Source organism: Alligator mississippiensis, chromosome 3 (assembly GCF_030867095.1).
Source record: "Alligator mississippiensis isolate rAllMis1 chromosome 3, rAllMis1, whole genome shotgun sequence".
NCBI lineage: Eukaryota > Metazoa > Chordata > Crocodylia > Alligatoridae > Alligator > Alligator mississippiensis.
Genome location: NC_081826.1, coordinates 128,685,746 through 128,757,834, shown reverse-complemented (window position 1 = coordinate 128,757,834; position 72,089 = coordinate 128,685,746). Strand labels below are relative to the sequence as shown.

Sequence of the window (72,089 nt, the reverse complement as noted above, 5' to 3'; positions counted from 1 at the left end):
TTGGTGCTCAGTGGCAAAGCTAGGGTGGGGCGAACAGGCAACTGCCCTCAGTGCAGCTGGGGAGGGCATGAAAAAATGTCATGGAATTGCAACTGGAAGTCACCACTGGCCCTGTGCCCCAGGTGCTCAGCTATGTCCTTATACTACTGTGGATGCCAGGTTACTCAGAAGCTCACTGGTGTTTTCATAGTGGAGACCTCGGTCCAACTTTAGATTTGGGCCATAATGGAAAAAAAATTTGTCTCCTTTTAACAGTTCCTAATTTGTAAGCAAATTATTGTACCATTTGGTATAAGCAACTACCTATCCCCCAGAGAGCCTCTAAATGACCACACTTTTACTCAGGGTATTAGCTTAGTCAAAATGTATCCCTGAAGTAGTAGAGACTGACTAGCTTGGTCTGAAGAGCTCATTGGCATGACAGAGGAAAATATTTACACTGCACTGGAACAACTTTAAGCAAAAGTAGAGCCATTTAGAGATTTCATAATATAAGAATTGACTCTAATCCATGAAGAGTTCCCTCCATTCCAAATGGGGAAAAAAGCCCCTTGTCTTGCATTTGAGTACAAGGCAGGGAGCAAGTGGCTACTGCAGTGGCTGCAGCATTGTCTCCAGTGCTGGTCCCAACCCCAACTTGGGCATCGTGGTCAGAGCTGAAGCTGCAGCTGCTGCCCAGCCCCCTGCCACCTCTGACCCTGATTCCCATGCTACTGTCACTTTTTACCCTCAGTCACAGTTCCAGCTCTGGCCCCAGCCCCATGGCACGGAGCACTGAGCCCATAGTGGCTCCAGCCCCCTCCCAGCCGGGCAGTGGCAGTAGCTCCAGGTCCAGCCTAATCTCTGTAGCTCTGTAATCTCTGCTGTAGCTACTGCTGCCTGGCCAAAGCAGGGCTAGAGGCAGAGCTGGAGCCACACCTGAGGGTAGGTGGCAGCAGGGGGGCAAGTGGCCTGGAGCAGGCAGGTTCCCTGGGTTGCAGGCATCACAGAAGGGGCAGATACAGGGAGCAGAGGAAAAGGTATGGTGGGGCTCAGACACTCTGGGATGGGGGGGTAGATGGTAGTTGGGACGAGCGGCAGCGGGCAGTCATGGGAGGAGGCACGTGACAAGGGGACTAGTGTGGGGAACAGGCATCAGGAGGCAAGGGGCAGGGGCAGGCTATTTGACTGCCCCCCAACCTGCTCCCCTGCTGCAGCCTTTCCCACTACAGCTAAGGGGGGAGGGGGAATTTAAGATGAGCCCCAATAATTAGATTCTGTAGATGGAAAATTATAGCAAATTTATGTTTTCCATGTCTAGAATCTAATTATTAATTGTGGGGGGTTGTCTTAAATTCAAAGTTATCTTGGATTTGGCTAAATAAAGTAAATAAATTTTAAATATTTAAAAAATATATAATCCACCAATGCCAACTGCTAGTCTGACAGCCTTCTTGATGAAGAGACTGCTGCTAAACAGAGACAGTTTGGAACATATCGGAATTGAGATGATAATTCTCCATGCTGCTTTATACCTAATCAGAAGATCTCGGTGCATTTGCTCAAACATAAAAAATATGGCTGCAACCTTGTAACACTCATTTTTAGAGATGAGGGAAACAAAGTACAAAGAGAAAGTGGCTTGTCTGACTTTACAAAGCAAATGTATGAAACAACTGAGACTAGAGACTAGCAACCAAACTCAGTTTGTTTTAAGCATAAGCTCCCAGTCTTCAAATGGTTTTAGGCACCTGATTTCCATGACAGATAAAGGGGGTTAAGCAGGAGTTAGGCACCTACATCCCTTTGAATATCTGAGCTTAGACTGGTAATATTTTGTTTCTACTTTACCATGGTCCATACAAAACTCTAGATTGCAGATACAGGACAGAGTAAAAGGAGCAGCATGACAGGAGGCAAGCCTTGAGAAACTTGCTGTTGGCACATGTTAAGAAAGTTCTGTGTTAGCCGTATTTTGGAATATGGCTGCTTAAAATTATGTGCTTAAATCCATAACAGTCCCCTAACAAAAGGAGCCTAATTTTCGTGGAAGCCAGGAACCTATCACTACCCCCAAGTCAGCAGGACTTGTGGATGTTCAAGCAACCATGGAAACTGGGCTGCTACTACTTACAGGTATGTGAGCTACCCTTAAACACTCAGGTTTAAATATTTCGATAGAATCTTCTAAACCTACTCTTTAGCTGGATGGTTTTTCCGGTGAGGTATATTTGTCTGGGATTCAGGACTTCTGTAAATTACTCAACAGACTAAATACACCTTTTAGTTTTAAAGATGAGTATTGAAAATATTATGGCAGCTTCTGGTTGGGACATATCAAATGAAATATGCTTGGTAGCGTTAGTCCCTTATGACCTTTAGCTCATATAATAAAGCTGCCATTCAAAGATCTGTACTTATGAAAACCCAACATTTAAATACTTGTTTTAAAATTGATTTGGTTCAATGGTATCATTCATGTACAAGTTTGATAGTGTCCTAAAGGAAAGCACAGGCAATGTTTCTCTTTTAAATGTTGTCAAACTGGAAAGAGTGATTGTTCCTAAGTTTTGCATATGTCAGCACAGTAGAAGCTTAGTCATGCAAATCCCTATTACTTAGCAGTTCTGCAGTAGAGAAAAACAGTTTGTTACCATATTTTATCTGTGTTTGTAGTGAAAGCGTGCCTTTCATTGTTCTTTTAAGGAGCAGATGTCAGGATAATGTAAAAAAACAAATGAGTAGTGAAAAATATTTTTCTAATTTAGAAAGTGTGTGGGGGGAGGGGGACCCTAACAAGTGCAGTGTTTAGGTTTTCATTTTTTGAGCAAATATACCAGGGATGAATAGTGTTTAACACATTTAATCAGAAGATGTATAGAAGGCTGCTTTGGAGGAAAATCAGCTATCAGAAGTGTCAACAGAAGAGAAGGGTGGACAGGGTTTGGGATAAGATGGAAGAAAATACAGATGGCAATCATGCTGTTTAAGGTGTCATTCTGCCAAGCAACACTGACAACTTAATTCTCTGTCCTCTTGTCCCATATAGCTTGTCTGGTCACTAAGACAGCTAATAATACCCACTGAAAGAAGTGTACAGAGATTATTGTTGGTCATGATAAAGGGGCAAATATGGCACCCACTGTCTAAAGCAAAAATGGCTGGGTCAGGGTCAAATGATTGAATTGGCTGAACAACCCAGGGATTCATTTTCAGTTGCAATTCCCACTTCTGACATCCCTACATCCCAAATTACTTTTTCTGCTTGTCCACACAAAGAATTGTAGAAAAGGAGATTTAATTGCCCTGTTTTGTTTGCTGTTGCTGTTATTTTGTTTCTCTGCTGCACTAAGTGCATCACTTTGCTTTTGAGTACTGATTAGGTGGCATAAATCATTTGATGCCTGTTAGTTTTATATCATCAATGGCTTGAATGGGTCCTCAAAGTACAGACTGGCTACTTTGTGTGAGTACACCCAGAATTGTTGCACAGCCTGCCTACTTCCTGTGTAACAAACCATCTTCTCAAAGGAGGAATTAATTATAGTGGAGATGGAAGTGCTTCCTATAGTTAAGTTTGCCTAACATTTCTCATTATAAGACTTGGTTTTCAGTTGCTTATAAATTTGCTAAGTGTATATAATTTGAAGTGAAAGTTTGCATGCCTCAGACTTCCTTTTTTGTTTGTTAAGTTGCAGCAGAAATAGTTTAGTCATTTCTAGGACAAAATTAGAGAGAAATATCTTGTTTTGCCTGATTTCAAGAAAATGTTTTACAAGCATTTTGTTAAGGAGTGCTAATGCCTCTGTCCTGTGGAAAAAGTACTTGAAATTTGGAGGAGCGAGGGGTATCCTCCTGTTGTAGGGGATGTACTTATTGCCATTCTTGTGAGATACCACCCACTTTGGCCAGTTTCTGAGCCTTTGAAAAATCTCAGTGGACCCACTCAATAGACACTGCTTAGAATCCAGCAGCTGAGCTTCCAAAAATTCTGTCTCTGGGCATGTTGTACCCCAGAAAGTCAGGCCCGAGCAGGATTTTCCTTGCAACTGCTTTTTCTGGATGCTGCATACCACTGCAGCCCTAGGTACAGAAACAGAAAGCCTAGAGACAATCCTATGGTGAACAGGGAGTTGGATTAGATATTTCCCAAGATCCCTTCCAGGCCTATTTCTCTATGATTCTGTGGCTGATTTAGGATGATTGTAGGGAGGAAAAGGGCATTCTTATGGCTAAGGCAGATGAATGTTTCCCTGAAGTTTGGATACTCTTCCTGCCTCTGCCAAAAAGTTCCTGTATTGGGCAACTCACTTAAACCGTACTTTCACATGTGTTGGCTAGTTCCATATAGTCCTGCATATCTGATCTGAGGCCCTGGGGGTTGTTGTGTAAGAGTGCTAAGCACTCGTACCTGCACCTGAAACCAATAGGAACTGTGCTTTGAACATATAAAGTGTCATCTGCTGCCTAAAGCAACACTAAAAAACCAGGTCTTAGGTGTCTTAAGTTGAACATGCAAAATGAGTGAATGAATCTGTGCCTCCCATTCTCCATCTGTAAAATGGGGATAACATTGCTTCTTCACCTGATGGGGGTTTAGTTAAGATACATTAATTAATGCTTGTGTAGCACTTAGATAATATAGCGATGGTGCATTAGCAAAGCCAATAAGGACATGAATAATTCTATCTTCAGAGCAGGGTTTGAAAAGTCTCTTAAATATATAGGGCCTGGGGCTGCAAAGTGAACAATGAGAATAAAACAAAACATTGAATAACTACGCATCCAATCAGCAACACTCAGCCTGTCATCTGAATGAGACATGGTCCTGTGGAGAAAAGTAGTATGTGATCATGTAATTAAAGTCTGCATAATACATATGCACGAAGGAGATTGAATTAAGGTTGCATAGGCAACCTTAGGCAGTTGTAACTTTTGAGTGCTTGACTTTGCAATCCTCATGTTCTTTTAATGTAGTGTTTTGCATGTAATATACATATTCAATGTATTGTCTTGCAACAGTGACAAAATCAAATGCTTAAAAATATAATTTTATACCGAATGAAGAAAGGGAGTATATCCTTTCCTTTAAATTCTTGGACAACTTCATGTTTTGTCTGCAAAATATTTTTTTATCCTTGGAGAGGAGAAAAAGGTGTTAGACATAGCAATTCCACTATGATAGAAACGTCATCACATAAATAGCCTGCTGTGAGTGACATTTTAGGCAGCTCAATCAGTATCCTGTCAGGGGAAGTAAACTACCTAGAAAGACAGTAATAAATTAAATGCATTGCTTAATGGGGGGACTTGTGTAGTTTATTTTTTTAATATATGTGCTATTTTAGAAAGGATAAGAAATATGCCTTCCATCACTCTAAAATAAACACCATTCACATTATTATTATTAGCTGATGAAAATGTTTGTCTAATAGATTTTTCTCATCTTTTTTTATGACTTGCCAAAGAATGGTGGATTTACATTATATAGTTTGCAAATTTCTTAGCACTTTTCATCCATGCCTCTCCAAAAAGATTTACAAATACTTATTGCTGCCATTGTGACTGGGAAATGGAAGCACAAAGAGACTAAGGGCTAGCCCAAAGCATCACAGCACGTCATTGTCAAAGGTGGAGTTAAAGTGAAGGTCTCCAGTTTCTTAGTCTGCTGCTGTATCCTGTCACTGGTTTTAAGTTACAAATATTTACAAACTGTATTAAATATGTGTATCAAAGAGGGTGTGGCAGATTGGCCTGATAAATTATGGCAACTGCAGCCTTTGGTTTGATTTATTTCTTTTTTATGATGAAGTGGTATGTGGAAAGTGGTTTAAAAACTAAACCAAGCTAGAAGTTAGAATTTAAGTATGGCTTACTTTGGGGTCTGGCTTTGGCAAGAGTTGCACAAGCAGAAGCCTGTCGCGTCCCCATGAGCCCAGGACCCCCAGCAGACACGTGGTGGACCCCTGACCTTGACCCCCAGTGCAGCCGGGAGTTAAATGGGGCCTGCGGTGGGTGGGAATTAGACAGCTGTGGGAGGCAGCTGAGAGGAGCCGAGGAAAGTCATGCCCCACCCCGGCTTCTACTTGGCCCAGCCCCCCAGGGAGCCATGCGACCGATGCTGCCCACTATGTGAGTTAGGGGAAGGGGGGGCACTTACCCACCACCTTTTCCAGTGGGTCAGGGATCCCCCAGGCCCTCTAGAGCTCTGGGCCCATTGCAGCGCTGGCAGTGGGCCCACTGCACATGCACGGGATTTAAAAGGGCCTGCCAATGGCAGAAGCTGCACTTTGGGGTCCGGCTCTAGTGAGAGACTCATGGGCCAGCTGCTTCCCAGGGGTCCATATCTGGGATGTAGCTGAGAGGATCCCAAAACTTATCTGGTCCTCTGACCACTATCCCATGCTCCTTATCCATGTGGGCATAAATGACATGGCTTGGAGCAATCCCAGTCAGGTTATGAATGACTACAGGGCTCTGGGAGCCGGGCTCAAAGGGTTGGGGGCACAGGTGGTTTTCTCTTCCATCTTTCTGGTTACGGGTCACAGGCTAAGGAGGGAGAGACAAATTGAAGTAGAGAGCAGAAGACTGTGGTGCTGGTGCCATCGTGAAGGCTTCAGCTTTTACGACCAGAGTCCACACTTCGGAGAGAAAGGCAGCGGTTTGTTGGGAAGGGACAAAGTCCACTTCGGTCCATTGGGGAAGAAGCTCTTCTCAGCCAGAATGGCTGACCTGCTTGACCGGGCTTTAAACTAAGTTTGCTGGGAGATGGGTTGATAACCACCTGTGCAAGCCCACCAAGTGTCAACCATAAAGTCAGCAGGTCAGGTTGCTCAGAGGAATGAGCTCCTGCCCCAGGCCAGGGACGCAGCTTTTCTAGGAGTGCAGGGAAGCCTAGGGCCTCTAATGATAGACTCACTTGCCTGTACATAAATGCCAGGAGCCTGGGGAACAAATAGGTGGAACTGGCCTTTCTGCTAAACAGAAATGACTATGATCTCATAGGAATAACCAGGACCTGGTGGGATTCCACCTATGACTGGACCACAGGTATAGATGGCTATGCCTTGTACAGGGGAGAAAGAAAGGACGGGGCTATAGTGCACTATGGTACCATCCTTAAGTGTGCTGTGCTGCTCCAGGCAGGTCACCTCCTGAACTGCAAGCCTCTACACAGTATCTGAGACCTGCTCATTAGTGCAGCTCAGTAATGGGGCTAATTAGACTGCCTGAAGCAACTGCTGCACCTGAAGCTGAACTCTGTTTAGAGGAGACTGGTGCCTCCTGAGTCGGGGGGGCACTTGTCCCCCCACAGCAGCCAGTCAGCGACCAGGGGGTGGGGGCTGTCCCTCCGTGGCCAATCACACTGACTGGTGTGGGGGGGGAGGGGGGCGTGTAAATCTGATTGTGCTGACCTGAAAGTGTTGTGCCACAGGGGAACCTTCCCTCCCGGGTCGCTGCAATTGACCACAGGAGGACTGTGGGGATCGCTTCTCCTGGTGCCCCCACTCCCCGACTGGTGCTGTTGGGGGGGTAGGGGGTGGGCACCAACTCTATCGCCTGCCCCCCCTGCCCATCACCTAAGCAGGGAATGCTGGCTGTCAGGGAGTGCACCAGTGCTCTTAAAGGGTGCATGTGCACCCCCTATGCATCGCCACTGAGTTCAGGTTTACAAAGATTAAAAAGCAGCCCACCCGGAGCAGTGCCAGTGGCACCACCACTGGGGTTGGTATATCAGTCCTCCAAACTATAAGGGATTGACTTACAAGAGCAGGGTCGTGGTTTGTTTACTGAAACTGCTTGAGCTAAATAATTAATGGAGCGTGCCTTGAGTGCAATGGTGGGAGAACCTATGTTACTTGTATTTTCCTTACTCTCTGAAGTGGGAATAACTGCATGAGAAAGAGCAAATTGTTTTGAAGTAGCAATGGAAATAGATGTAAGTCTCATGGAATTCACTGCTGCTGAACCCTGCTCTTTGAACTTATGAAAAATAAACTGCTTGCTACGTAAAAACAGATTTCTGTTACTCTGCATGAGGGACAAGATGATGCATGCCAAGTATTTGGCGTTATGTTTCTTGAAATGCATGTTGAGATTTATTCAGTGCTACTCAGATATGCCCAGTGGACTGGTGTGAACATTGACTCACAGTTAGTGACTGAGGTAAAAACTCTTGCAAACAATCACAGTGGGAAAAGGATTCCACTTGGTACATCGTGTGAACAGTTATTCACTAGTGGTTGCTAGTGTTGTGCTGCTTTACTCCTAAAACAGCATCACAATATCTGGTTTGTTGTAATTCAACACTGATCAAATCACCAAATTAGCTATAGAAGCTCCATGTGTTGCAGGCTACCAGGCCAATAACCTGAGTTTAGTAACTGTCTTGTTTATACATCCACAATTAAATGGGAACCAAATTTGGAACCAGTGTTGTAAAATGATTTAAATAAAAAACAGTTCCACAAAAACTGTTTCCCCTCCACCACACATACACATTGTTGAGCCAGGAAATGTGGACAGGTTTCAGTTCTGGGAGAAATCTTGACTGTAGAGAAGTGGAAGACAAATGGGATCGGTTGAAGTTCTGCTTCTCTTGTCCGTTTCTTTTTTAATATTATAAAGTTCACTCATACACTGTTTGATAATCCAGCAAAGTCAGTAGTAAGCCGTCCTTGAAATTCTTCAAATATTGAGAACATTTTGTAATACCAGAAAGAAACAGAGAAGAGCCTTTGTAAATATGGTATATTACCAAGCATGTAGCACAAAAGTGTAATTTTATAGTAATTTTTTTGCAGACATAAAGGAGGAGAGTTATTTTAATAGTCTCTCTCTTCCCTCCCGCTCATGAGGTTATAGCTATAATACAAGACCCTGAACACCATCTATTTCTTTTTTTGCATTTCTTTGAATAAGAGATTATACAGCAAGATGAATATTTCTTTTGCAAAAAAGAATATCAGAAAAAGGCGCAAAAAACGGAGGAGATGAAATAAAGACAAATGTAAAAGAGACCTGGAAAAGAGAGTTTTACTGGAAAGCTTAAGTGTGTAAAACTACTTGATAAAGGTCACTGGCTTTTAGGTTCCAGCAGTTATGAAAGTTAATGGACGTGGACTGGGGTCTCTCTCACACTGAGGATATCTATACACATGCCCCGGGGTGGAGGGGGATGCTTTAATTAAAGTGCCCACAGAGTTTTAGTTAAAATGCCCCCACTACCATTTTGAAACACAGGGATGCTGAACACACGTGACACAGAGGCTGCTGGAGTGTGCTAATTAGCACACTCCAGCAGACTAGCAGCAGACTCAATTACTGACGTGCTACTTAGCACGTGTCAGAGAAGAGGTCCATCCTGTGTATAGGTTGCCCTGAGTTCCCCAGCTTGGAAACAGGAAACTCCCATTAGCTAAAGGAAGTCTAATCTAGTAGCTACATCTTGTAAAAGTAGGTTTTCCTGAGTGCGCCACTTAGTTGTGCTACATGTGTAAGATTCTTCAGCTGTGGTAGTGATATGGTACTGATAATGCGGAAAGTCTTTTTTGCCATTGTGAACTGCCCAGTTCTAAATTATATTCAACCCAATTGTAAAGGAAAAGAACAGAAGAAGTTTTTATATTGTATGGGGGAACGATATAGATCCAGTACTTAAGATTGCAGAATGATTTCCATTATAATCCCCTACTTCTAGTTTTCTAGAGATACTTTAATTAAGGTTACAGTCTAATTCTTTCCCATTCTGCATATACATTACTGTAGTCTTGAATTATAAACACACACAATATTTATAATTAAACCCACAAGAACAAATACTTTCCACTTGGGTGTCTGATGTTATTTCATGGAAAAATGCTCTTTTTTGGGTTAAGTAAGTCAGTGGCAGTCTTGTATCTGCAAGCCAGATGAATAGTGTGAGGCTGGTCCACTGGCTGGATCCAGCTCCACACTGCCAGGATCGGGCCTCAGGGTCTCACACCTCCTTTGTCCAGCCAGGCTCCAGGGACCCCACACTGCCCCCACCTGGCTGGGATCTGCCTCTGGGGGCCCCCTGCCACCCCCAACAAGGTCCTGTGTACTCGGATTTGCACTTTGTGCTGCCACATGCACCTGATCTAGGACAGAGGGCCACAACACATGGGGCTCTGCACAGATCCATGGGGAGCTCTGCAGGCCAGATGACACAACACGAAGGGCCAGATCTGTTTAGCACCCCTGTTCTAAGTTGTCTAGTTAGAAATAAATTGTAGTGCTAGGTGGTGTTAATGGCTGGCACAAATGGGTCTTTGATCTATAAATGGTCACAATTCAAGTTGAAACCAATGGATGTTCTAAACACATTTTTTTAGGCAAAATGGAAGAAACTATTAACTGTTTCTTTGTAACGATGGCTTGGAATAACAGGAAATTAATGCCTGAAGCATGCCAAAGATTGAGCAGAATTAAAATGTGGACTGAGAAGCTTTCCTGGGACTAGTTGCATATGCAAGGGGGTAAAGGACTTTGATAAGTTTTGTGTGTGTCTGTGGGTTTGAGGCATAGGTATGATCTTGACAGAAACAGGGACAGAGTTCCTTGAGGAAGAAAACTCATTGGACAGGCAAATTGGAAAGCTGTGAATGAGGAAACTGACTGCTGTTTGGCTCTTACTGGGTGCATCTACATGTGTCCCTATGGTGCCTTTGTTACTGTGCCATCATTTAATACTTCCTTTTGAAAGTACTAAATGATGGTGTAGTAACAGCCCGTACTACACCGTATGAACCACATACGGTTATTTTTAGCTGCTACATTGCCATAGCAGTGCACTATAACAAGGGAGCATGTTGCTACAGTGACATAGCTGTGGCGTCACAGTTTTTGACTGCCAATGCTATGTCACTGTAGTGCATTGCTACGGCGATGTAGCGTCACTTGTAGACTGGTTTAAACCTGTAACAGAACAGATGTTCAGTGCACATAAACCTGAAATGGCTGAAACTGCTTTGAGATAAACCTAGTTGAATGCAGTATCAGACTTAACTGATTTGGGTCAAACCAGTTTTTGTAATGTCTGTCCCAGATCCCTTCCTGGTTTAAATTAAATCAGAGTCCCCCGGCATGCTTTCCGGACTGGGCAGGTCTCTGCTCCAGAGAGCTGGGCTGGCCCTTCCCCTCTGCTCTGTGGCTGCAGCTCCAGCAGAGACTGCACGTACAAGGCATCTGCCTAGCTTCCTCCTGAGTGATAGCATATGGGGGACCCATAGCAACCCATAAGCTTGGACCTGTAATAAATTGTTATTAAATAAATAGAGGGTGGGGGAAAGGGAATTGTCTTTAATGCCTAATACATAAACTCTAAGAAAATTATTAAAATACAGACCCAAGGAAAAAAGAGAATTTAGTTTTCTTTAATATCAGGACCAAATCTGATTGTTAATAAGTGGCTTCAGTTCCTACTGATACCAATGCAAGTAGTGTAGGCTTGTGGGCTCTTATAGTGTCATCCTAAATCAAAGATACTTTACAGTAACGAAATCAGGGAAAGGGTACTGTAGCAAAAAAGTATTATAAGATGTACATAAGCAAGCCGGCAGGAAAAATGCAGGGTACTGCAATGTCTTATTTGCAAAGCAGTATGTGATCATCATAGAATAAAATATTGCATCATGCATACCTATATGGGAAATTTTGCAATGAACATTCTTCTCTTCATTTTTATTTAATCTGGAACATATTAAGGGCTATATTCTGCACTTACAGATAGCATAATTGAAATCTTGGAGCATAGTGCTAGTCAATAGGAGTAAGAATGATATAATCTGGTTGTCAGTATTTGCAAAGTTCTTTGGAATTCTCAGATGAAACATGTTCAGGAAATATGAAATATTTATTGTTAGAGGAATGGAAGTCAAGAAAATAATATCCTACTTCTCGGTTCAGAAAAGCACTTGTTTAAATCTGTCACAGTTGAGTTAAATGCTTTAACAAGTTAAGCCTCGATTTAGTTAAGCAAGGGCTTAAGTGTTTTGCTGAATCATGGAAATGAGAATAATCACATACGATATGCTTTTAAGAAGCCTCAATTTCTATTTCTATTAGATAGATGTAACTGAGAATGCAGGAAACTTGGCAATGGATCTAGTTTCCTATCCTGATAAGTTACTGAGGACTCATCTGTGGTGGTGCCTGTTAATTTAGAAGATAGTTAACACTTAATCATGCTTGTCTAGTACAAACCAATGAGGACATTGCTTTCTACAACATCTAATTGGGTGTCATCAGTAACGCAGCACCAAGATCCTCTAATCAGCAACTGTGTTGCATAATAAGCTCCAGTGGATGCCCATTTGGGAATGGATTTAGATGAGAGAGAGTTGAATGTATCTGTGAGAAGAGCTGTATGTCAGTTGTATAGGAGACATCCAGATTTATGTACTTTTTGGCAGTGCTAGTGAACTATTAATCATTTCTTATGAATAGTACCCTTGTAAATCAGTGGTAGGAGACACATTTCATGGATAATCCTGGTGAAAATATCAGCTTTCCTATCTTGTCACATGCTGATAGAATATTTAGAATGAGAAGGGATGCAATTATACACAAAAAAAGAAAACAGAAAATTCCTTTAAATTATGAATGGGAGGCAGAGGATACGTATCTAAAAACATGAATTTTACCTCCATATTTTGAAAGTAGGAAATCAATGTGTAATAATAGAATTAAGGACCTACTTTTTATTTCTTTTCTTTTTTTAAAAGATCTTTTCACATTGGGGGAACCAGTAGTGTGTTCAAGTCAACATCCGGATTTGCAACCCTTTTATGGCAGTCTGATAAATTCATGGTTTTCCTTTACTTGTATTGTATTGTCATTTGCAGTATATAACCCTTATGTGCAAATATCTTATTACTCACTGGGTTACATATGGTAAAGTATACTGTATCTACTGTCATAATTAAATGTCATCAGGATAATGCATGAGTGTTTTGAGCTTTACTGCTAATTGCTGTGTTTAGGATGAATTATGCAGAAAAGTAATTAGAAAGCAAAAAGCAGATGTGTCTTCTGTGGCCCCTTTCAAATTGCAGAGGGGTGCTAGCTATTTTCTCAGGCCTCCATGGCTTTAGGGCTGATGGTAAACCAATATGTGGAAGGTAGTATCCATAACAGTATCATGGACAAGGGAGAGAGCCCCATTCAATTTTCTTTTAAATAAGCTCTTTTCTATTACCAGTTGATAGCACTGACTTCATTGACTAGACCAGAATTAATATAGGATAGGTTCAAGGGAGTTTTTTAGAGAGATGTATATTCTCCAAAACATCTGGTTTTAACTTAAAACCTTTTTAAAAAATCCCCTCTCCCTTGTGGTAACACCTTCTGTATTCCATTTTCTTCTCCTGTGTGTAGTTTCCTTATTTCCAATAACCACAGAGTTAGCAGCATGTGTACAATTAAGTTGGATGTAATTGTTTTTCAAGGTAGCATTGGCTATATTTGCACTAGAGGCTTAAAAATTGGTAATTGGACCATTCTGATCACACCACTTAGGTATCACAGCATGTCCACACTAGCCATGCTGTTTTGGAGACAGTTTTGATCTGCATTCACACTTACCATGTGTTTCAATGCTACAATAGCATTGTCTTCCGAGTAGTTATCTCGCAGCACGCTGAAGCAATGGCTTGTGGGAAATATCCTACAGCAAGTTCTGGGGAATTATGAGGAAATAATTAAAACTCATATAAATTCCCAATAATTAGAACCACTTTCAAGTCCTCTTTGCAAAATGGGGTCCAAGGGTCTTCCTTCATAAGAAGGTGCTTTTGAATAATATTTGTGTGTGAGGCAACTGAAGGTGTTCTGATTACTGAAAGCCAGTGACTGAGCCCAGTATCTCCCAGTGTTACTGCTGCCATAGTCATATTCTTCACCTGCAGGGCAGAGTCAGATCAAACAGACCTGAGATGGATATTTGCTGACCCCATACACCAGTGTTTCTCAATCAGTGTGTTGCACTGTGCCAACATGTTTCACAAGATAAAGCCAGAGATTTCAAATAGGAATCAGTAGTTAAGCACATTGTGATCTGTTGTGATCTGAGTTCTTTGCAACAGAAAAATTGCTCTATTACTTTTCCAGTCAAAAATGAGTGAAAACCAAAACCTGTTTTTTGTAGGGGTGCCTTCAGGGAGTGCCTTGAGTCTAAGAAGGTTGAGGAGCACTGCCATAGTAGCTTTACCTTGCAGCTTTAGTATCTTGCACTGAAGACTGGATCTGAGTTACCTAATCTTTCCTTTTAAATGGTGTTGATTAAATTATGCTGAGGCATTTTCTCGCATAGAGCAAGAATACAGCCTGCTGTTGTATTTTATTTTAATACTTGCCATTTTCACTGCTGTGAAGTTTAGGGAGACCGTGTAACAGCTGCAGGAATGAATCTGTCCTCAGATAACTTTTATCTACCAGAAAGAGTGATTACAGCATGCTTCATTTCTCAGACAATTTTAATTCAATGCTGCCTTGTACTGGAGAATCAGAGTAGAGACAGTAATTTTTCCCCCTATCATTTGAATTTCACTGCTTCCTGAATATGCAGGCCTACTATATTTTACTGTGGGTTTTAATTCAAGACAGATTTTTTTTTATAGAGGGAGAGATGCATGCTTCTGCCAGATAAATGTTTCAGTATCTTCCTTCTTCAGTTTTAGTTCTTATCCTACAATGACTAAAATACCTAGCTATTTCTCCCTTTTGTATTAGAAATAGGCAAATAAAGGAGACTTTGGTTGACAGTTTTAACAAGTGTTACCAGAACATCCTAGATGATCAATCACATTGTCCTTTTACAGTCTCCTGATTTGTAGCACAGCCTTAAGGATTTAGAAACCTCTCTTACTGCCTTCTCGGCAACAAGGCCTTAGGAATTCGTGGGTTTGTCTAGTTATGGAGAAGTGATCAAGTGTTAGCCTAGATGCTAAGTCACACTTTCTGCTTTAATTTCAACTACTTTTTCTACTCAAGAGAACCTAAGTAGAGGAGGACTCTCTCTATCTTGTTTAGAGAAGTGGGGGGAAAATGGGATCATGAGAAAATGATGATTATCTAGAAAAATGGCTCTTTGTTACTTTTTCTTTGTACATACACAGAGCCTGCCTTATAAACTTCTTAGTTTTACAAAGTCTTGTTGGTCCAGTACATCTTTCATAGATGGGTAGAGTCAGCATTACTTATCTACTGGCCTCTGTCAACTAAAGGAAAAGATACACCTCCCTCCACGCATTACTTTTCAGATCTAGGGTTACCATATGTCTGGGTTTTCCCGGACATGTCCTCTTTTTAGATCCTCCAATCTCGGTCTGGACGATTTTTTAAAATATGATCAAATGTCCAAGATTTTGCTCTGCTCCAGGCTTGCCCCAGCAAGGAGCTGCTTGGGGCTGGGGCAGGGTGAGCAGAGGCAGGGCATACACATGTGGCCAGTATGTAGCCAAGCAGGGGCTGGGAGCAGCCCAACAACTGGATGCAGGTAAGTCTGGGGAGCGGGTGGAGGGCGGGAGTTGTATGTGTGTGAGGTGGGGACAGCGGGTCCAGGGCTGCAGCAGAACAGGGGAGGCACACACCCTGGATGCATGATTCTCCATCGGGGGGGCAGGGGAGGAGGAAAGGGGCTGGGAGGAAGCAGCAGTGAGCTGCATGGCTGGCCCAGTGGCATGGGGGCCAGTGTCTGTGCTTGCAGGGGCAGGGCTGGTGGAATAGGGAGCTGTGGGTCAGGAATGAGGGGCATTGGCAGGGCTGGGGGAGCTGTGGCTTGGGAGTGAGGTGCAACAGAATGAGCAGGGGCAGAGTGCTGCCATATCACTGCCCCCCAGATTCATATATCCCCCATCCCCCTTCGTGACAGTTGTCTTCTTCTTTGGAACTGGAAATATGGTAACTCTAGATTAATTTGGTAATCACGCCTCAAGTTGTGGCCCAGCTGCAAGTTCAACCAATTAATGGCATGATAAAACAAGCAAAATGTGTAATAACTTTGTAGCTTGTTCTAATTGCACCATTAATTGAAGTGTGGTCTAGTGCTTCCCTGGGTCTGGGAGCCCCATCAACTGAGCAGCTCCCAGCCACAACGATGCACCACCTACTGCCAGCCCTGCAGCTGACAGGGCTTGCAGTGGTGGTGTCAGTTGTGGGGCTTGCAGCGGGCAGAAAACTGCCCTATGAGTCTCATCAGCTGTGGGGATTGCAGCTGGGGCAGCAGGGAGAATGCTACCACTGCTGTGAACCTCATGAGGTGCACAGTTCACTGAGCTGGCAACATTTTCCCTCCTGGTTTGAGATAAACCTGGTTGAATATAGTATCAGATTTAAATGATTTGGCTCAAACTGGTTTATACAATGTCCCAGACCCTTTGCTGGTTTAAGATAAACCAGACCCCCTCAGCATCCTGGTATGCTCGCTGGGTTGGGTGGGTCTCTCTGCTCCACAGTTGAGCTGCCCCTCCCCTCTGCTGTCTAGCTGGAGCAGGGACCGGCACAGCCCCGTTAAGGCAAAGTCGGCAGGGAGGGAGTTAATTCTTCCCTTTTTCCCCTCTTATTTCACCACAGCCAGGTCAGCCTGTCTGCCAGGGAGCTGAGGGGAGGGGGCTGCAGTGGTGGCTCCTGGAGCTGGCAGATCCCAGCTGCAGGGAAGGGACAGAGAGAGGAATTAACCCTTCTCCCTGCCCCCTTCACTTTAAGAGACTATGCTGGGTTGGTTATCCTGCAGAATGGGGAGGGGGGCTCTGTTCCATGTTGGGGGGGACTCTTCCTTGTTTTCTTCCTGCTCCAAGGGTCAGGAGGGGGACTCTGTTTGGTGCTGGATGGGTACCCTTCCTTCTCCTCCCCTTCCCCCTCTGCCACCCCGGGGCTGGCGGGGGCAGGCTCCATGCAATGCTGCCCGGCCCCAGAATGGGGGCAAGGGGAGGCTCTGTTCCATGTTGGCGGGGAACTTCATGATAGCCCCTACGGGGGGAGTTTGAGAGAGCTGAATCTCTTCAGCCTTCACAAGAGACGGCTGAGGAGAGATCTTGTGGCCACCTATAAATTTATTAGGGGAGGTCAATGGGGAATAGGGGAAGCGCTGTTTACTAAGGTGCCCCAGGGAGTGACTAGGAATAATGGGTGTAAACTAGTTGAGAGTGGATTTAGGTTAGATATTAGGAAGACATTTTTTACCAGGATCTGGTGGCCAGGATCTGGAATGGGCTGCCAAGAGAGGTGGTGCTATCACCTAGCTTGGAGGTCTTCAAGAAGAGGCTAGATAGTCACCTGGCTGGGGTCATCTGACCTCGGTCCTCTTTCCTGCCAGGGCAGGGGGTCAGACACAATGATCCATTGTGGTCCCTTCGGACTCTACAATCTATAAATCTATGAAACTCTAGACTAACCTGAAAAGATTAAATTAATTTAGGCTTAGGCTTATTGAATGTCTGTCCCTAGCCTTAGGGAAAAATATTTTAACCTGTAAATTGCAAATATATGTGTAACCTCCCGTGACATTCACTAGCACGCTTTGCCCTTTCTTGCCATTCAGGCACAGCTGTCTCCTTTTGAGTCAACAGCTTGTCTTCCAGTCAGATACCTCGAAGGGTCCCCAGGGATTCTCTTGTGACACGTCTTGTTACTGGTTCTTGTTGGGAGGATGTTTTTAAACCCTGCCTCCTGGTTCCCTCCTTCGACACTCTTGCCTGGACTCCCATTTTGGGGCTCTGCTTCCCCTACACCCCGCTGTGTGCCAACCAGAAATGTTGCTCCTTGGCTGTGGCTGAAACAAAGTCCGCTCACCATGGTAAGGGCTTTAGCTCTTATATAGTCACAGTCTAGTTCAGATAGTGTACTGTCCTGGTTCGACCCTCACATCTGCCTAGTTTGGCTTCCTATTTGCCCCTGGGTGCCTTACACTCAGGCGCTCTCCCTTTTCTAGCAATATCTACTCTCAGCATTCTGCTGTTTTCTCCTCTCTCTCTTCCCAGGCTCACCGCTGTCCCAGTCTACACTGGCTGCATCTGGGATCCACAGTCTCGTCCCGGGTAAGGGTTCAGGCTCCGTCGAGCCAGCTTTGTCAGGGCATTCCATCTCCTGGGGTTGCCACCACTCACCTGTCAGGGCAATCATATGTTTCCAACCGCTCTGGGCCTTCTGGAGGGCTCACTCACGGTCCTCCTTGAATGCTGGCCAGCGGGGTTTTTATTTCCCACTCGGAGGGCCAGCCAGAGAACCAGCGTCAGCACGCAGCCATAAAGTGTGCCCATGCTGGTGTGGCTGTATGTGCTGGCTTCTCTTGCGGTCTGCTGTGGCCGCTTTGGCTTTTCTTCCTCCAGTCTTGGCACGGCCTGTCCTCCTGTGATGGCCTCTCTCCTGCCACACCTTTGATTCTTGGTGGTGTCCTGCTGGCTCCACATCTCTCTCTGCTTCTGCTCGCAAGGTGAGTCCTGGTTAGCAGTGGCATCCCTGCCACAGTGTGAAATGAAAGTTATTAAATTTGGAACCCTCATTAGGTTCAAGGACACTCATTTTTATAGCATCACTTTTCAGAGTAGAACCACAGGATGTATAATTTCCCTCAACAGTACTTTTTAAAATGTAGTCCATATTTAATTTTGAAATTAGTTTCTTCATGGCTCATGTATACAATTACTGACTGCAGATAGTTATTCCACAGCTAATTATTGAACCAGAATGAGTTGATAATCTACACAATATATTTTCAAACAAGATTCAAATGGTTCTCATGAATTAATATTTGGACTGTGCATTTGCATCAAAGTTCTTTTTTTCTTTGTTTCTTTTTTTTTTTAAACCTTGTAAAGTTTTAATTTTTATAAAATTGTAAAGTCACGGAAATGAGCTTTTAGCTGAAAGGTCTGGGCTTTCAGTTATTTTCAGTTAAGCCTCCAGGATTAAATCGACTCCTAAACAGAAACTCAGAATAAGGTCCCTACAGCACATAAGGTTAATTTAAAACAAAATAAGGAATGAATGCCACAAGTGGTGTACTGCCCTTATCCAAACGCTCTGCTCAGAGGTGAATTTCATCACTAGATATGTAATAAATATGTTATGGGACAGTTTAATTTAATACCGTTTTCATTCAAATCCCGTATTTTTTCAGTTGTTGTGATTTTACGATCTTGCAGTGAATACATAGATTCCCAAAGTAGAACAAATTTAAAATTGCAACATGAAAATTAAACTAAGAAATATCTCAGCTTGGGGGGAAAAATTAAATGAACAGGAAAGCAATACCTGTGAGTGTTTTCTCTCTTCAGATCCACAGATTTATTCAAATAGCAAGAATTGCAAGAATTAAGTCTAAATTTGCTGATGGGGCTTGTTATCAACTGTGCTTCATTGTAACACTGAATAAGGAAAACGATGAATACATTTCTAATGTTTTAATTGCTCGTTTATGTAGTTCAGATTATGTTCTTCATAACATGACCGAATCTTCCATAATGCTCCATGGGACGTGCAACTTCCTCCCATACCACACATTTTCTTTAATTTTAATATTACTTATATGAACATTAAACAGATTGAGTTTGTTTGGAATCTGGATCTTAAAGAAAGGCTCTTGACTTACAAAATTTAAAAAAAAATTGTCTCAAGCCAAATCAGTTCTAAATTCTAACAACTGACCAGAGCTCAATCATTCAAGTCTGTGTGGCACTACCACCAGCAAGTATCCTACATCCCAGACTCTTCAGCTTGGGGTTTCAGGTACTCCCAGATTCATGGCTGGTATCCTACATGCAAGCCCCAAGCCTAGAGGCCTTGAAGTTCAGATGCCCCCTCATCTTGCTTGCCCTCCTAGCCAAAAGGCGGAAGGAGCAAGCTAGAGGGAAAGCCTGAGAGCAATCCCCCTGACTTAGATGCCCAGAGGGAACGAAGTTTCCATATGACTTATGTGTCATTTGGGCTCAATTGAATTTAATGGGTTTCAGCTGCACTTTCACAATGGCTTTGAACAAGGAAGTAAGGGGGAGGTCTTAATTACATGAGTCCAGCTTGCTTCTATTTTCTCTTGCAGGAAAGAGGGGCAGGTCATTAAAATACATCTTTTTGACTACCTGAAAAGGGTAGGGAGACTGATCTGATGAGGAATAAAATGCAAATGGCTTGAGGTCATGATTTAACAGCTAAACCAGTTAATCTAAATTTACCTATGTAGAAAGAGTAGGGTGTGGTGTTTGGTTTTGTCTGTCTGTCTTTCTTTCTTCCCCAGTTATAAATGTATGAAACTTTCTTATCAATTCTCTTGGGAAAGGAATTGAGGTCTGGCCTTACGGCAATAAATTAGACTGAAACTAAAAAACAAATACAAATGGATACTTCAATGGTATTTCTCATGCTGACTGACGAACATTATTAGCTTTTGAGTTCTAAGAATGGAGTTTGTTCTGTCTCTGTGGAAAACCTTGCAATGGAAATGTATGCGTTCTAGTAAGTAGTTTTTAACACTGCATTTTCATTCCTATTCCATGTATCCTTTTAACCTCATTCACTGCTTTCCTTGCAGATAGTTGTTACCAAGTTCTCTAACACCATCTCTGACTGCGCATTTAGAAGGAGATCTCCTTGGAGGTCTGTTGCCCAAAAGAGAAACAAGAGTTGTTCTGACTGGTTAGCTGGGTGGAGAAACACTTCAAGGACAAAGGAACATTTAAAAAACAAATTCAAGAACATAATATAACTATTATCTCATCCATGATAAGCTAGGAAGACTGTATTACCAGAAGGTAACCTTTGATATACTCTGTAACTTAAGCCTTGCATTATCTGGACAAACGCTGAGTGAGACACTCTCACCTGGCAGATGAATCCCTGTGGCTACTTTCACACTGGAAAAAATGACAAAATAGCCAATCATTATGTCTATCACAAAGCAGCAAATTCCTACCACAGAAGATGAGTCACAAGAGCATCTTCATAAACACTTTACGGCCTATAATGTAAAGCTAGAAGTAGCAATAATTTCTCCAAAGCGCCAAACAGCTTTTTAGGCCAGATTCAGATTGGGGCTAAAGTTTTTGCAGAAGGGAGCATGGTTTGCCCCTATGAATATTTAAGTATAGCAGGTTTATGACACCACTATGAGAATATGTTAGTACAGCTTCCAGCATAGCAACCCAGTGTTCACTAGGGTAAAATTCAGACCAAAATCTTTGTGGGGAACATTTCTGGTTCTTTTCCCAAGTCTTGACTGTGAATGTGAAGGCAAAACCCTTGTTAACTACATCACCATTTTGTTGGATTTTTCTACCATGACATTGACTAATTCAGATTAAATATATTTTGTTAACTTTCTATAAAATAAGCCTAATCAACCTTTATATGTAATTATTGGGACAACATTATTCTACCGCATAGGGGACTTTCATTTGGCTAGATTCCACACACCATCTTACATGGGAAATTCCTTGTGCAAATGTTTGCATGGAAGAATGTTATGGATATGAGACAATGTCTTGATCTTGATCTTATAGGAAAATCATATTCTGGGAGTATGATGTATGGGCCCACTCCTGTCTTTTTCAAGCCAGGAAATTCATTCTACCCACCTATGGAACCAGTGAGTGCTCTCTGTTGGTCAAATGCTGAGGGTGAAGGATATGAGATACTAAATCCACTTTCGCATTTCTCTAGGTTCCCTCCTATACCTTGTTACAGCCCGTTCCCCCAGTCTCCACTGGGCAGCATGTTGTGACCACTGATATGTGTAATCATACAGTCTTTTCTCAGCCTCTTTCTAATTATTACCCTGTTTGCTGATCTGAGGCTAATGACAAAGCCTTGCATGATGCACAGGGAGCACCAAGACACCCTTGAGCAGCCAGCCTTCTCCATCCTGGCCATACATCAGACACACAAACAGCTCTACTGTACAGGGTTCAAGTGCTGCAGAGGGCACTGCACACCTAGCTGGTTTCACTGAGAAATAAAATGCCCTGACAACCACCCTTTTTTTCTGACCAGCATCTCAGGAACTAGTATGAATGTTTTATCCAGTCCTTGTCCTAAGTGGACCTATCTTCTTTCCGGAAATACAGCAGGACAACTGGGATTAGAAGCTGTGTGAAAGGCAATAGTAGGCTCCATCAAGCTGCTTTCTATCACAGGTAGGGGGGAGACCTTGCAAGTTCAGTCACAATAGATTTGGCAAGTATCCCTGTGAATTCCTTTGTAGCATGTTGAAGAAGTCTGTTTGACAGCAGGGTATCAGAAGGAAGGGGTCTGAAGTATTAAAATGGCCCTACCATGATAGTTTTTGTTTAACATCAAAGCTATTTACAGTGACTCTTAACAGTTTAATCATGTTGTTGCTCTCCTTTGGGTTTGGCCACTGATTAGCACAAGCCAGTTTTCAGACAGGATAAAAACAAATGATCTTCTATTCCTTTTAAGGTGAGACAAATGAGACTTACTTGTGCCTCTTTGGAATAAGACCTTGTGGAGGCACTATAATAAGTCATTTGTTCTCTTTAAATATAGTTTAGCTTCACACAGGTGCACACACACACACTCATATGGTTTCCACTTGAAATTCCTCATCAAATCCAAATAGCTTCCAGCCTTGACTGCTGAACTGTGAAAGGGCTTCCCCCTCCCTCCCTCCCTCCCAGCCTTTCTACTTACAGAAACAGAAGTGTGCAGCATGGCTACAGCATTCAGGCCTTCCAAATGAAGCATGCTCACAAAGGCTACATACTGTTATTTTTTTTTGCAAGCATGCCGTGCCAAACATTGCCTCTTCATCTGCTCCTGCTAAAGCTGAAGAGAAGGAGAACTATGTTAGAAACCTTTGGGTTCTTTCCTTGTATGCTGTAGCCTCCTCAATTTAAGCTTGGAGTTCACAAGCCTAAAAGGAAGAGTTACTTAACACTGGAAACTGTCAGGCAGGTTGGTGTAGCCCAGAAGGGAAACAGAAGTGAATTGTCCTGTTAAACTGTACACATCCTCACTACTCAGCATGTATAAATTTAACATGCTACTACTAGCATAGTAGCTTAGTGTATTTCTTTTTTTATAGTGACCAATGGTGTAACTAGGGCAGGGCAACCACTGAGCCAACTTAGGGGGAGGCTGAAAAAAGCTACAGCTGCAGCTGTTGTGCACTGGAAGCTCTCTTGCTTGTAGCAGCTGCCCCAAGTGCCTAGCAGGGCTGGCCCACAATTTTTTGGGGCCCCCTGCAAGAAATAGTTTTGAGGCCCCTTACCCCAAAGAAGCCAGCGGTGGCAGGGGAGGGACAAGCGGCTGGACGCAGAGGGCACATTAGCTGCGGGTCCCCCTGTGGCTGCAGGTTTTGCAGAATAGGACAGGCCAGCCCTGGTGCCTCGCTGTGTTGTTACTCTTGTCTGATAGTGACCACAATGCAGTATATTGGCTATCATTTTCATATTCAACCAGCAATAATAATTGCTGGGTATTTTGTCTCTTTTTCTTTTTCAAGGCATCTTCTCTGGAAGCCTATGTGTGTATCTGGATGCATACATGTATGTGTGAACCAGGGCTTCTATTTTTATATAATCATAGCACCTGGAAGCCCTAATTCTAGATAAGGACCTCACTTAGCAAGCCATTCTACAGAGACAGATAAATATTTTGGGAAACAGAATTTAACAAGGCTTTTTTCCCTTCAGTTGGTTAGAAGACATTTACCTCATTCAGCCATTTTAACATGAGCATTGTTTTACATTGCTTCAGACTGTGAAAATAGAACAAATACAGAAGTGCAAAATCTTTTAGCTGAGATTACAAACTAAATTTAGATGTGATGTCATGAGTTAGGATTGCAAATAGAAGCGGGGCCACAAGGTCCAGAAGGGCTAGTGGTGCAGCAGTAGGATTACATGGCTAGTAAAGAGTCTGTCGATCCCAGATCAGCCTCATCAGCCATTTTTGGACCTGCAGATTAAGACAATCTTGGAAGACAATCATCCTCAACTGCGAGGGATTGCTGAAGAAGACGTGGTTAGTCAGTTTAGTCATATATTGAATTGATTAACATACACTCTCCCATACCTCAGTGTAGCCAGATGCTGCATGTGAAGGGCTAAAGATTAGTTCTCAAGGGCAGGGATTGCCTTTGTGGTGTCTGTTTTTACAGTACTTAGTTCAACGGCACTCTAATCCCTGATTGAAGTCCCTAAACGCTATACAAATAATACATAAAGAACAGTAGTAATAATATCCCTCAGTCCAGTTCTCTTCTGTGGGCAGAGTCTGCCTGTGTGAACCATGCAGCGGCTTTTTGCAACAGTATCTGCTAAGTAATATTTCCTATGTCAATGAGTCAGGTACATGGATTCATGCCTGCCAAAACATTGGATTTTTTTAATCTGAGAAGAAAGGGATTATTTTTATTGACTGTGTCCTTTAATTTTTTAAAGTTTGTCCTTCACCTGTTAAAGCAGAGCTATTTGAACATGCAATCTGTTAAACTTGATATGTTAACCTTGTCCCCCTCTTACAATGTGATGTGGAACAATATCTTAGTTTTCTGGATCTGGTTGGATCTTCTGTTCTTGTGAATGTGGGAGCAGAAGGCCATATATAACATGGAGCCCAGATATTAGATGCAAGCATCTGAGTATCACTCAGAATATCTGATTTAAGATGACAGTACTTTTTCTAGATTGATAGCATTTAAAAGGAAAAGATTTTTCAAATCTATTTCTCCTTGTAAAGGTAAGGGATTTGAATGAGGGGTGGTATGTGATCATGAGGGAGGAAAATAAATAATAAAATTTAAAAGCCCAGACTTGAAAATTTTGCTTCCTGGCTTGTTGAATCCTAGTATATATGTATGGTTAACTTTTTTATTGGTCAACAAAAGTTGCTGAGTTTTTGAGTAGCAGTGTGAGCTATTGAACAGTGCAGAAGCCTCCGAATCGATTTAGAAAAGATTTGGAGATTTGGTCATAGAGTAAACAGGCAGCGGTTGTCACCATGCTGGACACAGCTGCCTCCAGCTGGTAAGTCAGTTGGGGTTGGGGGAGAGGGGAGGGAAGGAACATGGGGTAGGGAGGGATTGGGGCTGGGACAAGCTGCCCAGCCAAAGATGGGGGGAGGAGGGGGTGCGGGATGCGGGCACAGCATTGCTGGGAGCAGGGGCTATGCCCTGCTGCCGCTTGCCCAGCCAGGGCAGGGGTGGGGATGGGATGCAGGTGCAAATTGTTTCAAGTGGAAGGGGGCAAGCAGTAGCAGGGAATAGCCCCCAGTCCCAGCACTGCTGTGCCTGCATCCCCTTCCCCCCCCCCTGCCCCAGCTGAGCAAGAAGCGGCAGCACCCGCTCCCTCACGCTGGCTGGGCAAGCAGTGGCAGGGCAGAGCCCCTGCTCCCAGCGTTGATGCAGGTGCGGCAGTGCTGGGAGCAGGGGCTATGCTCTGCTGCCACTTGCCCCTTTCCACCCGGAGTGAGCCACACCTGCATCCTGCCCTTCACCCCCACCCTGGCTGGGCAAGTGACAGCAGGGCATAGCCCCCACTCCTAGTGCTGCTGCGCCCACATCCCACACCCCCCATCCCGCCTGGGCATCTTTTATCCCAGCCCCAATCCCTCCCCCACCCACCCCGTTTCCCTTTCCCTTCCCCCACCCCCAACAGACTTACCAGCTGGAGGCAGCTGTGTTCAGTGTGGTGAGGACTGCTGCCTGTTTAGTCTATGGCCGAATCTCCGAAGTGGCACCAGATCTTCAGATCTGATTCAGCCAAATTGAATCGGGACAGTGATTCGAATCTCTGAATTGAATCACTGTCCCTCTGAATCAGCTGAATCTGAATCCAAAGCAAATACTTGCCACTTTGCATAGGCCTAGTAGTTAGCACCGTCTCCCTTACTTTTGCCATTAGGAATTATGTGTAGGAATCAAACTGTGTAGAAACTCCAACTTGAGTATGACTTTAGTCCAGTCTACGTGCTTTAAACCTGCTTCTTATGTAACAAGTCTATTGTTGCTGGCTGTTGGAAAGAAGTTTAACTAAAACTAAGCTTAAACACTGTCCCTTAGCTTGATTCAGACTCTACTGTGGCCATGTTCTTTGCTTCTTTACCCATTACTTCTTTGTTTTAATCCAACTAGTGCCAAAAGCACTAACTCCCACACAACAGATAATTCTCTTGCTTTTAGGTAATGTGAACTGAGGTCCGGAAGACACGGTTGGAGTTTGTCTAATTAACTTCCTGTCACTATAGCCAAGGCAGCGAATTAAAGTACAGTAACTCATTTTGGAGTCACTCTGGCACTGAATATAGATTGGAAAAATTCTTTGCTTGAGCAAGATGTGTGGTAATATTGTTATGCTATATTAAAATGCTCTTTAAAAATAAATTGTTTTTGTGAGAGACTGATATCAGCTGCCACAGGCAGACATGACACAGGCAAATCACCTCCTCTAGCACCTCTCTTAAATTGTTCCATGATCTTGAGATGGACACGAAACAAACAAAAACATATCCCACTTCATTTCACTCGTGGTCAGAGGAGGATTTGAACTCATCAAGTCCGGGGATCCGACTTGATGATCTATTCAGGTCCCTTCCGACCCTAGAAACTATGCAACCTAGAAACTATGAAACTCAGGGCTTCAGAAAAGAAAGTCAAGGGAGTAGATCCAGGAGTCATAACTTGCATTTCCTTCAAGGGTAACTACACCTACTTATGAAAGATCTGATTTCATGGGTTCACATCTCTGGATATAGGCAGACTAAGGTTCTTTGGGTGAATCTGATATCTTTTATTAGACCAACTTAAATAGTTGGAAAACAATTATTAAGCAAGCTTTCAGGTTCAAAAACCCTTTGTCAGGCTAAGGAAGTTTCAGCAGTTGGTGTGTGCTCTTCCTGGATGGAATGAAAAGTAAAGAAGCCAGCAGCTGGGTTGGTCTGCATACAAGACAGGTAGTCAGTGAAAATGTAGATTGAGGAATCAATGGGTGAGAGACAGGAGGGGCGGGGTGGTGGGGGGGGGGAGAGAGAGAAGGGGGATGAAAGTGGAGAGATACCTGAGGAGTCAGATGTCAGGCAGGTTATAATGTGTCATAAATCCAATGTCTATATTTAGTCCATGATTTTTAGTATCCAGGAGGTTGATGAAGTGGAGTTCATAGGCGCATCTCTGGGAAGTGTTTTGTAAGTTTCCTTTGAGGATCAGGACTGAGAGATTGGAGAGAGTGGTTTTCTTGTGAGAACTGTGCCCCTAGGGTAGTCGGGTATTTCTGTCTTTGATAGATTTCCGGTGTGCATTCATTCTGGTGCGCAGTTGTTGTTTGGTCTCTCCTGCATATTTTCCATCAGGGCATTTGATGCATTGGATGAGATATATTACATTTCTGGAGGTGCAGCTCTAAGATCCAGGAATGCTGATGGCTCTGTTGTGGGGTGTAGTAATAGTGGGGGTGGTGGAGAGTGCTGGCAAGTTTTGCATTACTTGTCATGGCACGGTCTGGATCCTTTTGGTGTGTTCTGGGCTTGAGGAATTTTGCTTCTGGTGATGAGGTTAGCGAGGTTCGGTGCTTGTTTGAAGGCTAGGATGGGTGGCTCTGGGAAGATCTTTTTAAGAATCGGGTCTCTTTCTAGTATGGGTTGCAATTGTTTGAGGATTTTCCGTATAGGTTCAAGGGAAGGGTGATATGTTATAACCAGTGGTGTACAATTTGTGGGGGGTTTTCTTCTGTACTGCAGCAGTTCTTCACATGGTATGGGGGTGGCTCTTTCAAACGTGTGATCTATCTCTCTGGAGGAGTGTCCTTGTTGGGTGAAAGCCTTTTTAATATTGGTGAGGTGGCAATCCCAGGTGTTCTCTTCAGTGCAAATTTGGTGGTATCTGATGAGTTTCTCCTTCTTGCCCTGGCTGGTCTTACATTGGCAGTCCGGGCAGATAGCATCCCTGGGATCATCTGCCATCTCAAAGTGATCCCACACCACACTACCCCCTCACTTTTGGGGTGTGGGTACAGATTGTGCCTGATCCTCCACCTCAACAGGCAGAGGCAAAACAGGAGGAGCTGACTCAGCTGGAGACCTGGCTCTAGGGGAACTTGGAGGGGATTGGAGCATAAACTCAGATTCCTCCTCGGTCCCCAGAATTTCTTTTGCTAGGGTGCTCAGGTCCCCAGCTTCCAGATCCAGATCCTCCTCTGGCACTAAAAGGGTCAGGATGGGAACCGAAATGGGGGTGGAGGGGACTGTCATGCTGGTGCTGCTTGTCATGCTGGTGGTGCTGGGGGTTATTATTATGGCTGGTGTTATTGGAGGGGTGCAAATGCAGGCACTGGTCCCACCTCCTTGCTGCCACTAGCACCAAAAGCCTCATGCCTGCTTGTGCTAGAAAAGAGGCTGTCTAAGTTTGGGGGGGGGGGGGGGAGGGACTTACAGCTCTTCCTCTGCTCCCTCTTCCACTCCAGCCAGGAGACCTGGCACCTGCCTTTCCAACACGCTTCATATTTCATGTGCTGGAAAAAAAAAGTTTGTCTATGTGAATGTGTGTGTATGTATAATAAATGTATGTGTTTTGAGTGCTTTCCTGCAGTGAACTGTGATGAGACACGGCCAGGCAAAGTACTGCTTCCTTTTTGTTTTGGGGGCGGGGGGAATAAGAACAAATAACAGGATTTTGGGGGAAGGGCAGGCAAGGGTAAATAGGAAAGGATTGACAATGGCTACAACTCAGTAGCAAGACACTACCAAGCTGGAAGCTTACAGATGCTGTTCTCTGCTCTGCTCTGGTAGAAAGCAGTTCACAAACAGCCTTTTATGGTGCTTCTCTGTCCCTCCCCCAGAGCACAGGAATTGGAAGGGACCTCAGGGACACGTTGTTGTCACTGGCCAGCTACAGATATCAATATCAGAGCAGTCCTTCCCTCTGCCCCGCCCCTTAGTTTCTCTTTCCCTGCAAGCCTGCCTCTAAAACAGCTCTGAAACATCCAAATCATTTAGAAACATTTCTGAAATGTTTTGGATGACCTGTTTCATTTTGGAGCTGTTTCGGAGCCTCGTGTTTCATTTTGGATTCAGTGTTTTGGCCGCTGAAATGAAACAGCCGCCAAAATTTCTCACAGCCCTACAATGCAGCACTAAGAGCTGTTAGCCAAATTTGCCCTGAGCAGAGCTAGAAATGGTGGCCATGAGTAATAGCCAGTCTACAATATATGTAGCTAACACTAGCGGAGCTAAACTATCGTTGACAAATAATGTGAAACTTTTATCCTTGAGGTGATAGGGCTTTACAAGTTGGGAGGGTAGAAGAGTATGATTGTTGCAGGAAAAGCAACCTACAGTAGCACACAACAGAGGCGTATCTAGTCAGTTCTGTGCTCAGTAGTGGCAACATAGGGGTGGTAGCTGCAGTCAGGCTGCCAGCAGCAGCTGGACCATCACTGCCCAGCTGCTATGGCTGCTATGTATGTGCCTCCCTCCTCTCCTCACCTTCCCTTCCTTCCTTTCCTGACCTTAGTTACCCTACTGGATTGCAATGAGACTTGCTTGATCTTAAATTTTTATACACTCTCTTGTAGCATTGTCTCTGCTACAGCCCCACCAGAGGCCCCTGTGGCTTATAAGCAGGGATCCTGGTTTTCTGTTTCCCATGGAAAAACAGAGAAAACCATGGATTTCCCCTTTTATCAGAGAAAACGCGGATTTCTCCTTTTAGCAGAGAAACCCATGGATTCCCTGCTTTTACAAACAGCTCTGTAGCCTGGTTGAGCTTCAGCCTGCAAGAGCTGTTTGAAAACAGGGAGGGAAACCCCCAGCCCTGCTTGAAGGGGGAAGGGAGGGGCCTGAGGCTCTCAGTCAGCGATGGCTCTGCTTGGCTCAGCTTCACTCTTCACTCCTGGAGCCTGAGGTAAGTGGAGTTTGCAGGGGGCTGGGGGCCCCTCTGGCAGGGCTGGGGGATTGCGGGCCATGTCTCAGGGCACCGGCAAGGCTGGGGGGACCAGGAGATGGCCCTGGCCCCACCCAAGCAGTCAGAGCAGTTGGGGAGCTGGCTCCATGCTACTTGTGCTGCAGCTGCCTGCTGTTGGGGCAGGGAGCTGCAGACTTGGGTCCCTAGCCCCATGGCCCTGGCAGCTGGAGGCCCCCTCCAGCAGGGCTGGCGGCCACGGGCTGTGGGTGGAGGCAAGAGGCACAAGTAGGGCAGGGGGCTGTTGTGGGGGGCAATGAGGGCCACCAGCAGGGTTGGGATTGCTTTGGGGGTGAGTGAGGGTCACCAGCAGGGCTGGGGGGGGGTCGCTGGGGGGGGCGAGTGAGTGGCACCAATAGGGCTGGAGGGAAGGGCTGCAGGGGACTTTTAATTTTGATAATGGACTTTGGGGTTTTTATCAGAGAATTTGTGATTTTTTTGTCAGAGAATTTGTGACTTCTTTATCAGAGAAAGACCAGGATCCCTGCTTATAAGACACCTTCATTCACATCGACATGTCATTAAAACTTTATCTCAGACCCCTTCTAGGAATCGAGACTTCTCTCTCCTGGCTTTCTCTCTTCTTACAGGTAAGAGAGAGAGGAAGTTGGATGCAGTAGGTCTGGAAGGCAGGAATAGGAAATGCAGGATTGCTACTGTGGCTTCCTGTAGTGTGACTTGTATTTCTGGGTAAGTTTTAATCCAGCTGCAGAAAGGGCTACATTGAAGGAAAGCAGGGGTGGAATTGACTTCAGATCCTAGAATTTATAAGGCTTCCTGGGTCTAGTAGGGCTGCCACTAGGGTCAAGTATATGTGTTTATAGTGTGGGATTGAGGACAGTCATAAGGTCAACTCCACCTATCAGTGTAGACATGACCCATGTTATCTCGAGTCAGTTGAAGAGTCACAAGTATTATTTATATTATAACAAACCCTAGAAGGCTTCAGTCAGGGGCTGGGGCTCCATTGTGCTACCTGCAGTTCAGATATTAGGTTAGTCTCTGACCCAAAGAGATGGCATATATTGTAAGAGACAGACAAATATGTGGGTGAGAAAGCTGGTGTGAGAGAGCCTCTTAGAGCACTTGTATATGTGCTCTGGTGAGGTTGGAGGTGGTGCTTTAGCTAGAGCAGTTCTAAGAACAGCTCTAATTAAAGTGCTGCAGCGTCTCATGCATCAGTGTCTCCCCACTTCAAAATGGCAGCATGGGCTTTTGAACTAAAGCTTGTTAAATGAGCTTTAGTTCAAATACCCCTGCCACCATTTTGAAGTGTAGGGACACTGATATACAAGATGCAGGAGGCTGCTGGAGCACAGTAATTGCCAGGATCCGGCAGACTAGATTAATCAAGTCTGCTCTGATACAGTGTAATTACAGGGCATCGGAGCAGCCTCTGTGCTCATGTACAGGCACTCTTATTAGCCTTTGGACAAACTTCAGCCTTCAATGAGACAATGACATTTTGTACAGTAAGTAATAGTCATTACATACAATTTATCAAACTGACTGTATGTAATAGTCTACTCTATAAAAGTTTCTAGCAAAATGTTTGAGTTAAGATCTCCATAATCTGTTGGAGGGCAGCAATGTAAATTCCATGTGAGCGATTTGGCAAATGCAGTAGAAATTATAGAGCAGGGGTGAGCAAAATGGCAGATTGGGCTGGTGGCCAGATTCCATTTCCCAGCAGCCCTTGCCTGTGTCACTGGAGACCCCAGCACAGGGCTAGGGTTTGCATGGAGACCAGCCCTGGCAGTGCTAGCAGGGCGTGTGGCTGGGTGGGGAGCTGTTCCAGGGCTGGGGCTGGGATCTTGCGGTGGGGACAGTGTGATCCAGAGCTGGGGCAGAGCCTTGATCCACTGCCTGCATGCCCCTACCTGGTGTGTTTGGGCAGCGAATCGCAGATCTGCGCTGGATCCTGCCTATGCTGTCACTGCTGCAAGATCCCATCCCTGGCCCCATAGCAGTTCCCCACCCAGCCGTGAGCCTTGCCAGCCCTGCTGGGACTGGTCTCCATGGAGACCCTGGCCCTGTGCTGTCATGGCCCTACCGCTGCTGGGGTTTCCATGGAAACAGGCTGCAGTGATGTGGGCAGGGGCTGTTGGGACATGGAGTCTGCTGTGGGCCTGATCTGGCCCATGGGCCAGACTTTGCCGTCCCTTCTTAGAGCATGTTTAGAATGATTCACTTCTACCTTAAAGGGAAAAATAATCAGTACTACCCACATATTTTAAAAGCTCTTATTTGAAGAAAAAAAATTAAACCAGTTAAAGCCACCTTAGGCCACCTTTAAGTGTATAAAACAGTGGAGATCATCATGTGCTAATCCAAGCTTAGCAAAACACACAGTGTTACAATTTTAATTATACAGTCCAGTTATTACCAGCTTTACTGCTGTCTGTTCTTCATCCTGCTTTAAAGCTGCATCCCTTTCTTTCATCTTATTGTACACCACATGAAACAGGTGAGGTTTCCCTTTATGTAACTCGGGGATGTGGTCACATGACTTGCTGAACTTGGTATCTTCATCTAATCAGTTCAGGGAATCAAAATAATCAGAGATCTTTCATGAACTCCGTGCCAGAATCTAATTCTGGTAAGCAGTCGAAACTTACTAAGTTCAAAAAAAGAAAAAAAATTAATTAATTTTTCCTAAGAGTGCCTGCTTTGAAAAGGTGCCTGGGGATATACTTGAAGCCGAGGAGAATATCTCACAGAAATCACCAACACAACCTCACAGCCAGGGAGTTTCACAAAAAAGAAAATTCCATTGCTTATACTATCAGGCCAACAATGTAGACCCTATTTTAAATTTGTTCCTATATAGATAATAACAGTATCTACTTTTTAACTGGTAGCGCTTAAGTCCTCATCTTGAGGTTTACCTGAAATTCAGTGTGTTTTATAGGAACAAGTGATTTAGGGTCACCTTGCTTAGGGCCAAATTTTGACTGAATTATGATAGTAATACTCCCATAAGCCTGCATGCAGGTTGCTCTCCAACCCTGTGCTTTGAGACAAGTCGGGGCATCAATCTCAAATAGATAGACTTTTTCCTCTGGCTCAGAAACCTTTTAACAGAGCATCGCTTTCTAGCCTGCTTTGAAGAGCAGCATATGGATAAGTCTCAAAGGAAACCAAGAGCTGGGGCTGGTCATTGAAAAAAATTGACTTGGCTGTGATAGAAATCTGTGAAGTAATTTAAACAGGGTGAATCAGGTGTTATATTTACCCTTTCTCATAATAAATAAAAAAAAAAGAGACATCTAATAGAGTTTAAAGGCAATGAATTGAAAAATTATAAAAGAAAATACACAATGAAAAATTGACCTGTGGAGCTTACTACCACAAGGTACAAATAACTCCAAGAGATCAATAAGATGGAAAAATGGATAGAACAGGGGTCTCTGAGTTCCAGCCCAGGGACTAAATTCGGCCTGTGGACAGTACCATCTGGTCCACAGGGCTAGAAATTTGGCAGCAGGGTGAGAAACTGCTACGCCCTTGTGGAAACATTTCCAGCCCCGTGGGCCAGATGTGGAACTGTGGGGCCGCCCACAGGCTGGAAATTTTGTGGTTGAAAGAGGCGGCTGCTGCAGCTCTAGGCACCTCAGTAACTAGTGCTGCTACCACTCACTCTACTATTAAATTTCTGGCCCTCATGGGCAGCCCCATTGACCTGATGTCACAGCTCCATGCTCTAGTTTCAGCCTGCAGAGAGCCTCATGCTACTCATTTTGCAACTCCTCTGCCTCTTCCCACCCCTGGATAAGATGCATTTATTTGGAATACAAGCATAATAACATGGTCGGGTGCCTGGGGGAGCTGCCACACATAGGGCCAGTGGCAACTTGCATTTGCTGTTGTGCTGCTGGCATAATTGCGTGGCTACAACAGCAACCATTTTTCTTCTGCTCCCCCTACCCGTCAATCCCCAGGGTGGCTGCCCCATCACCCCACCCTAGTTACGCTACTACTTTGGAACATACATTCTTATATAGACAGGATAAAAATCTATGTTAACCAATGGATTTAAGATGTAATTTCCCCAGTGAACTGGTGGTTGTTATTAAACGTTTATGTTTATATTATACATACATACACATATTACTATTGTGGCCAGATATTTCTGTCTGGACTGGAGCCCCTCTGGCAATGTACTGTAGCACATCAGGCAAAGATAAGGGCAGCGGGTGTTAATTTTGCTTATTTGTTTATCTATGTTACTCTCAAAGGTGAATATGTCAAATGATTTTTAAAGAGATGTTTTGGTAGAAATTTGAGTCTAATGTATCAGGTAACCAGTGCTGAGGTAGAATGAATAGTCAAGAGAAAATATATACTTCCAGTGTTTTAAAAGAGACCTTTTTTATTACTAATTAGAGTCAGATCAATGACCATCGATCATAGTGGGATGTCAGTTTCCTTTGTCCTTCCAAATCCAGCTGCATTAATTACTCCACTCTTCAAGTTGCATAGCAATTCAAGTGTTTGCTCAATACCGCAATGTATCTTATGTACATGGGGACTCGGGGAGAAACAGCAGTTCTGCAACTGTCTTAACCCAGACCTAGAGAGAGACAGAAGGCAGGTCAGTGTGTCAACTTAGAGACTAATTCTGTGAATGGACTATTTGTACATTCATCTCATCTGATGAAGTAGGCTATAGCTTGTGTAAGCTTATGCCTTTCTGAATAAGTTAGTCTTTTAGGTACAAAAACTGCCTGAGGTGACTGCGGGATTGGGCCATTGAATTTTAAAATAGAATATTATTTTTTTCATTTTAGGGAAGTCCCTTTCAAAAACAGTCCTCTTTCCCCCACATATTCTTCCTGGTGCAGATGTTTACCAGAGGGCCATGTCTAATCTTTTATCTGTCAAGCATCATGTTAATAAGCAACACTCCTAGAGCGTGGTCTGCCCGGCTGGGCTCCAGCCGCCGCTGCTCTGTGCTGGGGCCAGTGTCCTCCTGGCCGGAGGGGGCTTATTCAGCCACTGGCCCCAGCAGCTGGAGCCCAGCCAGGCAGACTGTGCTCCAGTGCCAGCAACTGAATAAGTCCTGAGCACAGAACAGCAGCGAGGGCCAGGCCTGGTCCCAGCTGGAGCAGCGACCAGTGAGTCACCGTGACAGACAGCAGCCTGTCACAGCTTCTCAGAGTGTGAGCCCCTTCCCAATGAGGGGTTGCGCTGTGGAGCGCTGCGGTGGGGCTTGCAGGGATCTGGTCCGCTTGGGACCCCAGTGCTGCCACGCACAGCCAGCTACAGCTCTGCCAGCCCTGCAGTGCAGCCCCTCACTGGGTAGGGGCTTGTGCTCCCCCACAGTATGACAGGGGCTGCTCCTCCCCATCAGGGCCCTGCCACCAGCCTCCCACTGCAGCGGCAGGGAGGAGGCACCGCTGGGTAGGAATGGTGTTATTCCTCCTCCCTCCAGCCTCCAATGGAGGGGACAGTCAGGGGCTGATTCTGGGCAGGGAGCGAGGAGGGAGTGTGGGCAGATCTGGCTCCAGTCCCTGCTGGTGGCACATGAACGGGGGAATTAAACCCTTGTCTGGCTAGACCTCCACCCCTGTCTGCCCTTGCTGGGGCTGGAGAGCTGAGGGGACATTTACCTAAATTTTCTCCTTATTGTACAGTATTCTCTTTAGTGCAAGTAAACTAAGTTCTAGAGATTAAGTGACATTTCCAGCCTGCAGAGAGAGGTAGTTAGCCATGCTAGTCTGGAGTTGGGAAAGAGACAGGGTAGGTTTGTACCTTATATAGACGAACTAAATCAGAGATGCATAGTATAACCTTTAGTAAGATTACTGCATTGGATTACTTCACTTGATTTTCATTTTGCACATGATGAGTCAGTGACAGAGCCTGTATTTTGGACCCATTACTTTTCACTATTGCCTTCTTTTGTGTCTTTACCATGAAGCCATTCCATTCCTTGCGGTCTCCCAGTTTTACCTACAACCTGAACATGGTGGTGTTCTCCAAAGTTAGCAGATGTACAAGGCAAAAACTTTGGCATGGGCCTTACTCTATTTTTTTAGTTCTATATGAAATTTGGCATTTTTAGTTTTAAGGGGCTTTTACAAACTGTTATTTGTTCATATATCTCAAGTTTCATTTTAATTTTCCAGTATAAATGAATCCTGAACTGAATATGAACAGAATTTCATCTGATTTTGTTTCAATCTTGTGTAGCACAGCAGCACAGGATTCTCACATTGTGATATGAAACAGTGAAGAAATCTAGACTCCTTCAAGAATATTGCCACCTTGAGGTAACCTTCCAGAGACCTGGCTGATTCTTAAATTCAGGATGAAACCAGAGGAATGCTGTGTGGAGGTTTCAGGTGTCCCACCAGAAATGTTGAACCATTTTTAGGTATAAGAGAGAGGCCCTGATACTGCACTGAACTCTGAGACCTAAGTCTTTACATGATTAGGCCCCAAATTAAAACCTGTATCTGAACCAGTGTTTTTCTATTTATTTTATTAGGGTGGCATCTGTTTAGAGCAGATATAATTCATTGTCTAGTCCTGCGCTGGCTAAAATGTTATTCTTTGTTGACTCCCATCAGACTAATAAAGAGTTAAGAGCAAAGTTAGAATATAATGCAGGTTGACTTCCTCTGTCTAAAATATCACCAGATAAAATTATCCTGTTTAAGTTGCAAATGGTGGTGAAGTTAGTGTTGCTTATTCCAAGAATAAGCAGTTGTTAGTGGTCCTTACCATTTACACTTGTTTTGCCTTCCAGATAAAAGAAGGTGGATATTAAGTACAGCAGTCAAGCAGAGAGAAGTCAAACTACCATCAATTGCACATCCAGTGATACAACTGGAATGTATACTAATGCATACCGTGGATGATTTATTTTGGTTATCAGAGGTCTGGCAACTTTTCTTTTACCATTTTGGGCATAATAATATCTATTTTTTCCAGCTGATTGATAAGACTGTATAAAAAATATGAGATTAGGTCATATATATGCGCAGCTTCAGTAGGGTATTAGCCTTGTTCTAGAAACTTACCCAAATTCATTCATAATTATATTGTTGGTTTAATAAAAGATATCACCAAATATACCTTGCTTCATCAGTTTCAGCAGTTAAGGGCGTGTGTAGACGAAATGAGGGGCATGTGTGCACAGCACTTTAAAGTGGGTTAAATGCTTTTGCGCTGCTTTAATGGTGTCAGTGTTTGCACATGTTGGCGGAGCATTGCACATTAATTCCAGCTGCAGTAGCACATTCAGCAGTGTAATGCGCTTTAAATTACTTTGGGGCACAGCAAACTAAAACACCTCTGAGGAGTTTTAGTTTGCTGCTGTACAGCCACAGAGTGAAGCACCAGGGTCTATGCGGCTCAGGGGCTGTGCAGGCAGCCTGGCAGCAGCCTGAGAAGGCAGGCTCTACCAAAGGAAAAAAAAAAAAAGCAGTGAGCCTGATCTTTTTCTCTTTTTTTTTTTTTCCCCCTGGAGCCTGCCTGCCTGTATGAGCTGCACGGTGACCCGGTCTATCATTCCATAGCTGCAGTGCCCCCTGGGACCACCTGATCTGGGTGCCTGTGGGTGGGTGCTGCTTTGCAGGGAGGCGGGTGCACTGCTGTCATGGAGGGAAGCACCAGCCATGCTCCCCTTGCAGCCTAGGGACTGCTCCACCCATCGTCAGCTTGCCCTTCCCTCTCCGCTGCCGGAGAGGCAGGTAAGACATGGGTGTACATGACACGGGGGGTTTACTTTGCCTTAAATTGAAGCGGTGTTTTGAAAAACCCACTGCTTCAATTTAGGGCCCCTGTTTCATCTACACATGCCCTAAAACCTTTAATAAGAGCACTGAAAAGGTTTTTCTAAAATAATTGTTAGCTGCCTCAGTTTTTATTATTTTAAATTAATTTTGGTGACAAAAATGTAGTGGATTTTCTTCCTCTCTCCTTTCTCACTTTGGATAACCTTCCTGTCGTTCAGACCCATAATCTTTGACCTGTGTCTTTCTAGACTTGCACATTCCCATCCCTGTCTGGATCTTACTGCTTCTTTCTGATTGGCTTCTCTAAGAGCTAGACATCCCTTTCTATTCACATAGCTAAATCACCACCAGTCCATTGTCTTATATCTTAACGACAACAACATCCTGCCTTATAGCCTTTGACAAATGCCATATTACCCCTGCCTCTCCTTATATCCATTCAGCCATCTGCTGCAAAGGGCATTTTCCTAACTCATTATTTCAACTGTATCAGTTCCCTTTTTTGTCCTTCCACTGGTTCCACTTACCCTACCACAACCGATACAAACTGTTTGACTTCACCTGAAGGCTCTTTGTGGCGTAGCTTTCGTCTGTGTTTCCCATGCCCTTGAGAAGTTGACTCTTCCAGGTAGCACTTCTTTCTTTTCTCCCATGCATTGTAGCCCCCACATATCCCTTTGTCCTCTCTCAGATTCCTCTTGAATATTTCTCCGATACGTCACTTCAAAAATACTTAAACAGGGGGTATGGAGTATCTGTAGTTGTCTCGATGTCACCTTGTTTTTCCTTTTTTCTTCATCATATCCCCTGATGGTCTTGCATTTCATCTTCAGATAGCAAGTTGTTTGGACAGGGACCATCTTTTTGTTATGTATTTCTTCAGGGCCTGGAACAGTGGGGTCCCAATTCCTCACCAGAGGCAGAGTACTAATAATCAATAATGAAAGGGCAGTTCTCTTACAACTGTGCAAAAACTGTTGCCGAGTGATTTGCTTATTCTTTGGGTGCAGTTAAAGTTCTGCACAATTAAAGAGAGCTTTAAAGCAGTGGCAACATGTAGGGAGTGCACGTATACCCCTTGAGACTGCCAGTGCACCCCCTGACTGGCCGCGCTCGCCGCTTGAGGGGGGCAGGTAGGCGCGCCAGTTCCCCCCCAGCGAGTGCCAGCCAGGATGCAGTGGTCCCAGAAGCAGCTGTAACCACTTCCGGAAGTGGCTGCAGTGATCGGCTGCCTCATGATTGGCCGGGGTGGGGGGGAACTCCCCCCTCTTCATGAGATTGACTGTGGGGGGACCTTCCCTGGTCAGCAAAATCAGACGCGAGGGCCCCCTCCCCAGTCACTGACTGGTTGCTGGGGGGCATGTGCCCCCAGACTAAGTTGACACCTGTCGCCCATGCTTTAAAGTGTTATGACACCCAGGCACAATTCTGGGTATATGCACGCATGGCACCCTTACTAACATTTGCTACTTCATGGAGACTGCAGGGGTTTGCATATGGATTTTTCTTTATCATGAAGTCAGACTCTGGGTGGTTTTCTTCAAGGGACATTTGCCTGCATCTGTGCAGTACATTACAACATTGTCTGGAAATGACCATAAGCGATTGTTGTCTTTTCTTGCAGCCTCTATCACTAGTTCAAACAGATTTACATCACTTCTCCTTGATCGAAGCAGACTGTGTGCAAGTTTCCACAGGCCCATTTGGCCAATCTGTACTAACCAATTTTTCTTTTCTTTTCTTATTGTACTTGTAATCAGGACTTGATAAGAATAGCTGCCAGAGACATCCAATCAGTCCCATGTTATCATCTGGAAATGATTAGAGCCCTCAAGACAGGCTGAAGCCATTTTGATAGCATTGATTAGTTCCTTATTTTAAGTTTTACCATTTTACTGTTTGCTGTTTTAAAATTCTTGTCTAACTTGCAGGGAATTTTACTTTTATTACATTGTAAATAGTAAAACTTATTTTGCTATGTAGGTCCAAGAGCCTGAAATAGACTTTGAAGTCTGTGGCTCTTTAATTAGAAAGTCATTTTGAGAGTGTGTTCTGTTGCCAGCTTTAATCAATGAACAATAATCAATTATCATATCAAAGTGTTCAATGACTTCTTAGGGATTTGGTACTGTTGCTGTTTGTCTTTGTTTCCTGGAGGACTCTAAACATTCCCACTTCCAGTTACTTGGAGCACTGTTGCATATGTCTGCTGTGCCTTTCTGATTAGTTCCTTCCCTTGCAAAATAAATGTGTGGTACCTCAGAGACTAAGATGTTTTAGCTAGGAATGACTAAAAGCAAATTAGGTCTATCGACCTGGCAGGGTCTTCAGGCTCTCTCTCCTGCTTGGATCTGGGTGTGGAGATGGATATATGCTTGTCTGACATATGAAGCATATTCCCAGAGCTGCTAAGAAGAGAATCTCTGTCCTTTCTCCCCTCTCCATGAAGGGGCTCTCCCACCTCAAGCAATGCTGAGGGATCTTAAGAACCACCAGGATCCTTCCCTGCTTGTCTGGAAATAAGTTCTTTATATGTCTTTATACTCCAGTTGCTTCTCCATGCTTAACACTTTGAGCGTTTATACATGTGCTCTGGGAGTGGGAGGGAGGGGCACTCTAATTAAAGCGCCAGGAGCATCTCGTGCATCAGCCTCCTTGCACTTTGGAATGGCAGTGGGGGCACTTTAGCTAAAGCTTGTTGAACCAGCTTTAGATAAAGCGCCCCCACCACCATTTTGAAGCATGGAGACACTGATACATGAGATACGGCAGGCTGCTGGAGCATGATAATTGCCACGCTCCAGCAGACTCAATATATTGAGTTTGCTCCAACACGCTGGAATTACGGTGCATCGGAGCAGCCTCCCTGCTTGTATATAGGCATCCTTTATGTCTAATCTCAGCCAAAAGGAAACAATGCACGGTCAGGTTTCTCATACTGAAATGGACCCACAGTGTTACCTGCTGTCCCCAAAGTGCTTTTGTTGGGGAACCTTGGAGACTTTTGATCGTAAATTAAAAAATCCTTTTTGAACCCAGGACTGAGTTGTTGGTGTTCCAAGGACAAAGCCATAATTTATAACTAGCAATGCCATTGCAAGGTAAGTAACAGAGGCAACGGGGCAAACAGCAATGGGGCAAACAGAGCAAACAGCTCTGTTTTGTTACACAGGGCTATCTGACTGGCATCCTGCGGACCATATCTGGCCCCTGAGGGCTTAACCTGTGGCCCCTGGGCTCCTGATCTGAGTAGTGCTTGCCTCAATGCCCCAACTTCTGCTGGAGTCTCTGGGCCCCTTCTCCCTATTCTGGTTCCTGCTTATTGCCCCTGCCTCTGGGGTGGCCCACAAGGCTGAGGAAACCCACAGCTAAGCTTAATCTCTTAGAGATGCTGTATGGAACAGGGGCGTTAGCATGTTATAGTAGGGGGGTTCCTGCCACTGTTGTGGAGGGGAGGGCATACGGCACAGCACAAGGTGCAAGGTGGGAGTGCTGGCATGGTGCAACACAAGGGTGCCCACTGTATGGGTGAGGTAGTGGGTGACCTGTATGGCCTCTAGCCCCTTAGAAGTTGGACAGGCCCGTTGTAAAATACTGAGCTGAAATGCAGTTAAACCTCATAATCTTTATGTCTGTCAAAGGCTTTTATATGGTGACCAGTTTCTCGGCACATGGCAATCTTTAATGTGCACATGCTTATGACACCCCTGTCAGGTAGAGAAGTGCTATTATTTCTGTTTTACAGGTGGAAGATCGGAGTAGAAAATGATCTAGTCCTAGATCCTCAGAAATGCTTAACTCTCTTTGGTCTTAAATCACTTGTCTGAGGTCAAAGAGAAACTCTGTGGTGGAGCAGGGATTTGAACCTGAGTCTCCTAAATCTTAGGTGAGGGTCCCTGCCACTAGACTGTCCTTCCTTAGGGTGGTGAAAAATGCCCAGAGTGCCTTAGTCTGGATAAACTATCAGTTAAAAACATCACTAGTCTTCTCCTTTGCTATAGTATTGCAGTAGTTTCCTAACGCAAACCATCTTCTCCTGCATTCTATGTCCCAAAAAGGGAATCTGAATAATGCTGAGTACAGCCATGTAATAGTATTGTTATTTTAAATCTGATAGCATCTCAACAACTCCTTCTTATTGTTATTTTTATTACTTTTTAGAAGGGCACGAAATGTTCAATGGAAGAAAGCACCACTTGTATTGTATGCCTTTCTCCTTTGCTTGTTCAACAGGCAGCTGAAAGAAGCAGGCTGGAAAAAGCAGAATGTGGTGAGAGCAGAGCAGTGCCATGAGTGTAGTAGCAGTGTGCAAAAGGAGCCTCAGTTCTACCATCAGGTACATATTTTGTACAATAATCTGCTATTGCACTAATCTGTGTGTATGGTATTATAAGATGGTACATGTTTCTGAGGGAGGAGGTTAGAAGAAAGATACTTTATTAGTATTGAAGTGTTATTTGGCATAATGTTTTGTCTAGTTTAAAAGAAAAGTGCAAGTAGAATTTTATGGTGAATTTATCTTAGCATGAGGGCTGCAGACACATAAATTATATCCACATCTCAGTTTGGCTATCAGGATGTAATCAAATGGATGATGAACCTTTTGACTCATCAGAAGTTTCAGCTGAACTACAATGACAGAAACCTACCCTAAAAAATGAACACATTGTTTAATTGTTGATTTTTATCAGAAAAATATCTGTAGGGCAATAGCATCATATAGTACTAGAATGTAATATGTTTCTGAGTCAACCCTGATGGAGTTTTAAAAAAATGAATTTCTATTGGAACAATAGCACTGCATGGAGTTTCTAGCTTCCTGGTATGATTTATTACTTTTTATTGAATGATAAAACCATTTTTCTCAATCCTGCACAAACATGTTTAGTGGACAGAACTTTCCCCAGAGAGACAGACTTGTTCTGCCCTCACCTCTGAATGTGTTCCCCTTTAAATTAGTCTTAATTAAATCATTGAACCTTAAAGCTTAAAGGAAGGAAGAGGAGAAGGTATAAAATATGTTCATGTAAGCCTTTGTGTTAATTTATGACTTATCATGTTGAATAGAGGGGAAATAGCAAGTTAAGCATGTTTAAGATGCCACATGACCAGTATAATTGATGCATTCAGCTTATGGAACGTACATATAATGGTCCATTGTAATGATAGCATTGGCCAGCCAATATTTTTGCCTTAGAGACCATTACTGAAGCAGATGACTCTTGACCCTTTTCTTTTAGAACTTCCAGAAGTTTGCCAGAAAGTAGTCTTTTGTGCCAGTCAGCCTTTAACATCTCCCTCTGGGCAGCCTCAGTTTTTCATTTAACTTACTTTTGAACATTAATCCTCCTTTTATTCCAAGGATCTTTATGAGAAATAGATTGAAGCCTTTTCATAGCAACAATTGTAAATGGCCCCTTCTGATGAGCATGAATTCATCACAATGTAGTAAGGATGTGTGCATTGCAAGACAGATAACTTTTTCTGAAAAAAGGAAAAGGGCAATTAAAAAAATAATCGAGCCACGTGCTGTGTGGAGTATTCAGACTCACCTACCTGGGCTGTCTTTCTATAAGTATAGTGCTCTCAGATCTTCAGACGGTCAAAGAAATTCCATGTGTGGAACTCATATTTGTGAAGATTACTCTGAGTTGACAGATCTCTTTTGACATCATTCTTCAGTTTCCATTGGTGCTCAGATCCTGAGGTGGTTGATAGGCAGGAGAAATGGAAAGAAAAAAATCACAACCCCAAAAAGCAAACCTAATTAAAGGATCCACTTTGAACAAAAGCTGATTCAGGAAAGGAAGAATGTTGGCTAAGACCTCATAGATTAAAACAGAACAGAAAAAAAGCAGGAGGTTGTTTTCTGACATCATTGGAAAAGACAAAGAAGGTATCAGCAAAAAGAATGCCTTAATAGAAAAGAAAGGAAATTTGTTGCATTATGTGCTTGTAAAATAGGCAAGTGAAACTGCTGCTGAAAGGAAATTGCATCAAATTAAACTGGCTATAAAAAGACCAATTCCTCTTTTTGTCAGTCCCCTCTCAGTCCGGCTGAGAGTTGGCTGTTGCTTATCCCTTCATTCTGCAGCTTCTCTCTCACCCTCCTCTCTTTCCAGATAGCACTCTTCATCTTTTTTTTCCCCTTGCAGTGACAGCCAGCCCCTTGTGTGGTCCTTGTTGCAAAATCATTTGCACTGAAAGGAAACACCTAGCCCATTTGCTTCATAAGATAAATGATTTAATTCAATACCCACTATTTCTAATATAGAGGATCACTAGGCCAGCAGTCACTATGTTTGGTAATGACTATTGGCAGCCTTCAGTTCCCTTCATCTGGGATTGTAGGGTTTTATAACCTGCACTAAGAGATGCTGGCCAGGAAGAAGCAGGAAAGAGACCACAGTGTCTACTCACTACATGTTTGATCACAATTGGACCATACAGCTGGAATCACTAGAATGCTTCTCTAAACTTGGATTTCCTTCATCAGAACCACTGATGCATCAGGGGGTCAGACAGAAAATTCAGTTTTTATTTGAAGTGGTTTGTTCCCTTAGAGCGGCGCATAGCTGACTGAAGATCTCCTGTGTTCCACAGTCTCTTCCCCTTTTAGGATTGGCACAGCTGGGCTTCTGGAATGGATTATATCTAACATCTCCCTGTAAAAGAAATGGAACATACATACAGGATATGATCAAGTGGAGTGAATTGGTGTGGGCTGAAATTTAAAACAATACAACTTTGAAACAAAACATGTCATTAGCACTGAAAATCCTTGTCAAAGAAATACGGTTCCCCTCTAAGTCACGACGCCTACAGACCTTTTCTCTTTGTTTCTTTCCCATATTGCCTGTGAGATCAGAGTCTTAATTCTTTGTCCAAGTGCACCCCCCCTTTCCCCCAAAGCCCTTGCCCAGATTTATAAAATGGAACAAACTGCAACTGCCTTCCTCTTTAATGGGAGAGTGAGGTAAGAAATAGTGATTTATTGCCACTCGTTATTCTTCTTATGGTGCGCAGCACTTACTACTCCTATTACTAGTCATAGCTCCACAGTGTGTACACAGTCCCCCCAAAAAGTTTACAATCTAAGCCAAGATGAGAACAATAAGAGGAGTTGATGACAAAGGGAGAGGCATGAGAAGAAGAGAAAAAGAAGAGGCCTATGCTCAGGCAATTGTATTGGAGGCTCAGACACATATAGAGGAGAGGAGTGCCCTGCTTTATCTTGATAAGTGTGACTTTTCTGAAGCTCCTTGCCTTCAGAAATCTGGAGACTCTGTTGATGTACTCTGTGGCATTAGAAGTGAGGATTGTTGCATTCCCTGCTTCAGTCACACACTTATGGGCAGTTTCTCATTGTTTTTGAACCAGTTGTCTGTAAGGCAGAATGTAAAGCTAAAACATAATCAGGTTTGCTTTTGTATACTTCTTTTGTGTGTGCTTTAATTCCCCCCCCCCCCCTTTGCTGCATGACCTCACTAAGTTAGAGAGGAAAAGCAACAAATGCTTTTAAATTCTGATTTAAATTCTGTAAATCTTGGTCCTGCCATTTCTTGTGAACAGGTTCAGCGGAGATAGTTAAGGGGGAACCTGGGTGTAAGCTGTCAGAGTGCCATTGCAAACACTGCATGTCAGGAAAATGTTGGACAGAAAACACAGCTTCAACAGCAACATTGATTTTTCAAGGCGTGAAATGTTGCTCAAGTTCATATAGTAAATATTTCATTGTGTGTCATGGTGAGCTTCCATGAATGTCTCTAAATTAGCTGGAAATCAAGACAAGCCATGAACCTTGCTGCCTTATAGCTCCTCAGCAGTCAGTGTGGGAGCAGCGATATCTTTTATTAGACCAACTGGATGGTTGCAAAAAAAAGTCTTTATTTCCAAGCTTTCAGGCTCACACACCCTTCCTCAGGCAAAGGAGAATGCAAAGATTGAAACATTTCTCCCAGGTAGAAATGACTCTTCATATTGCACAGGAGAGCTGAAGGGTAGTATATGTTCTCCTGGGTGGAAAAGTTCATTTTATGCAAATTAGGCTTGGATAAAAGTTTGAGCAGTCTTTTTACCTCAAAGGTAAAGCAGGCAGGATGGCAAGCAGGATGTTGAATTTTGTTTCTTTCTTGTTAAGATGTTTCATATTTCACAGGAGGACTGGTGATGGAAAGGTTCTCCTGGACAAGGAAGTTCTGCTGTGGTGAGGCTGTTCTGCAAGTGTGCAAATTTGGCTTGAAACAAAGGGCTGGAGCCAGGGGTGTTAGCTTCCATGTCTCAGGGTGTTGAGTTTTGCTTTTTTCTTGTAATATTATGAAGTTTTCATTTCAAAACGGCTAATTATGATATCCATGTTTCAGGGATAAAGGTTGTAGCCATGTTGGTCTAAAAGCAAAAGTGGTCAGCATGGTAGGGGTGATATCTTTTATTAGACCACCAAGAGGGAAGCAACATTTTTTTTCGTTATTTGCAAGCTCCTGAGGCATTTATCTGAGGTGTCTTTCAAGGAAGTGCCCCGGTAGGCAGAAATGCAACACAGTTGATTTTCATGCAGCATCCTTTGGAACGGTGTTCCTCAGTGGGTGTTTTTGGCACGTTGGGGAGCCACAAGATCCTTTGAAAGGTCCTATGAGGTGTGAGGATATAAGCAAGGTTTGAGAGGAGGACAGCCTCAGGTTTATCTCTGCCTGGCTGCTCCCTGGCCCCTCTTCAAGGAGGTAAGTAGTGCAATAAATAAATGAGGTGCCATTCAGTTCACAGAAGTTATAGAGGACTGCCTTGAGTCTAAAAGCTTAAGAACCACTGTTGTAGACAGAGTTCACTAATCACAGACTAAAACAGAGATAAGATTTTAAAGGAGAAATAACTTGGAAGGAGAGAAAGCTTCATTGGATGAAGGAGAACCAATCTTCCTCCCTGCTCTTCAAATGTGGGAAGCTGTTGGGAAGAAGCCAGATTTAGAAGGTGATTTGAGTTAAGGAGATGGGTTCAGAGAGAGATTTGAAAAACAGAAGGGTAAAAGCAAATTTGAGGCTGGTGCGAAAAATAATAGTTTTTGTCCGTCTATTCCTTCCTAGTAGGACTTGCTAGGTGGTTGTAGTAACGAGAGCATGCCATCAGGCTCATCATCAATTAGTGGTCTCAGCAGAAAAGCAGAATTCAGTGAGCCCACAGAGGTTTATTAGAGCTGAGCTCTGCTGGGGCAGGTTGGCAAAAATGGCAGAGGATGTAGGGAAGCAGGCCCTGCCACTTCCCTGTTACCTATTTAAGTCACTGTGCGTCAGAGGACCTCAAAGTACTTTGCAAGCATTCAATAGGAATTCTCCTAGTCAAAGTTTGAGTCAGACCCCTCTGAGCCTTACTAAACCAGAGGTTGAGGCACAGAGGTTAAGTGACTTGCCCAAGGCAACAAATTAATCAATTTAATCAGCAGGCAGTCAGCCTAGTACCTTCATGAACTTCATTTCAGTTCAGGTACTGGAAGAAATAAATGTACAAGAAACTGGTTAAAATGATGGGTTTATTTAGAGGTGATGTTCCAGATCCTGAGGACATCAGAAATCTGCCCTCTGCATTTGAAATCCCTTGCAAGCCACAGAGCTGATATAAATGTTGTTACAACTGTGCTTCTTTTCACAGTTACTTTTCTTTCCTTCTCATTCAATGCAATTGTTTTCTCAATATTTTTGCTTTAGTTCTGTACACTTATAATGTGGCTTTCTAACACTGAGGGGCATGGTGAGCAGAAGAATATGAGATACAAAATCCCTAGCTGATCTTCCTTGGCAGGAAAGTAGTTGTTACTGCATTGTTTCTATTATTCATCAAAAGGAAACTTTTCAAAGTAAATACATTGAATGCCACATAACATAAGCTCTTCCCAATCTCCGCTTCCAATCTCAGTCCCCTTCTTTTTTCCCCTACCTTCTATTTTTATAAGTAATCAGGTTGTAACTCCAAAGTCAATTTCAGGTCATCTTTCATTTGGTCAAAATGAATCCTTACTGGCAAGCTATTTCCTTATTATTCAGGAACACGCATATTGTTTTACTTACAGCTGAGTGTTGTATTTTTATGTTCTCATATAAATGTTATGCCTGGATTATTATAACTAGAGCAAACTGGCTTTAGACCTTGTTTTTTTAATGAGAGAAAAGGTTCACTATGTTTACCTTTTTGGTGCAGTTTTCTCATTCTCCAGACAACTCAGTATCCTTTCTATGTCTTGACATAAACGTACTGTCGATCGCGTGAATTCTTCTAGGGGAATGATTATAACAGAGTTGGTTGGGATGGTGAAAGGTTGGCAAGCTTATTCTCTACCTCAAGGGGTAGCCTTGAAGGTCATTCAGATTTACCTGCACTGCTTGCATCCTCTCCTCCTGGGGACCGGTATATAACAATAGAAGTTGAAATTTAAGGATTGAGGGCCCAGTTCAGAAGGCACATATTCATACATGCTGAAGTCAAGGTAACTTAAGCATTTTGCTTATGTGACTCAGGGTAGTAGTTTTCATTCGTAGAAACAAGTATTTTTTAATTGCTAATCTTACTTCTGTTTGGTACTCAGCACCTTGTGAAGGCCTGCAGTTGGACAGATGGATGTCTCGGGATCAGTAGGATTTCTTTATGGATCGTAGGGTGTCTGTGACATTGGAAGACCAACATCTACTAGAGGAGGTGTTCTGTTAAGAATCCCTACAAATTAAAATTTTCTGTTTAAGTTTTGCCTTCTTGCAGGTTTTTTGTTTTATGTAGCAGGGCATGCTTTGGCCTCACCTTGGTAATATAAATACCAACATTGCACCTTAAACTGCTCAGAAATGTTTATTCTAAGACACAGCCATGCCCTTACATGTTCATATTTATAAATGACAGGGCACACACAGTATGGAGGTAAGTCTCTGTAGCAGTTCTCTGACCTAGAGCATACTGGGTAATTTTGGAATATTATTGTCAAGTATATGCATGCAAAATGCTGGTGCTCCTACTTCACACTGCACTAATCATTTCTCTGGGGCCACATTTACCTGGTAAACTTTGTCACCAGTGATGGTGCTCTCAACCACATAGTGCTGCTCCAGGCAGGTTGCCTTGTAAACCAAAAGTAGCATAGCCATATCCACATGACACATGAAGCAAATTAAGTAGCACTGCTGAGTGACAGCCCAGTTTGCCTGACAGCAGCACCAATACTCTGCTATTGGTTTAAAAGGCAATCCATGCAGAACAGTGCAGCCTGCTTCAAATCTTTTACCCAGAGCACATCATACTGTATTCTTGGTGTCTGGACATTATTCCTTGCAGCTGTGAGAGAGGTTGAAGGGGAAATGTTGCTTATTCTTTAGTTAATGACCGTTTGCAAATGTAGGGTACTGGATTTGATGGTCCAGGAGGCCTCTTCCAGTTCTACATACCCACATTCCTGTGGTAGGATCATAATTGGACAAGAGCCTCCCTGGCCACAGACATTTTCTTTATAATTTGCTAAATGGTAATAACCATCCCATGGAAAGACAAGCCACTTTTCAGCTGAACAGAGTGGGTATTCTCCCAGGACTCCATCCTTTCTGTAGAAGGAACTCATCCAACTTTATTTCAAGCTCCTTCCACCTCAGTGTGTGTTTGACTTGTTTAAGACCAGACCCAGGAAAGTTTAAATCCTTTGACATTTGGGTGAAAGCAAGATTTGAGGAGCATAAAGCTCCCTATCAGACAACATTTAGGAGTATCAGAACTACTAGAGAAAAACGCTAATTGTATGCTCTCCAATTTTCTCCATTAGGAAGATCAAAGGAATTGTTGCCTTTACTGGCAAATCTCAAGGATGAATTATGGCAGCCAGACCAGTGCTGGTCTGTGTTGAACTGTAGTCACCCAGAATAAATCAGCACTAATTGCAGGCTAGGTCTATGATTCTGCAGAGACTATTTAAGGACCAAAACAATAACCCTGATTCTGCTTCCATTAAAGTCAGTGGTAAAACACCCGTTGACCTCCAAAGGTGCAAGGTCAGTTCCAAAGCCCATTCTACTGCCTGCTATAAAGTCTACTATCTCATTACCTTTCATGGAAAAAATAGGGAGGAAAAGGGAACATTGGGAGCTGTTTGATTTCACACTTGTTAGATGTTCTTTCCCCAAGGGTGTGAATGGAGCTTGCCAGCTGGTGGGGGCATGTGGGGTACACACGTCCTGGAAAACACAGGGAAATGCTGAGGTTCTTACAACATCCATAGGGAAGGCTGATCCTTCAGCATTGTAGGAACCCTGGCAGCATTGAACTGTGCTGCTCTTGTTTCACTGAGGAGTCCTGTGTGCCAAGAAATGTCTGTACTGATATCTAGGGTTATTCCCACTAGCCCAGCCCTGAAGGCTGCCCCTCCCTGTCTGTACCTCACAGTCATGTGTATTGGGCCTCCTGTTCCTTGAGCAGAGCCTTCCCAGGACTTAGTTTTTTCTCTCCTTCTGTGTTTGGCTTTAATGTTGTTATTACTGAGAGTTATTCTTATTTTATTCCTATTGAAAACAATGTGACTCTAAGAAAACAGCATTTTAAAGCCCAGAGTTTCTTTTGAAAGGACAAGTTGTTGTAAAGCCCTCCTTCAAAGCTTAATCTTGCAAGTCTCCAAGACTAGCACTCTCATGGGCTTTCCAAATGCTGAGAGTTTGTAGAATAGTCAGAATGGTCAAGTAAAATGCAGTTTTGAAAATCAGTTCTTTAAAGGTAGTGACTTTTCCTTTACAAGAATGCTATAAGCTAAAACAGGGGTGGGCAATTATTTTGAGCAGAGGGTTGCTTACTGAGTTTTGGCAAGCCATCAAGGGCTGCATGACAGGCAGCCCAGGGCAGATAAATATTAATTTTCTAAATTTTTTTAGGGGCCCCGCGGGCTGGATAGAATGGCCTGGAGGGCTGCATCCGGCCCCCGGGCCGCATTTTGCCCACCTGTAGGCTAAAAGCTGGGTGCGTTTGCCTGACTTAGGGTGCAGGCAGACATAACACTTAGGCTGTTCCAAGTATCCAAATGTACCAGCCAGGTTAGTGTGGTTTAAACTTCCTGGGATGTTTCAAAAGCATACGAGTAATCAAGTGTTATTTTGAACTGGCCCTCTGTGAGTGGGTTCAATGTTATGTACAAAAACTGAGTTTTCCATGACTAGTGTCTAGTTGGTCCTCCAGGCATCCCACACTGTATCAGTCCTCAACCCTGTACTCCAGCCCCTTCAGGGCACCTGGCTGCTCTGGTATGCAGCTAGAACTCTACTGCCCAAACATCTGCTGGCTGCACTGATTGCAGTCTGATGCATCATAGGCTGATTTGGGGTGAGGGTAGAAGAGTGGCCAAGTAGGGGATGACTACCTGGCCCCCTGCTTCTGCATGTCCTGGTGCTCTGGGACTTTAAGAATACTTTCACTTAAATGCTGCTTATTTAATATCAGCTTCCATCAGTGGACACTACTTAGCAGGAATCAATACTGATTTGGGGTGGGGGGCAGGGAATTTGTTCAGGAACACAGAAGCAGAGGTCCAGGCACTTCCCTCCACCTGGCCCCCAGTTCACCCTATCTCCCATCTCAAATCAGCTTCAGGGAGCTGAGCACGGTCCACTGTTGGGAATGGGGTGCAGGCTGCCCCCGCTATGTGCACACTTACGCACCCCCTAGTCAGGATGCCACCATGTAGATTTTGGCAAAGTGCAGGAATGTTCTTTATTAAACTAAACTGGTCTTTATTGAACTCAGTGTTAGTGAGATGATTGCAATTGTGGGAAACTGATGTCTTCCTTGTCCTTGGTGTTCAACCATTTGGGGTCTTCCTTCTTGGCTAGAGAACCATGCAGGGCTGGGTACTCACTACCACCTCCTGGTGGCAGTTCAACAGCCCTGCAATACCTGAAAGGTAACCATTCTACTTAAGCAGATAAGTTTCTTTGGGTAAATGTAATATCTTTACCCAAAGAACTTTGGCTGCCTATGTCCTTAGACCAACATGGCTCCAACCAACACACTCGAACCATTCTACTTAGAAACTTTGGTAATGTACATGTGGATGTCACTGACTGGCGACAGTTGTGAACTGGTTCCTGATCAGTGACTTTTTTGGAACTGTTCAGTTGTTATACTTGTCTGTGCCCTTCGTTACTGGTGATGTGCCTGTAATTTAGTGAGAAAATTATTAAAGACTCAAATTGAGATGATGGTCACTTACCCTTTGGTTTCTGCTATTTGCATAACTTATGCAGGCTGATAATGTAAGGAAGATTTGACTAAGCGTGTTTCCTTGCCACAGGATCTGTGTGAAAACAAAGTGGGGGTTGTCATTTTACTGCAGCTCTCCTGTGGGGAAATGCTACATAGGAAAAATGAAATACAATGAGATTGGACGTGATTTGAGCTCAAATAATTGCAATGGATATGCAATTTGAAAGCCTGGGCTTCAGATTGCTGGAGGTTGAGAGAACCTGACAGAGAGAGTCTTACAAGTCCTTGTCCTGCTCACAAGAATCCTGTCAGTGCTCAGGAGAAAAGAAGTCCTCTTGCATTAAAATAAGTGTAGTTCACTGAATGGCTAAGTGAATGGTGGAGCCTATGCAGACTAATATAAATGAGCATCTGTGTCCGTGAAGCAGTGGGCTGGGACTTGGGGGTACCTTGGTTTAAGGTGAGATGAGGGTGGCCCAAGGCACTGTGTGCTCTCTAGGGGCCGAAGTGGGAATTAAACAGTGCATTTTATGTTGTGTGGGCCCTTGCTATAAGGCTGAATTTCACCCTTGAATATAAAAGACTGAGTAGCCGTGTCGCAGGGCACCTCGGTGCCCCTGCTCCTATAGAGGAGAAACTGCCAGGGAGCGAGTGAGCGCACCCTGGCCTGACATAACGAGCCCAGCTGAGGCTGGCTCAGGTAATGAGCGCAGCTGCGGGTTGCCGGAGCAACCAAGCGGAGCCAGCTGCCTGTAGGGGGCAGGGCCTGGCCCTTATAAAGCTCAGGGCTGAGGCCAGGCTGGCAGTTCTCTGCCAGCAGCCTGGGAGGCAGGAGCTCTGGGAGTGAGAATGTGGAAAAGAGCAGGACGTGCAAGTACAGCTCATGATAGCCCTGAGAGGATTGGCACTAGAGTTTAGCCATGCAGCTTGTGGTTATGTTACAGCCTAGGGGCTTGTGGTTTTGCTTTGTGTTTGTGTTATTACACCCGGAGGCTTGGGTGAGGTTGTAGGGGTTGGAGGAGGCCTCAATCACAGGGACCCCAGAGAGTGTGGGGTGCCCTAGCACCAAGAGGGCGCATTATCTGCATAGCGCCAGGGAAGGCGCAGCTCGCACGCCAGTGCGTGAGCAACTGGCGGCGCGGAGCGCGGCCAGTGGGTTGCGGGCGCAACCCGTAGGTTGTGGACGGGGACCTAAACCCCGGATTGCGTGTGGGGGAACATAGACCCCAGCCCCAGGAAAGGGGCGGTATTATTGAGTAGCCCAGAGTGGGCACGGCGAGCCCCAGAGAAGGGGGGAGTACCATTGTACGTTATTGAGTAGCCCAGTGTGGGCACAGCGAACCCCAAAGAGGGGGAGCGCCATTGTACGTTATTGAGTAGCCCAGTGTGGGCACAGCGAGCCCCAGAGAGGGGGAGCGCCATACCGAGGAGCTCGAGACGGGCATAGCGAGCCCGGCCGCAGGCTAGTGCGGTAACACCCCTCAGACTGAGGCAGGGCGCTGCGGTTGCCCCGAGAAGACGGGGGAGTAGCAGCGCGGAGAGCCAGGGTCAGAGAGGGTGCCCGTGCGGTTGGCCCATAGGACCGGAGGCCCGCTACGGTGAGCCCCAAAGAGGGGGGAGCACCATTGTACGTTATTGAGTAGCCCGGCGCGGGCACGGCGAGCCCCAGAGAAGGGGGGAGCGCCGTACTGAGCAGCCCTAGAGAGCAGGGCCATACTGAGAAGCCCGAGACGGGCATAGTGAGTCCGGCCGCAGGCTAGTGCGGCAACAGCCCTCAGACTGAGGCAGGGCGCTGCGGTTTCCCCGAGAAGACAGGGAGTAGCAGCGCGGAGAGCCAGGGTCAAAGAGGGTGCCCGTGCGGTTGGCCCATAGGACTGGGGCCCGCTAGGGAGTCCCTGAGCGGGACCGTACCATCAGGGGAGGCCCAGCGGGAGGCTGGGCACGAGAGAGACAGACCGGACAATGTCCATTACATCTGCGAGGCTTGGGGCATGGTATCAGGGGAGGTAGGAGCCACGCATAGCCCATAAGGCTGGGGAGCTTGGGTAGTGCCATTGTACGGGGAGACCCACGAGGGGTCCAGGAGCTTACGTGCCCGAGGAAACACAAGGCAGCCTCCCTATTACATATTCCATCAAGACGTGGCGGGCGAGAATGGAGGGTGCCCTCGGGCCGAAGTAGCACGGTGAGAGGGCCTCAAGGAGATCACGGCCCTCCGCGAGGACCCTGCCGTGACAAGCCGGTATGTAAAAGCCAACCCTGGGCAGCTGTAAGTGCTCTTTTCTATTGGTAACAATGATTCTTGTACTTGTTATGTTCAGATTGGTTTTTATATAAACACTAGCTAATTCATCCTCACAACATATTTGTGATGGGGTGGTATTTTCCCCTGTTTTAAAAGAGGAGTGAGGCAGTGTTGTTGGGTTGCTTGGCTGAGCTTTGAATTCAGAAGCTTCTGGCTCCGTGGTTTGAACTTTATAAGGATGGAAAGAGTGCAACATGACAGGGAAGAGTGAATGAGTCTAATACGCAGAGGACGAGTGAGGACTGCTTCATGCAGTGTTTTATGCAATAATAAAGGGACTCTATTTGGACTGCACAAACTTGTATCTTTATTTGAAGTGTCCTGTGCTTGCAGCCATCAGGTGAAGTGTGTGCTCGGAGCTACTGCAAAATTCCTGAGCACATGGAGCTTCCTAGTATCATCCTCCTAATCATCCCCTACTACAGCACTTGTTCCAACCTGCAGGTTGTTACAGGGACCATAATATTAGAGACAGAGAGAGAAAGAGGTTTATAAGGAAAATATTGTTTATAGTAAGTATAAGCTACATCTTGAAGCCAGATGAAGCTGGTGTAAACCAATGGAGCTACACAGATTTATACCATCTGACAAGCAAGGCCCTTAGCTCCACTGTAAGGATGAACCTTCAGAACAGTTGTCGCCATATGCTGCTTCAAATGTTAGTTAAAAACAACAACAGAGAAGCTAATGGGATATGTACATAACAGTAAGAATGTGTCATGACCTTCCACTGTTCTAACCCTCCTCCTCTTCCCAAATCCTTTGTTCCAGCCTTTATTTGGTGTCATGCTTGCCTGCATGATATCTCTTATTGGATTAACTCAAATAACTGGGAAGGATAAAGGACAGGCTTCTGGGCTCCAGGTGCCCTTCATCAGGTCTGGGAAAGAAGCACTCACAGTTAAAGATAAGAACAAAATTAGAGCAATTGCTTTAGTTTGACCTAATTATATTAATGAATTTGAGTGCTTATAAGGGAAATGGGCAGTTGTCAACTGTGGAGCAAAGAGAAGTTAGCAAGAGGGGTGAGAGGTAAGTTATAAATAGACATATAACCAATGTCTCTGTTAAAATCATGATTTTTAAGGCCCAGTAAGGTTATGGATTTCTGTTATAATGAACTGACATCTGATCTGGCTCTTGTGTTGAGTTGGAGTTTTGCCATTGAATTCAATAGGATTAGGGTCAGGATTGGGGCCCATAGTATGAGAGCTCCTTGAGTCTAGGAATTATCTTTATTATTCTTATAATTTTTCCAAAAAGTACTTTGACTATTCCATGAGGCTCTATAAATAATAACAAGTAATCAACAGTGTGCTTGTAAGGTTAAAAAATCCCCAAGAGTTAGCAGCAAATGTTCAAAATATGTATCTGCATGATAGGCTAAAGTGGGGACTGGCAAATGTACAGCCTGTGAACTGGATCCAGCCCACCAAACAATTTCATCTGGCTCATGATGCCCAAATATTGGCACATTTCAGTGTTGGGTCATATGCACACTGATTGCAAGAAGCAACGGCAGCGATGGGGAGACATGTTGCTGGCCAGGTTGGAAGTGCCAGCCCACCTTAGAGCTGGATTATTTCAACCTGCTACTCTGAAAAGGTTGCTGACCTCTAAGCTACAACATCTCTGAAAGAGTCTGCAAATCTGAATTGTCAGGTCAGAATTAAAAGGCAACACTCTGAAAGTGGGTGTGAGGATGTGGCGTATGATTCCTCCACTGACATTAATCAAAGTGGTGTGTGTGTGTGTGTGTGTGTGTGTGTGTGTGTGTGTGTGTGTGTGTACATATATACCTAGATTTTCAAGATGGCACATGAAACAGATTAATGAATGCAGGGTAGATCTACACCTTTACAGACTAACTAGTTAACTATTATAGTTAACTAACTGTGTGTGTGTGTGTGTGTGTGTGTGTGTGTGTGTGTGTGTGTGTGTGTAAATAGTTAGTTAGTTACAGATACAGTAACTGTGTGTGTGTGTATATATAATTTGTAATTTAGGTAGTCTGTAAAGGTGCAGATCTGCCCTGCATTCATTAATCTGTTTTACATGCCATCTTGAAAATCTAGGGGGGGGTGTGGGGGTGTGTGTGTGTGTGTGTGTGTGTATGTATGTATGTATGTATATATATATATGGCATAATTTCAAAGTTCATGCTATGTAGCAGGAACCCAGAAATCTGTTGCAACTTTCCACAGGTGCTTTGGTAGTATTTTTTTAAGAGTCAATGGCAAAACTCCTGTTGATTTGTTCTTTGTGTAGCTGGAGTAGGCATGAAGAATCATAGTTCCCACAATGATAGCCAGATTTTAGTGATGTAAAGGTAGTGTAAGTTCCATGTTGAGTATCAGTGAAAACACATGTGTAAGGGATAAAGTAGTGTCATTTTTGCACCAGTTTGCCATTTAGGAACTGCAAAATGAACATCATTTACATGCCCAGAAGGCATAAAGGGAGGGGGCAGTTCTCAGGAGAAAAGCAACAGGGGAATGTAAGATAAGCAGAAGGGGGGTGGGGTGTTATGTTTTCCCCTGCTAGTTTCTGTCTTCTGACCCTGGGGCATATCAATCTATATTCATTCTGCATAACCCCTGAATGGCAAAATGGTCCAAATGATGCTACCTTGCCATTTTCATTTGCTATTGAACCACTTTTACACTCCGCTTATGTTACTGGAAGATTTGACCCTGAGACTTTCAGGGGTGTTGCCCCTGCTTAAGCCTAGATTATGCCCTGAGTGACGATATTTGGGGTTGGGGGGTGGGGGAATCTTCATTATCATTGAAGCCAAGTATATAGTGCAGCAACAATTCTACAGCAGGTACAGGTTTTGCAAACAGATGTTGCAAGAGAGGTAGAGTTTGCATCACTTCAGATCCCTTGAGACTTAATGAAATAGAGGCTTTCAGGTAATTAATTGGATGGGATCAAATGGGAATATTGTTAGTAAGAAAGTATTCTCAAAAGTTCCATGCCTGAAAAAAACAACTTGTAGTGGTTTGGTTTCTCTCCCTTTAGAATTTTGGCTTTTCAGTAAAATACACCAGGATACTTTCTTTTATAATTATTTTTAGTTTAAAGCTGATTCAGCCTGTCAAACCTGCAAATCCAGAGGCAGATTTAAATACTATATACTTTCTCTCTGGCTTTCTAAATTCATAGGCAAAGGGCAAAGTTTCCTAAATGTCTATTTTTCATTCCTAAAATAACAGTAAACAATTAATATGTGGAGTGTATCTCATTTACTTGATTAGGATAAACTTTATTGCATACATACCAAGAAAATGAAGCTAAAGGGGTTACATATATGTAATTTAGGTTCAGAGTTGTCTTCTGAGCTGAGTTCATTATCCTGGCTTGTTGATTCTTTCAGTCTATTGCAAGGCACGTCCCCTTGCTACACTCCTGTAATAAGCTTTGAAAATATTCATGTTTTTAAGCACAACCATATGATGGGAAATCTCTCATGATATCATTTATTTTGATACCTCTGTCCATCCCTTTCATTTGAGCCTCAAACAGTGTTTGGTCTTCCCCTGATGCTTCCTGTATGTTGATATAACCCAGTATGGCAGAAATTCTGATGTCATCTGCAGCTGCTATACCATATTTCAAAGGGAAAGTCGTTAACCCTTCCTCACAAAACCTCCTTTGCAAAAGAAGAATGTCTTATTATTAAAACAGTTTCTGCTACCAAATTATTTATGTGTCTGTCTGTCTAGATACAGAGACCAGGCCTGGTTGTTGGCTGAAGTCAATGAAGTGCACCTCTTAATAGCGGCAGAGAATTTGGCCTGCTCACTTGGACTATGAGCTTCATCTTCTCAGACATCTGGTATCATGCAAGCATTCAGTCACAGAGGTGGGGAGTCTAGTGATCTATTTCCTCCTTAAGGAAATAGAAGCAACAGTAAAACCATCAACAGAAATCAAAAAGTGGCTGCATGTTGGGAAGAGGAACTTAAAAATGTTATCTCTGTCTTAAACACAAAGCTCTGGCAATTCCTAAAGGTTCGGCCTTTGGTGTTTTTTCCCTCAACCTCTTGGATATTTTTGGCATATGGGACTAGAAAAGCAGGGCCTGTATGGCCCCAAGATTGACAGACCAGTGTGATAACTCATGCACTGTGTGAGACGGGGTTGTACTGCACTGCTCTTTGTGATGTTGTTGGAAGTGGGATGGAGAGTTAGAGGCTCAAGAGATGCTACATATTTTTAACATTTCATAGAAGCCTGTTTTCAAATTCTGCTCTCCTTTGCCTCAGTTCTGAGGCGTAACTAGGAACTCAAGTGCCCTGCACAGCAGCTGCCACAGGGAAGTGTCAATGGCTGTGCTGCTCGTGGCATGGTGGTCAGACCTGCAGTGTAGCTGCTGCTGTTTTTGGGCTCCTCCTCTATTATGCTGCTGCATGAGTATGGATCACATGTGACTATTGAGCTCATTAGTGTTACTGGACTTAATTTAAGTAAAATAATAGCAAAATTCAGAGTTGGGTGAGCATTCAGCTAAATGCACCATACAGTTAAAAGGACGTTTTGCCACCTGACAGAACAGTGCATACTGCTTGGTGCTTACACTACCATCATAGCAAAAAAAGAGCAAACCAGAAGCATCTCAGCTGTTGTGTCTGAGCCCAGAATCTCATGCAGGAAGTGCTGAAAGCTTGTGGTGCTTCTGTGACTAAGCGTTATATCAGTGGGGACAAAATCCCACAACAAAATGCAGAGGGTGTGCAGTCAGAAAGGGTGGGCCCCAATTTAACTTGCATTAAAGGTGGTATGAAGTAAAAAAAAACTAAGAAGAAAACCAGTGTGCCATTTCCTGCTCCCTGATGTACAAGGATGTTCTTACAGTGGTGGGTTTACAAAAGAACTCAACTCATTAAGGGGCACCTAGAGAGAGGCTGAGTTTCCCAAAGTGGTCAGCACCTGACCTATTGAGCTCTTTTGAAATTCTGGGCCCAATTATGCATTCTGTCCCTTTGTTTCCACACACAAATGGGGGTCATTGTAGGGGTACCACCAGCACCATCTAAGCCATTGCAGTACTGATGTAGACAGGCACTGCTTGAGTGGCAGGTCAGTTTGATTGTACCATAGTTCCACATAGCCAATGAAACAGTCAACAAGAGCAATGTCGCTTTTCAGTCCTCCCTCACACCCACTGGTTTCAGGCAGATCCAAGTACAATCAAGGTGTGACTTAGCCATTTTCTACTTTACCAATTCTTAGCTGTTCTCTTCTTCAGTATGCATTTGAAAAGTCTTCAACAAAAGTCAAATAAAAATAAGTCATAAGTACTCTCTCTGGATCCATAGATAATCAGCCCCAGAAGATCACAACACTTAACTCAATTTCCTGAAGTTAATGAGTATATATTTGTATATGTATGTGTGGGGATCCACCATTTAAAGCAATGAATGAAAGAAGGCATTTCCCTTCCTGGAACCTATGGTGGGGTAGCAGGTAGGCAACTGAACTGCCCAGACTCCTAGGCTAGGGACAGACATTCAAAAAGTCTGAGCCTGAATCAATTCAATCTTTGCAGGTTAGTCTAACCTGGCTAGGCTAAATCAGTTCTGTAACCAGACAGACATCCCAGAAAAGCAGGTACATGCCTGAAGTGGCTAAGGCCAGAAGCTGGGGGCCACTAAAGCAGCCCTCCCATCCCTTACACAGCACTGAGAGTCAGACCCCAGCAGGATGCTTTGATTAGCCCAGCAGGGAATTGATAACAGTGTTTATCACCCCCTAACAAAGTGTTTATCACCCCATTAAGAAAATAACAGAGGGACATTACCAGCTGCCTGTTGATTCTACCGGTTGATTCAGCAGGGACCATAGCCAGGATGTGGTCTGCTAGCTAATACACAGACATCTCTCTGCAAGGCAGAGGGGAGGGGTGGGGAGCAGGGATTCCTGCAGTCTGTGCTGGAACTGCAGCCAGGGAGCAGAGGAAAGGGGCCAGCCCTGCTGTGGAGCAGAGAGCCCCACCCAGCCCAGAGAGCATGTCGGGATGCTGGGGGAGTCTGGTTTATCTTAAACCAGCAAGGGATCTGGGGCAGACATTGCATAAACTGGTTTGACCCAAATCAGTTAAGTCTGATACTACATTCCACCAGGTTTATCTCAAACCAGTTTCAGCCATTTTCAAACTGGTTCATGTGCACTGACCATCTGTTCTGTTACAGGTTTAAACCTGTTTCTGACCACTTGAACCAGTTTATGTGTAATGTTTGTCCCTAGCCCTAAAGCCTGAAACCCCACATAGATGTATAGTATGGTCAGAGTACCTCCTGACCTCTCTTTACCTCCTTAGCACTATCCAAGAATTGCTGGTCATTTTTCTTAGAGAAATGTACTTTCTTTAGTAGCAAAACAATATGAAGTGAAGGACGAGAGACTGTGAGAGCTGAGGAAATGTCACCGGAGGACCTGGACCCTTTCTATAGCTGGTTTCGAGCTAGATGCATGAGAGAAAAGGAGCCAGCACATTACCATTATACTAAAAGACATATAATTTCCAAATGCTTTGTGCACAGGGTTAAAACAAGCTTCCTATGTCCTTCAGCATGTCACAATACACTACCAATTTCCAGACCTGAACTAAATCCACTAGCAGGTAGGGTAATATTATGGGGCCATGTCCACAATCTTTATTGTGGACAGGAGTTTAATAGGTAGGTGCTACATCTGAGACTATATCTTGTAGATATTATAACATGAGGCAGAATCATTGGAAACAATTGTCATCATCAATGACTAAATGAAAAATGCTGCCATGTTAAAGGTTCAAATATATCAGTGTAGATATAAAAGATGTCAGAACCACTGCAACAAGCTATGGATTGGTAGTCTTGCATTCTTTGTATCATATGCTTCTCAGGGCTTGTATTGTATATACCATACTGTTTATTTGTCTGTTGCATTATAGTGACACTTGCTAACACAAATAATTGTTAAATACTTGTTAATCTTTTAGGGCCATGTTCTGCAAAATATTTCACTGCATGCCTAAATGTAAATATGTTTCAAATTTGATACATGCTTAAACAGCTTGTTTTAATTACAATGCCTTTGTTCCCAGGGGTAAATGGCTTAGAAGTAGAGGCTTGGCATACAATGTCTTTGCAAAGGATATAGCCCAGGACCTCTTTCACATTTACACTTAAGAATGCTTATTTTACTGAAGCCACTCTAAATCTCTAGTATTTCCACCCCCACCCCCACAAAAACAAAGTGGACAAATGCTTTTTGAAGGATATCTAACCCAAGTGGATTTTGATTAAGTGAATAAGGAAGAAATTCTACTTTGGATAACAACTGCTAATTAGTTAGCAAACTATCTATCACAGCATGAGCAATAGATGGCCCATGGACCAGATTTGGCCCGTGGAGCTGTCTCATCTTGCCTGCAGGTTTCCCCATGGGTCTTGAAATTTGATGGTAAGGGAGTGGTGGCAGCATTAATACTCATTTTACCACCAAATTTTCAGACCTGTGGGGAGCCCTGTGTAATGCAGCTCTGTGCTGGGGCTGTGGACCTAATCCATGTGCCAGATTGGAGCTGTAGATTGGCCCTGCACCTAAATTAAGCACCGGTGATTTATCAGTATTTAAGACAGTGGATGCTGTATGTCCAGAGCGCACAGCAGCTCTCATTTAACATCTATGCTATGGTAGTGACTGGATGCCTCAACCAGGTTGAAGCCCATTGTATTATGCACTATGCAAACAGACGGTGACAGTTATATGTTGTTTTCACATGTTCATACGTATTTTCAATTTTTTTTGCATTCTGGGATTATGTCCTTTAAAGTGTTCAACATTAATGATTTTTAAATGACCATAAGTCAATAAAATAGCTGATTAGGATGCATAATTATTTCTCTTGTTGTCACACATTTGTGTGCAGGATAAAGTATCAGACTGAGATTTTCTGTCTCTAGTGCCCTGATTGTGAGCAGAAATGGGTCCTAATAGCCTCATTCAAAGCTCTTTGAAGTCAATAGGAAGACTCCCATTGGGAGCCATAAAAGTCCAGACTAGAATTTTCACACTAGGGCCTTGTCTATATGTGAAAATCACTCAATTTATGTATCTTAGTTTAAAAACTGCTTTAGTTAAATGCATGTAAACACCCCTGTGGACACACTTTTTGCTTTAATTTGTCCCTTCTTGATTTTGCTTTAAGTTGGTCAAAGTCTATAATTTATGTACTTTTAAATCATGTTATAAGTATTTTAATTGCTGAAAAATGAAAAATAAATATGAAGCATTTTCTAGTTGTCTCCAGTTCTTCAAGATTTGAAACCATTCCACATGGGAATTACCTGCATTGGACTGTTTTCTTTCTATCCCTATATTGAACTGAAATTCCAAGAAGAATGGTGGGGGGGGGGGCAACACAGAACTGACAATAGACCTCCATTTAGAGTCACCCCACTTGGACAAAGAGTTGCCCAAAGCAAACCAGCTTTTCAAGTCTGAGCTCTAAGAGGAAGTTAACTAAGCAACAAATCACCTGGTGAGGGACTTTGATCATCACAGTGATCCTGACATTATTCAGGAAGTCACCTGACAAAGATGTTATAAAAGAGGTTACCACTGTCTATTTTAGAGAATGACAGAGGAGAAGGAAATTGTCAGTGGGGGGAGGGGGTGGGAGGGAGAGGGAAACATTCTTTATGATTTGTAGAAGCACCCATATGCAGAAACATGGAGGAGAGGGAGGATCCCAGACCTCTTAAAGAACATTGAGCAAATAATGAAATGGATGTTTTATTTTGCCTAGATCTATAGGTTTCTTGTGCTAGCTAAGTAATGAGTGACTGATGTTTAGAAAACTTACAGAGCCTGTGTGTCTGCTGCTTTTTTACTGTCCCATTCCATAATATATTGCAACTCAGGCTCATGTTTCCATGCTGGGGTGGGTGGCTGGGGATTCTTGATTTGATCTGCAACATGCTGTTTTTGCCATTGCATAAAGAGGTGAACTGTAAGCACAGAAGGGCTTAACCTATTGCAGAGTTTAGGAGGGCAGTAGTAGTTTTGGGATCCCAAGGCAGCTAGGCTGTGAGGTCCCACTTCCCTGAAGGCACGGTAGTGCCAATTCTCGCAAAACAATTGCGAGACTCTTGGTTTCCAAGTCAAATTAACTCTAATTCATGATCTCCGGATAGAGAGATCAACTCTTGGGATTTTTTTCTTCTGGTGCATGTAGAGTAGCACCATGCCAGTAAGTCTGTGGAGGAGAAGTGGGGGGCAGATCGAGGCCTCCAGGGGGATGGAGGGAGTGGTGCTGGAGTGAATGGTGCCCTGGGGCCGGAGTTGGTCGTGGGATGGAGCTGTGGATGGCTTGTCCAGGATCATGGGAGGTGGGGAGCATGGCTCCCTGCCACTACATGCACTCCTGGGGGAAGCATGGGGGGAGCAGGTGCCCCCCCAGATTTGTGCCTCAGGTGGAGGCAGGCTGATCTGGCTGCACTGCACTTCCCCTGCCTGCCCTGTGCAGAGCCCCAGCAGGCATCCTATCTCTGCCCCAGGCACAGATCTGGGAGGCACCTGCCCCCCATGCCTCCCTTGGGGTGCGTGCAGGGGTGGAGAGCTGCCCACATGACCTGGGACCCAACTTGCTCACCTTCCTGTCTCTGTGTGTCTGTCTGTCCATCTGCCCCTCACTCCCAAACCACAGTTCCCACAGCCCTCCTGCTGGCCCTCACTCCTGACCCACAGTACCCCATATCCTGTCAGGGTGTGCAGGCACTGTCCTCCCTGGGCTTCAGCCCCCCCCCACACACACACCCACAGCCCCATACACCTTCACAAATAACGCCCCCCACACACACATACACAGTTCAGAAATAGCACCTTGTGATCTAGATTCCACATGTCTTGATTTTTATGAGTTTGTCTCATCATTTTGACAGGGTAGGGTTGGCCATACTGAAGGCATAACAAACAGAGACAGTGACTAGGGAAAAATGCCAGAAAAGTGTTTAAAAAAAAAAAAAAAAAAAAAAAGGAGGGGGTGGATGGGGGCTGGAAACCCATGTATAGGGGGACAAGACATGTAGCATCCAGAATGTCCAGCAAGTAAAATAAGTGTTTTGAAATGAGGATTTTGCAACAGTCTAAAACTTTCTATTATTAAATGGAAAGTCTGAGGCAGATCAGTGTGTTTAGTTGTTTGGGTAAAGCCAAATAGCAAGCATGAATCATAGAAAAGTAGAGCTGAAAGGGACCTCCAGAGGTCATCCAGAGTAACCCTCAACCATAGGTAGGTTCAACCACTTCATAGCCAAACCATCCTATATAAATTCTTGTCTAACCCATTAGTCAAACTACACAGTCAACTGTGACACAACCATAAGACATAACATCCTAACTGCCACAGGTAAAGCAGGGGGACCTTGGCAGCCAATGTCCTGTCTTGTTGAAGGCTTGTTGAAATATGCTCAAGAGATCCAAGGAAGAGGGCCACTTCCGCCTGCCAGAGCAGGAACGAGTCTGTACCATTCTGACCATGTGGTAACATTCTTTCCTGTTTCCACATAGGGGCAACATTGGACCCCTGCTAAACGAGATGGGCCAACTGACAACTGATGCCCAGGAAAAAGCAAACTTGCTAAGTGGGTACTTCATGTCAGTTTTTCACCAGTCCCATGGGACACCCCTGCCCACTGCGGGACAGGGAGGCCCGGGTGAGGGAGATTCCTTATCTTCCATCAAAGCTAACCTCATGAAGGAACACCTTGACAGGCTGGATACCTTCAAGTCAGCTGGCTCTGACGGTTTACACCCAAGGGTACTCAAGGAGCTGGCTAGCATCATAGCTCAGCCCCTCACACGGATCTTTGAGAACTCCTGGCGCTCTGGTGAAGTGCCCGAAGACTGGAAGAAGGCCAATGTGGTGCCTATCTTTAAGAAGGGGAGGAAAGTGAATCCGGCAAACTACAGGCCCATCAGCCTGACCTCTATTCTGGGGAAGATCTTGGAAAAGATTATCAAAGAGGCCATCCTTAACAGACTAGCTGACAGCAATATCCTGAGAGATACCCAGCACAGGTTTGTTGCAGGTAGGTCTTGCTTGACCAATCTCATTTTCTTTTATGACCAGGTGACCTATCATCTGGACAAGGGGGAAGGGATTGATGTCATATATCTTGACTTCAAAAAAGCCTTCAATCTGGTATCCCACGATCACCTCTTGGCTAAACTGGCAACCTGCAGCCTTGACCTCACCACGATCTGCTGGCTGGGGAATTGGCTCTGCAGTAGGACCCAGAGGGTGGTGGTTGATGGAAGTCAATTGTCATGATGCCCTGTGACCAGTGGGGTCCCACAAGGCTTTGTCCTAGGGCCTTTACTTTTTAACATCTTCGTCAATGATGTAGACATTGGTGTCAGAAGCAGGCTGGCCAAGTTCACTGACGACACCAAACTCTGGGGTAATGCATCCGCACCTGAGGACAGGAGGGTAATCCAGGCAGATCTTGACAGGCTCAGGAAATGGGCGGATGAGAACCTGATGGTGTTTAACACCGAAAAATGCAAAGTTCTCCACCTTGGGAGGAAAAACCTGCAGCATGCTTATAGGCTTGGCAGTGCTATGCTGGTTAGCACTACAGATGAAAGGGACTTGGGGATCATGATTGACCACACAATGAAATGAGCCTTCAGTGTGATGCTGCGGCTAGTAAAGCGAGCAAAATGCTGGCTTGCATCCATAGATACTTCTCAAGCAAATCCCAGGATGTCATTCACCAATTGCACTCGGCCTTGGTGAGGCCGCAGCTGGAGTACTACGTCCAGTTCTGGGCTCCACAATTCAAAAAGGATGTGGAGACGCTTGAGAGGTTGCAAAGGAGAGCCATGTGCATGATCAGAGGTCAGGATAACAGACCTTATGGTGAGAGGCTGAGAGCCATGGGACTCTTCAGCCTGGAAAAGCACAGGCTCAGGGGTGATCTGGTGGCCACCTATAAGTTTATGAGGGGTGTTCACCAGGTTTTGGGGGAACAACTATTCACCAGAGCGCCCCAAGGGATGATTGAACGGTCACAAACTCCGCCACAACCGATTCAGGCTGGACATAAGGAAGAACTTCTTTACTGTCTGAGTCCCCGAGGTTTGGAATAGACTGCCACTGGAGGTGGTTCAAGCACCCACTTTGAATGCCTTCAAGACGCACTTGGATGTTTATCTTGCTGGGATCCTATGATCCCTGCTGACTTCCTGCTCGTGGGGCAGGGGGCTGGACTCGATGATCCTCCAGGGTCCCTTCCAGCCCAAATGTCTATGAAATCTATGAAATATTGAGATTGGTGCGACCCTAAGTGGAGGGCCAAGACCTTCTAGCCAGGGATCTTGGGGTGTAAATCCCAGCAGGAGCTTTGGCACACCTGTCAAAATCCTCAGCCCTGTGCCTGTGAGAAAGGCGGAAACCCCACTCCCAACCCTGACACGTGTAGCAACATGAGGAGGAAAATAATTATGTCCCAGCCCCAGCAACCAGCCATATCTGGAAACATGGGAAATACCCATGTTATAGCACAGGCCCTCCTAGATCACCCCTGAACAATGCTTGTTCAACCACTTCTTGTCCAACCTCTTTTGATGGAGATTCCAATTGAAGAGCTTCCATAGGCAGTCTATTCCACTGCCTCACTGTTCTAACTGAAGAGGTCTCTCTTGATACCAAGTCTGAAATGACTTTGCTGTAATTTCAAGCCATTGGTCCATGTTCTGTTTCCTGCAGCAAGAGAGAAAAGGTGTTTTCCCTCCTCTTTATGGCAGCCCTTCAGATATTTGAAAACTGCTGTTATATGCCCTCTTCTGCACCTTTTCTACAATCCAAACATGTCTCTTTCCTTCAATGTCTCCTTGTACGAGTTGTCTTCCAAGCTCTTAATTACTTTTGTTGTCCACCTCTGGACCCTCCCTAACTTCTCCATGCCCTTTTCAAAACGGGGAGCCCAAAACTGTGCACAATACTTTAGATGAGGCCTAGCCAGTGCCGATTAAAGATGCAATATCATCTCCTATGTCTTGTGTCTAATGTTTCTATACAGACAAAAACTTCATTCACCTTACAGGTAGCTCATAAAAGACCAAACCAATGAGTTTGTATGTGCAGTGAGGTTTCTCAGAAAAAAAATGAGAACTGGTATCTTTAGGTCTGTGCTTATATAACATGAGGCAGAATGAAACACTTGTCTTCAAACAAGGGACCATAGGTCCTCTTTTCTCTTAGAGGACCTATGGGTAACGGAGGTAATAGTGCCACAGGTGATTCCAGTGGTGAACTAGCAGAAAAAGCATGAAGAATGAGAGGTCCATAGCCATAGTAGCTGTGTTGGGAAAAGTTGCAGGTGGACAGTTACAGTTACAAAGAGACCAGGTGCAAGTGGATACCAGGCATTAGGCAAGAGCTGGAGTGGTAGGAGGCTGAAAGCCAAAGGATTCAGATCCAACAGAACCTGTTGAAGTTGCACCCAAATAAGATGTTACCTGTCCCATGGGAAAATGATATTGTGTATTGGGATCCAACTACAGAAGCCTAGTGAATGTATACTATGGGGAGCTTTATCTCCAAACCAAACTAAGCAACAGGCACTGGGGCTGCTCGTTTTGCTTTCAAGGCTGACATAGTTATTAAAAGCAATTAATTTCATCCTCAACTTCACTGATGATGCCAGAGTACAACTGTCTGACATACCTGCTGTGAAGCAGATGATGAAACTTACTGTTTGCTATTAATGGCATTTAATATCGTGAGTTTTGCCCAAACACCTCAAAACACTTTACCGCCTGTTTTCCAAACTTATCACTTCACCGGCTACTGAAATGCAGTCACCTCTAGAATGAAGGAACATGACAACTGTTTAACAGTTCATAGCAACTGCAGAACAGGTAGTAGCTACCAATACTGCGGGTAAAGCCTGCAATGCTGCTAGAGTTTAAACTGTCCACTGCTTATTCTTGCCTGGGGATCTTTGAGTGGTCACGAGCTTGGTGTTACATTTTTATTTGACAGAGTGTACATGCAGACACACAAACTTTTGAGACTGTAAGGACCAGCTTACAGGGGGTCTGGCTTAGCAGTTAGACCCCTGGGAAAAGGGAGGAGCTAGAATCAAAGTTATCTGATCCAAGGGGGAAATCCAGAGGCAAAGTCCAAGTTATAGGCTATGTTAAGGTTCAAGGGTCAGAAACTGAGCTATTTCACTGCGGGGGGGAATTTCCAAAAAGGCAGAGCTGAGCAGGTTCAAAAGCCAGGGAGCACAGGATCTAAGAGGCTTGCCATGACAAACTTTCCAGCAGAGCTATCTCCTGCCCCAGTTGGAATTAAATGTGGAGGCTGCTCTTCCCAGCAGCCAATCAGGAGGCCTGAACAGTAGTCAGCAGTTCATTAGCTGGGGTGGGGCTTCCAATTAGAGCCCCAGGCAAGTGTGGCCAACTAGGCAATTAGCCTAGGCGGGGCTGGCCATTAGGGATCTTGACAGAGACATCACCTCAGTTTTAGGTTAGGGCTCATCTACATGCAAAGTTGCACCAATTTGACTTCAAGTGTGTAAACTTATTTATTCAAAATGGTTCAATAGACTGTGGACATATTTATTTTGATTTAAATCAGACTCCTTTTGGCTTAACTTAAGGTGATTAGGAACAAATATAAATTAAGCTGAAAGAAGGTATTTGTAAATCTAAATAAAGCCTTGTCTATACTGAGATGTTGGACCAGTTTATCGATAGCTATTTTATTTAACCTGTTCAGTTAAACCAGTCCAGTTTTATCAATGGTGAATCTGCATTGGCTTAAGCCTGCCTCATGCAAGTTTAGCTTGTCCACAAATTTGCTTTTAAAGATTTTACTGAACTGGTATAATTAAAGCAGCACATATTGGGTATAGAAATAGACGTAGTGGAAAGAGAGGCATTGAAAAAGTTCCTAATCCAGTGCAACATTTGGACTTGTACTTAACTGCAAGGGAGGTAACTAGTTATAAGTTTAAAGTTCAGTTTGATTGGAGCCTACATCTTTAGCACTACCATGAAGAGATGCTAGGAATTAATGCAGAACCTACATGTTACAGTATCTTCAACCACTTATGTAGCTCTATTTTACTAGTACTCATACTTGCTTTCAATACCCCTAAGCAGTTGGAAGAACCACAGACAGCTATACTCATTCTGGATAACAGGTATGAACAGACTACAGTACTTTCAAAGCTAATGCAGGTTAAGTTAAGGCCCAGAAAATATCTGCAATGTTTAAACTACATACCCTTTATTAGATCAACTAAAATAGTTGGAAAAATTCTTCTTTGCAAGCTTGCTGGTACAAACACCTTCTTCAGGCCGAGGAAGTGTCATTTGACACTAATAAACGTTATCAGATGTACTCAAAGAACCTTGTCTGCTTATGACATTAGACCAACACAGCTACAACCAGCACTCCTGGGATAGTTAAGCTACAGAATTTAGTTTGCCACTGGTGAAAACTTTCTGATGAGGGAATTCTTCCATCGCATTGTGGATCTCCACTGTATGGAGACCAAAGGCAAACTTTTCTCTGAAGTTTCTCTCTCTCGGGATGCCAACAGAACAATATTTTTCCCATCATGGGGTATTTTTCTTTTGATGTTGTTGTTGGTGCTGGTTGTTTTCATCTTTGGTGTTTTCTTTTATGGATTTGAGTCAGCTGTTTTAAAAGAAGGTTTGACCATCTGGTGCTGGGAACAATCAGCATTTAAGAGGCACGACTGGTTTGCACATCGTTCCATGCCTCGTTAAAATAAACAGAACCATCATCCTCAGAAAATGAAATACTCCAGATGTAAAATGACTCCAAACTCTGTGAAGACAGGGTGAAATTCATACATCACTTAAGAGAGATCTAAGGGATTAGGAAGGGGTCTTATAATTGAAATTTTAGTTTTCAGTTGTTTCTTATCTTGCAAGGGGAAGAGAACAGGGGAAATCAACTAAAAGCCTAAATCGATCCAGAATCTTGCAAATCTCAGGCTTTTTTCTGGAATTATTTGTTGCTGTTGTTTAAAACATGATAACCACCTAGGTGCGTTGCATGAATCACTTGTCTGACTAGGAACAAGGACATTCTAGGAATTGGTCATGAACTGTCATCCACAAGAATGCGTAATTAGATAGAGCCATCAGAAAGACTTGAACAGGCTCCTTTCTACAAGAGCACTGCAACTGGAATTCTTTGCTTTCATCAGTTCTTGTTCTATTGATCATTCAAGTTCAGTGCCAGATTGTTAAAAGTTTACCAAGTCCTTAGCCTCTTGGTATTGCTCATTCCCATGCTCTGAAGGGATATATTTTTATTTAATTTTTTGGGCATATATCTTTCAAATGTTTCTGGGAATGGGCAGGGTGTTTCTTTTTTCTATTCCCCTGCAAACTTTAACCCCCCTCTGTCTTTACAAAGACACAATATCTCCTTCCAAGTAGGCTTTACACGGCTTGTGTGAGCAGCTGACAAAGAGAATAAGTAATTTCTTAGCCTTTCAATGTTGTGCTACTTCTGTTTTTGTGAGTGGCCTCTGCACCTGTTGTGATAAGCAGAGCTCCCTTCACAATCAAATTGAAAGGATGGCAATCTTTTTTTTTACCCTTTCTTTTAATGAATGCCAATAATTAAGGAAAAGACTTGAGGCTGCAGTGGATTCTTTAGCTTTACAGAACTCACCACTTATATAGACTAAAATGAAGACTGAAAGGCACCTTTCTCATCTGCTTTTGTGAGAACCTTGTGAAACAGACTTGTAACATGAACAGAACTGGATGACCAGTTCACTCAATTAAATTTAGTTTCACCCCACCCAACTTGATTTGGCCTGCTTGTATCTTAATGCTGTATTTCCCTTGTCTGAACTTGTCTAATCATGTGCAACAAGGCATGTAAAATGACTTACCATGTCAAAAAATAATTCACTGCTATTTAGAATTTAAGAACATACAGTTTTATGTTCTTTTTAATATGTTCCTGTCTCTCTAAAATGCAAACAATTATGGTCCTCAGCCAGTCTTCCTATTAGAACAGAAATACTTGTGGCTTTTGAGTTGTGTTTGCTGGGGTTGGTTTGGTGGTTGTACTAATAGCAAACAAAATTCCTCAGGATAGCCCTCCAGTTCACCTGTGTTCGAAGTCAGATGGTGTGTCAACTTGAAGACAAGGAGAGGCTTAGCATTCTGGAAGTGTGACAAGTGCATTCAGTTCACTGACCAACTTTTAGCACAGGTCTGAAAAAGGCACCACAGACGAAAAAAAGGCTAGAAAGGCTACCCATAAGCAAACACAATGCATGGGAAGGCTTTGGCTGCTGTTCAAAGCTGCTCCAAATGAGTGTTTCGATTTAATTCTAAATTAAAGGCAGCCAGTGTTGTATAGCACGGGGAAAAGATTATGCATTAATGCTTTTTTCCCCCTCTGACATAATCCTAATGATCACGCTCAAATAAATAAAAGTTAAGCCTTCTTCCCCTCTTTCCCCTACCACTATATGTAATTCTGTGGCCAGAAGCCAGATTATTTTAGGTGAAAAGAATAGGGAAAGGGCCTGAATATTTCATGTAGATATCTGATCATGCACCCTATCCTACTGCTTTCACGGTCTCTCTCCTCTGTTTGCTGTTGATATGCTCTACCTCAGGACCCTATTGAAAGGTAAACATAAAAGGGATCTGCTTTAGAAGTTTAATCTTACACAAACCTTTGGCTAGCAGGAGGAAATGGAGCATGGTGGTACATATGCGACTGAACAACTCTAAAGGCATGGCAGTGTGGCACCTTACCGACTAACAACTCTGATTTGCCTTTGGTCTTTGTCTCTGCAGTCTGTGTACGATACTGCATTATGCTCTGCAAAATTCCTCTCTTCTTGGGAACTGG

At 44.0% G+C, this 72,089-nt stretch overlaps 1 long non-coding RNA gene across 2 annotated transcripts; it reads left to right on the top strand.

The window, feature by feature from the left end:
• Positions 1 to 36,395: 36,395 nt before the first annotated feature.
• On the top strand, positions 36,396 to 62,450 carry LOC109285921 (uncharacterized). 2 transcript variants are annotated; one of them, XR_002093813.2, is made up of 3 exons: positions 36,396 to 36,790; positions 41,884 to 41,986; positions 57,892 to 62,450. It is a non-coding gene; the product is annotated as an uncharacterized LOC109285921 (long non-coding RNA). The 2 variants fall into 2 exon arrangements; XR_002093814.2 differs by lacking the exon at positions 57,892 to 62,450 and adding an exon at positions 48,224 to 48,381.
• The last annotated feature ends 9,639 nt before the right edge of the window (positions 62,451 to 72,089 follow it).